Raw genomic sequence first — 72,089 nt, 5'->3', positions numbered from 1 at the left:
GGGAAAAGCCTTGTACTTGTTGCAGGATAATCCGGATGCGTTGTCCAAGTGCAGTTAACATCCCAGCCTCAGGTCTCTCAGCCTACAAGGTTTGGTAATGCAGACAATGATGGCTTCGAATGGTGAAACTTACCAGGGGCCTCGGTTGGAGCACTGCAATTTCTAGCTAGAACGTTGTCTATGGGGAAAACAATTTTTGCTATAATATTAGCTACATGGAGGATGCCCAGCACGGGCTTTCATACGCTTGATGGACCTGCTTCGAAATTGTTTTGAAGTTGATTGGGCGGAACCTCAGCATATGATCCCGATTAACTGGCGACCGGCGGGTGATTGTTTTTTCGATCGAGAGAAAATGCTTGGCTGCAAAGTGTTCCATTGGCGTTGGCTTCAGTTAACATTTTAAGGTAATGTAACATTTTCAACGATCATATTTGTTGTTTAAAAGTAAAATTAAAAACTAACTTAGTAAATCTTATAAATTTTTACTCCGTTGATTAGCAGTCAACTGTTCGGGAAAGTAAGGCATCTTAAGTAGCTGCTCGTTTGAATCAGCTCTTTTAGTTTTGGCTGCTACAATAAAAATGTGCCTGGACTCGTGAGATGCTGCTACCCACTAATCTGACCTAATCGAATCGTTTTCGAGAATACAGAATTAAACTTGAATATCATTTTTCGACAACTTTCTATAGCTTCAACTTTTCTCTTCCGATCGCAAGCGAAAATCAGTCTTTGCCCTTTTTCAGCCACTGTCACTTACGTCCGTCCAGGGAGGTCAGCTGAAGGGATTTTCGAATCTGTGCTCACTGGTTTTAACATTTCCCCGACCCTGTTTCCTAGACAGATTTACCAATTGCCTCAATCTCTATGTCTGCGAGTATAGCCACAGGTCGCCGAAACAGTCCACAGGAAGTGCGAACCACCGCCTGTGGAACACGGCCGTCTTTTCCAACGATGACTTCAGCTACTTGTCCACGGACCCATCCGTTGCTGTTTTGATCATCCGTGATATACACTAAACCGCCTGGCTTCAGCGTTCACGTTCAACGACGGCATATATTCCTTTAGCCACCGCTTCCATAGTTCATCGGCGATGCACTGGAACCTCTGGTAAGTGCTTCGAAGTGCCTCTGCTAGACTTGTTAGCGCTATGCAAAGATCCTTCAGTTCGGTTACCATGCCACGCAAAAAATGGTTCGGCGTAAGCGCCTCAGCAATAACGGTCTTAGTGTGTTTCATCGCTCATTCGGTGTTCCGCATTCAGGTTTCCATAGTCGTCTTGACCGTTCGTACCATCCGCTCCCATATACCCCCCATATGGGGTGCAAAAGGTGGATTGAAGCGTTAGTGAACACGATAGCGCAGTCTGTTCCGATTCGACGAATCTGCTCTTGAAGTTCCTTTCAGGTTGGCCGTTGTCAAAGAAGATAACAATATGAGGGCCTCTGCGCAGCACGAATCTCCGAATTGCCGTGATACACGAATCACAACTTGTGTGTGTGTGCCACTTCCAGGTGCACTGCACGGACCGCCAGGCGCGTGAAAAGTTCAATCCACCGTTTCTCGACACGACATCCCACGATTACTTCAAACGGTCCAAAATAGTCGACTCCCACATGACTGAAGCGGCTCAGGAAAGGCGTGCGATACGTGCGGTCGGCTCCTTTTTACTTTGCACCATTGGCAATTATCCATCGACCGCTACACACAGCTCCTCAGCTTAGGGATATAAAAGCGTTGCCGAACTTCGTTAAACGTGGTCTCCCGGTTAGCGTGTGCAAAACGCCGATGATAATCAGCTAGCAGTAGACTAGTGATTTCGTGGGCGCTTGGTAGGATGATGGAGAATTTCGTATCGTATGGAATGAATTCTGCAGATTTTGTCCTGCCGTTCATTCGCAACACGTCACAATCGTCCAGGAACGGCCTACGATGATAGATGACACTGTGTTTCTCGATCGGAAGACGTCACGGATCACCAATCTCTTCAATCGTTCGGTGGCGTCCGGAATAACCTCGACAGTTGGAGATAAATCTGTAAACGCAACAGATCCCAACAGACTGACATCGATGATAGGTTCGTTCGTCTTGAAAGTGTGGGACATGTGGCACGCTCGAAGCTCGATTGTGGTGTTTGGTATTGGTGTTTTCTGCGTCGGCCACCTCTCTTCTGGTTGCTGGAGAAACTCCCGTTGAACCAGGTGCAGTCGTGGCAATCAAGACATCGTTTGCTACTTCTGCGGGGAATCTGGTTATCGAAAACGAGATTGTGCGGCGTGGCTCAAAACTAAGAAGAACGGCACGCACAAAAATCGAGCGAAGTTGTTTTCCGAGGCAACTACCTAAGGGTCCGGCGCCGATTGACCGACGCATAGGGCTGAGATAAAAAATCTCCACTGCTGGCGATCCGGAGCCAGCGTCTTCACTTGCTGCCAGCTAAGGTTCTCGTCAACTGTGCGGATTTCAGTGGCTAGACTTCGCCGCCACGAGCTTCTAGGCCTGCCTCTTCTTCGATGCCCATCTGGATTCCAGTCAAGCGCCTCTCTGCAAATCTCGTTTTCACCTCTTCGCAGTGTGTGCCCAATCCATTTCACTTACGTTCCCGAATCTCGATTTCTAGCGCCTTTTGATGACACCGGCGATGAAGTTCAACGTTTGAGATCCAGTTGCCAGGCCACCAAGCGCGGATGATGTTCCGCATGATGTTTCGGAGACTCGCAAACAAAAATCGGGCTTTTCTGATCCGGGTTTCGATGTCCTTCTTGGTACCACCATCAGGCGTAATCTGGCTACCAAGATACTGGAAGCACTCCACTGTCTCAACCTGTTGTCCAGTTATCACGAAATTGGAACGATTTTCTGTATTGACTTCCATCGACTTGGTCTTTCCGACATTGATTTTGAGACTTCCATTTTTGCCGCCTGTGGACCTGACACGACAGCAGATAACGTCGTACGGAGGATGTAACAATTAAATATTATACTTGGTTTATTCTGTGCTTAAGCCAATTCGGAATAAATCTAGAGTTTGTTTTGATTAGGTCGTAAGAACCAATGTAAACAAAATTGCGTTATTGGCTGCAAACGATTGATAAACATGTATTCTATGTTCGGTGAAAACTTGATTTTAATTGATTAATTGATAAATTTAAGAAAATGCTTTAAATTTTGGACGTATAATAGCTTTCATTTTTCTGAGTGCATTTTGGTTTTTGCGACTTTTTGCGTCACCCTGCATTGCCGTGCATGCAAAACGACGCAAAATATCAATTCGATAAGTTGGTTTTTGCGTCGTTGTGCATTCGTCGTGAATAGTGCTGTAAAATATTACTAAAGTTTACGTAAAAAATGCAACATATTGAGAATAACTGTCTACGGGAGTGATTCGAGTTGTAGGGTGAGTACAATAAGATTTACTTTAGACCGTGCTGGAAAAAAGTTTTTGTTTTCATTACAGAGTCAGCCGGAATATCTGAAAATGATGAATACCATTCCGAAAACCTTGGACAGTCACGAGTGGGGACCAGAACAAACGTGTGATATCCTAGGTGACCACACACAAAACTTTCGAGGCTCCACTTAGCAAAAATACTGTGTTACTTTCGATTAGCAAAAAGAGTTGTTTTACTAACGCGATAGCAAAATAATTATTTTGCTTGGTTCTAGTAAAAAATCAGCCTACCTAGCCGCTTCGTTTAGACAGCAGCCGCCGGCTTCGAGAAAAAAATAGTTCGACGCGAATCAGTGCTTTTGAACAAATTAGATGCTGGCGGAACCTGCAAAGACTGGGCTGACAACGACGGAATGGAAGCCAGGTCGACATCGCTGCATGTGATGGACAATTGGATGAAGATTGACACCGGGAGCAGACAGGTAAGAACCGATTTCGCCAATGGAAAGTCCGGATTTGAATTTGAAAAATTCATTGGTTTTTTTTCTACAGGTTGCTGCTGCCATCAGGATGACCGACTTAAGAAGTAAGCCGATCTGGCCTCATCTGTTTTCTGCTCGGCGGATGGTCCAGTTACTGCGGTCAAGTGCTGTTTTGTTTCTCAAGTGCAGAAAGTGTAGTGAAATTTGAAAAATAATTTGTCAAATAAAAAAGTGAAAATAACATTTGGTTTTCTTTTAAACAGATATTTCTCCCGAATTTCCAACGAAAAAATAAAAAATATTGAATTTCAAATCCAATAAGATCTTTTCTACCGGTTTTTGCTAAAAAAAGTGAGCAAAAATTGCGGCGGCTAATTTTTTCTCCCGTTTGCTAAAATTTCAGCTCGAAAAATTTGCTAAAATGATTGCTAAGTTTCTAGCTGGTCAAATTTGAGCAAAATTTTGCTAATTTCCGGCCTCGAAAATTTTGTGTGCAAGGTGATTGAAAGTCCTATTAAGTAACAACTCAGGATGCTCTTGGGCGATAAGTTTCGCATGCAGTTCGATCAGACTGTGGTGTTTATACATTTCCTTAAGTAACTGAGAACAATTAAGCGGATTTTTAGGTTAGTGAAACAAGCTTTTGCAATAATACTTATCGTTTGGTAAAACGCGGTATGCGCCAAATCGAAAATGCTTTAGGTCGTAAGTACGTTTTCACTATCGAAGACTTAACTTACAGGAAATTTAAGTACATCGGAATGCTTTCCGCCCATTCTTATGTTGGATTTCAATTTCTCAGACGAATTCAGCCAACATTCACAAAGTGAGATTTTAAAACTTGTTTCGTAATTTCAATAGCGATTTTCTCAAAACACGTCAGGTGGTTCATACGACCTAATCAAAACAAACTCTAGAAATGTTCAAAACATTGCAAATCATAATCGACGCAAATTACTCTCAGTGCAGTAAATTGGGTAAACGAGAAAACCCAATAAAAGTGGGGTAAACAAATTCCGAAACACCGTGTACCCATATTGCCAACATCGAGAAAACAAAAAACAAAGCCAGACGCTAGCGATCGAAGAAAAAAAACCGCAAAGTTCCGGGAGCGTTGTTAACCGTGCGAGTCGGAAAAAGTGACGCCGCGAACGATTTTGTCCTGCGGTCGGAAACAAACGGCAAAAAAAACCGAGAAAGGAGCAGGATTTAACAAACGGCAGTTCTGGTGAGTGCTGAAAGAAATTTAACCCGCAAGTTTGCACGCAAAGTACGAAAACAACAAAAAATTGATTTCACGTTTCCTTCACGCTATTAGCGGTCAGGCAATTGTGGCCACGAGCCAGTGCGAAACAAAAAGAAAAGAGACCGGAATCAGGAAAACAGCAAAAAAGCCCCAAAGAAGGGTAAGAGCAAGATGCTCTGAATTATGTTGAGCTTTTCCTAACGGCAAACGGCCATAGGGCTCTTTTTTCTTTTTCCTTCTCGACTAGCGTTCTGGCAAAGGGCACGGTGAACGGACGAAACCTGGATCCAGACAGAAGAATTTTCCACATCCGGGGGAAATCTCTCCGGAAGCGGCTGGAACCGGAGGTCCGGTCACACAGGAGTCGTCGGAAAGAACGAGGGGAGTCAAGGTCAACCGGCTTCCACGTGGTTCCAGAAACTTCGCTTCTCTGGCCGAAAGTTTGTGTGCGTCGAGTAGATCCGTCGACAGAGCACTTGGCACCCGCCGGGTGGAGTGCTGAATCGATATCAGGCAGGCAGCGGGAGCAGTCCCGTTCCGGAAGAATCGGCATCGTGTGGGAAAGGCCAGTGGTGACCAGCACGACATCTGGTGGCCAGAATCCACAAAGTTCATCGGGCGAGGCAATCGCGACACCTGGTGGCGGGTTTCGAAGACTCGTGGCGATTCAAGCAGCAACAGCGATAGACGGTCGCTTGCTCCGTGAGCCACCGGGGTGTGTTAGCCGGTTCCTGGAAGCGCATTTCCTGGTGGCGAGCGTGATGTTTGGTCCAAGGATGACAGCAGGGCAGCAGGAGATCGACGCGCAGGAAAACTCTGGGTCAGCGAGCCATCCACCGAGCGCGACAAAATGCAGTTTTTGCACGTAAGTCGAAAATTATAACTTGATGCTTTGTTTACCCACCCACAATTATTTCGACCATGGGCCATTGGAGCCAAAATAAAATGATTTGCTAAAGGCAATGTTACAAAATGAACATTAAAATCTTATGTTTTCGTGATGTCATTCGGAAATAACCACAAGTTCCCCTGTTGGCTAAATTTATTGAGCTAGCCGGAGCCAAAGAGGAAGAAACAACCTTCTTCTTCTTTGTGATGCCAACCTCTTCTTACAACGGCAGTCCGCGAACGGTGTAGGATGACTACATCGACGGGGAGCATCTGAGTAGTGTGCGTCCGATCCCTTGATCGAAGCTACAAAGATAAGGCAACATCTTCTGCGTAGCGGAGGTCAGGGGTGCGCCGCGAACGTTTGTAGGATACCCCAATGTCGGGGGGTATCCGAGTAGTGCCGCTTCCTAAGAGGGAAACTGCGGGGATAAGACTTTACCTTCCTCGTAGCGGATCTCGAGGGAAGAGGGTTAACCACTGTCGGGGGATACCCACGGGTAGAGAGGCTCTCGATGCCGGGCGAGCCTCTCGAATCGGTGTAGGATGTCGTCACCGTCGGGAAACATCCGAGTCGTAGCGTTCCAAATCCCGTACGTGTGCCGTGACAGGCGCGAGTTCAGGACAAGCTGCTCTCGATCTGGCACACAACGGGCAGGAAAATCCGCGGGCCAAAAATCCTAGGGTTGCCAGCCAAGGGGTTAAAGAAGACCAGACATCGGTCGGAGTAGACTGACCCCATCGACGGAGGGCTGTCGAGTAGAGTGCGTCCGACCCCTCGGTTTGAAGCTACAAAGATAAGACAATACCTTCTGCGTAGCGGATGCCGTGGGTGCGCTGCGTTCGTGCGTAGGATGCTCCACCTTCGGGGAGTATCTGAGTAGGGCGGTTCTCAACGACAGAAGCTGCGGGGATAAGACTTGACCTTCTTCGCAGTGGAAATCGTTGGGAAAGGGTTATTCCACGTTCGGGGAATATCCACGGGTATAGTGGCTCTCGACGCCGGGTGAGCCATTCGAGTCGGAGTAGGATGACGTCTTCGTCGGGAATCATCCGAGTCTAGGATAAGCTGCTCTCGATCAGGCACACGACGGGCAAGGTAGCAAACCTCGAACCCTTAAGATAAGAGGTCGGGCCTCGAGTCGTTAGAGGAGAGGTCAGGCCTCAAACCTTAAGGTGGAGAGTTTTGTGTGGTTAACCCCGAGTCTTTATGATGAGGGTCGGGTCTCGAGTCGTAAGAGGAGGGATCAGGCCCCCTTATCTTTTTTTTTTACAAGATGGAAATTTGACTTCAAACCATAACAGCCGGGTGTTTGCTGCCGTGTGTGGGTTCGTCCCACTAAAACCACCTTGGGCTTCGTGTGCCAGATGTGCCCCTTGGTTTCACCCTATGATACTACATCAAGGGGTAGGCTGTGCTCATGCACTTATACATCTCACCCCTTTTCCTCTTTCTCAATTTTTCCTCAATTTCTCCTTGATTATCGTTCTGCTTTATCCTTTTTCTCCTTTTCTTCTTCTCCTTTTCCTCTATCGCCAACTTCAGACTGGTACGGAAGACCCCGAAACGTGTGCCGGTTAGGTAACGCTTTCATAATAACTCACGCCCGTCACAGCATCCACTATCCCGGGGACCTCGAAACGTGTGCCGGTTAGGTAACGCTTTCGAAGTAACTCGCGCCCGTCACAGCAACCACTTCCGCAGGATTTCTAACCACCAAGGCATGGCCAATTGAGAAACTACCAAGCTAGAATCCCGACACGACCACCCCGAATGGTATCTCCGCTTCCTTTTGCTGCAGGAAAGATCGTAGCTGAATACGTGAGACCTTTTAAGTCCCACCACACGTATGAGTCCAGATTAGGGTTATACCGCGCCCTAAGATCGCGTTGCTTTTGAATTGAAGTGTCATACGAGGCCCAAGACCTTTCATTAGCTCGTTCAATTTGGTTGACTATCTCGCTCTCTCCGTTCATCATCTTTCCTGATCCTTATCAGATCGCGCATGATTTCGTCGACTATAGCACGCCATGACTGTTCGTCGCGACACATTTCACACACTATGTTTTCAGCGTTCAAATTTTGAAGTTGTTGACGCCTTGAATTGAACCTGGGGCAGACAAAGATAGCATGTTCTGCCGATTCCTCCGTCTCTACGCATTCCGGGCAATAAGGCGAGCTGATAAGCTTAAACCGATAAAGGTATTGCTTAAAACACCCATGACCCGAAAGGAACTGCGTCAGGTAGAAGTTGACCTCTCCATACTTCCGATTTACCCAGTCTGAAAGTCTCGGGATTAGCCTATGCGTCCATCTTGCGTTGTTCGATGCGTCCCATTGCTCGTGCCACTTGAGCATTGACGCTGCTCGTTGAATATTACGCACTTCTCTAACAGCTCTTGCTTTGTAACATTCCATATCCTCCGCCAGAGTTATGTCGATGGGAACCATGCCCGCGATGACAAAAGCTGTACGCACAGGAAACTCGCATGGCTATCAACCGATGTGTGCTCCGTAATTTGGATCTGTTGCGCTCTACCTCTATCGCGGAGCTCCAGGCCGCTCCTCCGTATCGTAGTTTCGACAGTGCTACGCTCGCAAGGAGACGTCTCTTGCTATTCTTTGAACCATGGCAGTTCGGCATAATCCAGGCCAATGAATCTATGACTTTCGATGCACTTTCGCAACAGTATTTGACATGCGCACCAAAACTTAAGCGATGGTCGACCATTACTCCAAGGTATTTCAGCTGCTGTTTCGAAGATGTCGTCGAAGCTCAACTCCCTCCATCCAGATGCCAACCCTTTCTACGGACACCGTTGCAAGGTCTTCTACCTCCTCGATTGTTTCGCCGGTAATCATGAGCACGATATCGTCAGCAAATCCGACTATCTGCACACCTGCTGGTAGTTTCAGCGTTAACACCTCATTATACATGGCATTCCAAAGCACAGGTCCGAGTATGGAACCCTGTGGAACACCCGCTGTTAGGGCAGTAGATCGTATCCCAGTTTCGGTTTCGTACGTCAGGATTCGATTTTCGAAGAAGCTTCCTATTATCCTGCAGAGAGTATTGGGAACAAGCATCCTGTGAAGCGCTTTGGCAATCGCTTCCCAGCTGGCATTGTTGAAGGCATTCTTAACGTCGATCGTCACAATGGCGCAGTGACGAACACCTGTCCGCTTCTTTTTATACGCGCGCTTCGCGTACTCTGTCACCATACGGATGGCGTCCACCGTAGATCTCCCTTTCCGAAAACCGAACTGTCTGTCCGACAGTCCACTTCCGCCTTCGGTGTTGATAATAAGTCTGTTAAATATTATCCTCTCCAGTAGCTTACCAAGGGTGTCCAGCAGACAGATGGGTCTATATGATGATGGATGCCCTGGGGGTTTCCCAGGTTTCGGTAGTAGCCCCAACTTCGCCGTTTTCCACGAATTGGGAGAAGATCCCTCGTCGAGACACTTTTGTAGCACCACTCTGAAGGTATCCGGAATGGTCTGTACCGCCACCTTCAGCACTGCATTTGGGATTCCGTCCGGACCAGGGGCCTTATTCACCGCAAGTTTCTTAGCGACAGGCCCCCTTATCAACAAGAGGAGGGGTACAAGTGGTCACCTGGAGTCATTGCGAGGAGAGGTCAGACTTCCAGTCGTTAGAGGAGAAATCGGGCCTTGAATCGTGCAGAGGAGAGGTATCCTCAAGTCGATGCGAGGAGGGGTTGGATCTCGAGTCGTTAGAGGAGAGATCAGGCCTCAAGTCGCGAAGTGGAGAGGTTTGTGTGGGAATCTCGAGTCACTGCGAGGAGATGTCGGTTCTCAAGTCGTTAGAGGAGAGTTCAGGCGTAAGGAGGAGAGGTTTTGCTTAAAGTGGTCTCGTTAATGAGTATTGCCTTGGAGCGCATTAGCGCGAATAGACCTCCCACTATTGAAGCATAGTGTACTAAACAGTTCGAGGTGGGAACCAGGTCTGCGGCCCCAGGTGGACTTTATGGCGAATGTTTGGAGGTTGTTAGGGAGAAAAACACTGCGAAGGCCATGTGGGAAGCGCTCGAGAACACGTTTGCCAAGAAGTCCATCGGTACCCAGAATTTACTCCGAAAGCAGCTCAATGGGATGAAGCTGAAAGAAGGCGATTCGATGAAGGAGCACATTATCGCGTTTGAGGACCTCACTCGGTAGATGAAGACGGCGGGGGCCAAACTCGAAGAAGCGGGAACCGTTATTTCGTTATTCCAGACGCTTCCTGAATCATTCGATCCTCTGGTAACGGCTCTGGAGAACTTGGCAATAGATGATCTGACGCTGCAAGTTGTCAAAGAACGATTGCTAGCGGAAGATTTGAATCGGGCCGATCGACATGAAGATGAGGGCACAAGCAAGGTAGCAGCATTTTCGAGTGAAAAAAATACAAAAGGCAGAAAATTCAAACCGAAGTGCTACAAATGCGGCAAGCGAGGCCATCTTCAGAAGGACTGTCGTGAAAAGGTTGCGAACGAGGCCAATTCTACGAATCAGCGGAAGGCGGTGAGTTTTCTGGCAAACCATGGAGGCTCTACAAAACAGGAAGGCAGGCTTATCTTCAAGCTGGATTCCGGATCGAGCGACCACCTGATCAATTGCGATGACGTTTTTTCCTAATCTAACCGTTTGAAAAATGCCGTCGTCATCAACGTTGCCAAGGATGAGCAAACAATGGTTGCCAACGTGACTGGAAAAATTCGTGGTCATAGCAATAGAGGAACCTCTTTGGTAATCAACAACGTGCTTTCCATTCCTGAGTTGAGGGATAACTTGATGTCGGTGAAAAAGCTGACAAGTGCTGGTATCCATGTTAGTTTTGGAGCAAACCAAGCTGTGCTCAAGAAAGACGGAGAAATCGTAGCAACGGCCAAGCAACGGGGTGGTTTGTACGAACTGAAAGTTTTCGTTGAGCAGAAGTCGGTAAATGCATGTGAGGCGAATCTAAATGTTCTTTGGTACCGTCGCCTGTGCCATCTGAGCCAACAAGGTATGCGAACAATAGTGAAGAACAATCTGGCTACCGGAATGGACATCAAAGCAGATCGTCTGGAGTTTTGCGATGCCTGTGTGCGTGGGAAAATGTGTCGAGAGCCATTCCATGGTACCCGAATCAGAGCAACGAGGCCATTGGAGAGAATCCATTCGGATGTATGGGGCCCTATTGGATCAAGGTTTTTCGTCTCCTTAATCGATGACCACACACACTTTGCCGTGGTTTATTCGATGCGCCGGAAGTCTGAGGTTTTTAAGAGCTTTCGGGAATACGAGGCAATGGCAACCGCCATGTTCAACACGAAAATTTCCAAATTTACCATGGATCAAGGATGTGAGTATCTTTCGAATAGTCAAAAAGATTTTTACGCACAGAAAGGTATCCAGATCGAGCCAACGGTTGCATACACGCCCCAGCAGAACATATGTTTCCCTTGAAAATCAGTTCAAAAAATTGATCAAAGGGAAAAAGAAAGCGTATTGGAGGAATTTTGTGGGTGGTTTATCACGTGAAACATCATTGAGTACCTTATGGAAAGTGGCACGAAGCATGCGTAATCGATCATCTACGAATGAAAGTGAGGAATATTTGCATAGATGGATATTCAATTTCGCACGGAAAATCTGTCCAGATTCTGCACCAGTACAAAAAATAATCCGGAATGTGCCTCCAGATAGGTGTGGTCTGGATTCCTGCTTTTCGATGGTCGAATTTTCAATTGCCCTCCTCTCTTGCAACAATTCAGCTCCGGGAATTGATAAAATCAAGTTTAACTTGTTGAAAAACCTTCCGGATACCGCGAAATTTCGCTTGTTAAATTTATTTAATCAATTCTTGGAGCATAACATTGTTCCCCAAGAGTGGAGACAAGTGAGAGTCATTGTTATCCAAAAGCCCGGAAAACCAGCGTCTGATCCCTATTCGTACCGTCCAATAGCGATGTTGTCTTGTATACGCAAATTGATGGAGAAAATGATTTTGTTTCGTTTGTATAAATGGGTAGAAACAAATGGCCTCCTTTCAGATACTCAATTTAGGTTTCGAAGGGGCAAAGGGACAAACGATTGTCTTGCTTTGCTGTCTTCAGAGATACAAATGGCGTACGCAAAACGTGAGCAAATGGCTTCAGTCTTTTTTTTTTTTGTTTCGATTATAGTCGTTTTACCATCATTATGGCATTCGCGACTTTATCAACGTTGCAGTTGGCAGATCGTTATTGAAAAACTATTCGGTACAACTGCGTTCGATGTTTACTCTTGGGCTTGAACTCGCGGACATCGGCTCAGGAGGCAACAGACTTGCCAACTGAGCTACAGTGAGGGGCAAAATAAAGTGTCCAAATTATTTTTTTCAATTTCTTTTATTTTTTTGGTTAAAATTCAACGAAAACGCATCGTAATCATTTTTAAAATATTGTTTATTATGTTCTTTTCAATTTTTGTTAATGTTGCGCTGTTAAAAAAAAAAGTTTTTCTGATAGAAAAAAAAAACAGTTAATATTCCAAAAAAACAGGGGCAAAATAAAGTGTCCAGACCGGTACAGCTTCAAATTGATTCAAACTGAAGGCAAACAAGAACGATTTAATAATGGGTATGGCCTCCTTCGGCCTTCAACACCTCCTACAAGTGCTTCGGTATACTTTCAACATGGTTGTGCAAGTGTTGTGGGTCGAGTTCCTCCCACGCATGTTCCATGGCATCAAAATAAGTATTTTTAATTTGTCACACCAGTCTTATCAATCAGAGCATCGAGGATGGCCCACCGATTTTCGATGGGGTTCAGATCAGGACTTTGTGGGGGCCATTCAAGGGGTTTGATGCGGCAGGAACGGGAAAATGACTTCTTCAGATTGACCGTATGCTTCGGATCGTTATTCTGTTTTAAAACGAAGCGCTCTTCGAGGCCCGTCTTGATAAGGGATACCTCGAGGTTTTTCCGCAGGATATTGCAATATGACTCAGCTGACATGATTCCGTCAATTTTTACCAAATTGCCCACCCCACCCCAAGAAAAGCACCCCCACACCGTCACGTTACCTCCTCCGTGCTTGACTGTTCCTTGGATATGGCGATCTTGGAGCTCCTCACCCGACTTGCAACACATATGATCCCGCTTCTTCCGGTTGAATAGCTCGAATTTGGATTCGTCGGCCCACAATAATGTTTTCGAGTACTCGAGCCGTTTATCGGCGTGTTCCTTGACGAACTTGAGCCGCTTAGCCTTGTTCACCTTGCTGATGAAAGGCCTTCTCGCTGCGATCTTGCTATGGTACTCCTTTGCTTGGATGTGGCGACTAACAGTAAGACGCAATACCGAAAATTGGAGCTCTTCCTGTATCTGCCGGATCGTTATTATTGCGTTTTTCTTCACTTCAAGAATGATTTTCTTGTCCGTTCTGGCATCTGTCTTGGGCTTCAGTCCTCTTCCCGGGCGATCCACCACCGATCCGAACGTTTTCATCTTCTTCATGATTTTTGATACCGCTGTCTTGCTGATTTCGTAGAGCTTTTCCATTTCCCGGTGCGTTTGACCGTTATTCACATCACGAACAACCAGTTTCCGGATGGACAACGGAATGGAACCAGAAATTTATGCGTTCTCCATATTTTACAACTTATTCGAAAGTAGACACCTGTTTGAATACTCCAGTGCCAAGCCAGTTGTTTATTGAACGTCATAATACACAGAACAAACAGATTCGAGGGGCCTCGCGATGGAAACTTATCGAAATCATATTGATTTTTGAGTTGGACACTTTATTTTGCCCCTTTTTTTTAGGAATATTAATTGTTTTTTTTTCTAACAGAAAAACTTTCTTTTTTTACCAGCGCAACATTAACAGAAATTAAAAAGAACATAATAAACAATATTTTAAAAATGATTACGATGTGTTTTCGGGGAATTTTAACCAGAAAAATAAAAGAAATGATAAAAAAATAACTTGGACACTTTATTTTGCCCCTCACTGTATATCACAAGCCCAAAAAAATGGCTTCAGTGTTTCTAGACATAAAGGGAGCTTTTGATGCTGTCTCAATAGAGGTTTTGTCAGACAAGTTGCACTCCTGGGGTCTGCCTCCTCTACTGAACAACATCTTATACAGCTTGCTTTGTGAGAAACATTTGAACTTTGCTCACGGAGATATTGCAGTTAGAAGAATCTCTTACATGGGCCTTCCGCAGGGTTCATGTTTGAGTCCACTTTTGTACAACTTTTACGTAAGTGACATCGACAGTTGTCTCTCTGAAGGCTGCACTCTAAGACAACTTGCAGATGACGGCGTGGTGTCTGTCACAGGATCTACTGAGTTTCATCTACACAGACTTTTACAAGATACTTTAAACAGATTATCAACCTGGGCTTTGGGGCTTGGGATTGAGTATTCTCCACAGAAAACGGAGATGGTTGTTTTCTCTAATAAACGTAGACCTGCTCAACCTAAACTTCAACTCCTGGGCAGAACGATCACTCAATCGAGGTGTTTTAAGTATCTTGGGGTTTGGTTTGATTCCAAATGTACATGGAGGGCCCACATTGAGTATCTGAAGGAAAATGCCAACAAAGAATCAATTTTCTCCGATCAATCACTGGCACCTGGTGGAGAGCCCATCCAGAAGATCTTTTAAAATTGTATCGAACAACCATTCTCTCAGTGATGGAATATGGAAGCTTCTGTTTCCAGTCAACTGCCAAAACTCACCTCATCAAACTCGAGCGTATCCAATACCGTTGTCTCCGCATCGCTTTGGGCTGTATGCCCTCAACGCATAACATGAGTCTCGAAGTTTTGGCAGGAATACTCCCACTTAAAGATCGATTCCAATTATTATCACTCCGGTTCCTCATCAGGTGTGAGGTCATGAACCCATTGGTGATTGTAAATTTTGAAAGGCTTCTTGAGCAAAATTTTCAAACCAGATTTATGTCTATACATATATGTTGCCGACAACGAGATTAAATCATAGGAGGCAGTGACAAATTCGAATAAAATTTTCACTTGTACGTCAGATAGAAGAAAATTCATACGTGTTTTTTGCTTGTTAAAATAAATCAAGGAATTCTTTTGTAAAGTACTGCTTTTCCAATCACGGTCCGAAATTCGAACTTACCCCAGCGGAAACCTCCGGAAGCGGCAGGTAAAACCCGTTAGATTACCCGGCCAGTAGAGTCCGAGGTTTTAATAATATACCATGTCCTCATGTCAATGCAGGTAAACCCTTCTCCGTATTCTCCAGCTTGTGTTTGTAGCCCAGACTACGATAATTCTTCTGTCCACTTTGATTTGTCTATGCAGCAGGAAATTCGTGAAATCCCGGATCCGCATCGTCCACTTTTGATTTCAAGAATTTTCGAAGCTAAATATAGACACGTCGATGGGTAGAGGGTAATGAGAAGGCAGACTCTCTGGCAAAGGTGGGGGCGATGGAAGGCGACACGTATCAGCGTGAAATCGCCTTCAACGAATTTTACTTTTTAGTATGAAGAAACTCTCTTGTCAACTGGCAGCGCAAATGGGACGAAGATGAGTTGGGTCGGTGGCTGCACTCGATTATCCCAAGGGTAAGCCTTAAAACCTGGTTTAATAGATTGGACCTGAGTCGAGATTTTATTCGTATATTTTCCCGTCTCATGTCCAATCATTATTCCTTAGACGCGGTACTCTATCGTTTGAATATTGCTAGCAGCAATTAGTGTAGTTGCGGCCAAGGTTACCACGACATCGAGCATATTGTTTGGTCGTGCGAGGTCCATCTTGTCGCTAGAACGAATTTCATAGACTCCCTTCGGGCCCGAGAAAAACCACCCTATGTTCCATTGAGAGATTTGCTGGCTGTCGTGGACTTGGACTACATGTTCGAAATATACCTTTTCCTAAAAGCTATTGATCTTCGTCTATAATTCTTTTTTATTTTCATATTTCCCTATCTATCTTCTTTTTTCTTTTAAAGTGAACTAGATATAAGCACACAATTGTAATAAAAAAAGGTGTCTGGCTCCTTAAAGCCTAAAGATATGAGCCGTTTCAAATAAAGAATTCACAAAAAAAAAACAAAATAAGCAAATCGCTAAAGCTCGTTACTCCTTCATCGATAAATACTTTTTGAGAGTACTTAAATTTCATAATTTAAATTTAAATTCATTGTATTCATAGATAAGGATTTTTGGATTATTTTCTTCTTTTTTTCAAAGCTGTATATGTTTTGAAGAAGAACAATATGTTTTTTAAATATATTTTTTGAGAAAATTGAATTTAAATTTGAGCACCGATTCGATTAGTATCGATCAAAACATTGGTTGAATGATCTCCCAAGTAACAATTTTAGCTTTATTATGGTCAGCAAAATGTCGTTTGGACCATAGCATTAATCTTCATAAAAAGCTAAAGCACATTCTATAACATCACCTGAACTCTAATAAAGCCAAAATCAGGCTATTTGGCCCTATCCTAGGAACGTCATCATGACCAATCATTGTTAGTCATCAATATTGGTCACTAAAGCTTTTAAAAAGCTATTATAAAACATGTTAGAAATTTTTGTTTTTTTTCGGTTCTGTGAGTTCTCGGATTTTTTTTTTCCAGCAACCGTAATGGTTGATGAATGATGATTGCATTATTCAGATATGATCTGGTAAAATTAATAGCTAAAAAACCAATGTTTTACCCATATAATGAGCGTCTTTTCTACTGCCAGTCAAGATTTTAGGTAAAATGTATATGAAATAGTATCTTAAAATAAATGCGCCTCGTCAAATCTGATGGTTAATCATGATGGGATTGATGGAAAAAAGGCCTGAAAAAATATTTTCCAATGCTTGTATTGTGAATCCATCAACATGGCGTCATTTTGTACCCTTCGATTTTGCAACCAACATGGCGTGAGTCAATTCATAGTTTTATTATGGATTAATGATGACCCCAAAAAAAGCTACGATTTGACGTTTCTCTCGCAAGCCAACCAATTACACGCTAAGGTTGAGTTCCTCATTTCTGAGTTGTTAATCATTAGTACAGTAAATGAGGACAGACTTTTTGAATGAAAAGGGATTGGTTTTCAATGACCCGTGGAATAAATCATGAGTTGAAGTCAAATTTCATTGTCTGACGCCATCTTGAAATCCAAGATGGCGGCTTCCGCTGAACTTTAAAATGGTGTAAATGACTTGAAATCGCATGAAACCCCAACAAAATGGGTATCGGTTGAAAGGAATAAACGAGTAGAAGTCGAATTTCGCTATCCGACGCCATCTTGAAATCCAAGATGGCGGCATCCGCTCAACTTTTAATGCTTAATGCTGACAAAAAGTCGCATTAAACCACCACTATACGAGTATTGAATGAAAAGGCTAAGCTAGAAGATGTCGATTTTTTTCTTTCCGACGCCATCTTGGAATCCAAGATGGCAGCTTCAACTGAATTTAAAATGCTGTTAATCAATGAAAATCGCTTGAGCACAACTTTTTTCACGTAATACTACATTAAAACTACTATTTTAAAACAATTTAGATCATTTTAAATCACTTTTATTATTTTTTCATTATGTTTCTAATGCATTTAGAACATTTCTTGTTTTGTTTATAGTTTTTGATTTTTTTTGCCATTTATGTAATTCTTTTATTCCTATCATGCTATTATGTCTAAATTGTATTGGTCTTATTCTAGCGAAAACTATAAGGTTATGTTGTTTCTGTTAACCGTCTGATTTTGGCACATGTGCCAAATTCGATGTTGCCAAAATCGAATGTTGCCAAAAACGAACGGGGTCTGTATTGTGGTGGTTTTTGTGGGATTTTCAGTCACTTACAGATTTTCAGAGAAACGCGAAAAGAGATATTTGACTTCTTTCATTTAGCCTTAGCACCCAATACAATATATTTGGGAGTTTCATGCTATTTTCATTCATTTACAGTATTTTTAAGTTCAGCTGAAGCCACCATCCTGGATTTCAAGATAGCGTCAGAATGCAAAAATAAACTTTTTATAGCTTATCCCAATTGACAAATACCCATATTTTGGAGGTTTCATGCGATATTCAATGATTTAGAGCATTTTTTTAAGTTTATAGAAAGCTGCCATCTTGGATTTCAAGATGGCGTACGATAGCAATATTCGACTTCTACTCGTTAAGCCCTTTCACCCACTACCAATTTGGGTTTCATGTCATTTTAAGTCATTCACTACATTTTAAAGTTTAGCGGAAGCCGCCATCTTGGATTTCAAGATGGCGTAAGATAGCGTAATTCAACTTCAACCGGTTGATTTCTTTTAACTTATACCCCTATAATATAGGTTTTATGCGATTTTCAGTCATTTACAGTATTTTTAAGTTGAGTGGTAGCCGCCATCTTGGATTTAAGATGGCGACGGGCAACGAAATTCAACTTCTACTCGTTTATTACTTGCTCCTTATAACCATATTGTGAAGGTTTCACGATATTTTCAGTAATTTACAGCTTTGAAAATAAAAGCGGAAGCCGCCATCTTGAAATAATGATGGCGTCAAGCATTTTTTTCCTACTATTTGGGCCCTTTCACTCAATACTCATATTGTAAAGATATTCATACCACTTTCGGTGATTTCAAGTTTTCAAAGATGTATTTTTTTAATTGTAACTCAAAACCAACACGCATAACTTACCAAAAATGGGAGTTCCATTTCAAATATGTGCTATCTAATCTGAGCGTGTCCTGTTTTGACATTTTGATCGAGAACTGTCACTAAGTTTTATGGCGGTTTAATAATCAGGCACTGAGTGCTATTATAGAACATGCAAATGAAAGCTTGGAGCAAACTTTTAAGTTTGTGTTTTATTATAGTTTTAAAATAGCATGCATAACTCTTTCAAAATAACTAAAACAGTATGTTTAATAAAAGTTTTATTAGCGTTTTCAAAACCATCTGAAAACATATGGTCGAAAAAAAATATAAGCATTCTGCATGACCATAATAAAACCGTCATAAAACGAGCTGCACAAAAAATGCCATAATTAAACCATAATAAAACTTCCTAATGCTAGTTGGCATAATCTGTGTTACTTGGGCTATCATTTACCGATCGAAACCAATTTCTACCTGTCATTGAACAAACCTCTTGCTAATTTTGAAGATTTGACATTTCACTGCGGAATATTTTTTCACTGTGGTGAGTTCCCGTTCGCGTCCGAGTTCACAAGAACTGTAAACCGGGCTTAACATTACAAACGTCTTAGAATACAGAAGCTTTTTATAAAACTTCAAGCGTTTAATTCTCTGACCTACAAGACCCCTCCTCTAACGACTCGAGATCATAACTCCGCTTGGTTTGGCTCGAGACCCTCTCTTCTTCGCCCGTCCGTGTGCCGAATCGAGAACAGCTTATCCTGGACACGCGCCTGTCACAGCACTCGTCCGGGACTTTACAAAACTACTCGGATAATTCCCGGCGAAGACGTCATCCTACACCGACTCGAGTGACTCACCCGCCGACGACGTGAAGTCACCCAACCCGAGAGTAGTTCGCGTCGTAAATACTCTTCCTCCTACGAGTTCTACTGCGAAGAAGGTCAAGTCTTATCATCGCAGCTTCCTTCGCAGGGAGAGCGTTCTACTTAGATACTCCGGGCGGTGGAGGTATCTTACATAACGTTCGCGACGTACCTAACAGCTCGGTATACGCGGAAGGTAGAGTCTTATCATTGTATACTTTACTGCTAGGATCGGACGCAGTGTGACACTACTCGAATGCCTAGGCTTTCTGCCCGCCGTGTGCCAGATCGAGAGCAGCTTATCTTAGACTTACGCCTGTCACAGCACACGTACGGGTCTTTAACGCTTGGGACTCAGATGAATCCCGACGGTGATTCGATTGCCACAATCGTATACCCCCATGGCAAAACTCAGATTTGCCAACCGCTTGGTGTCGTCAATGTTTCGATGACCCAACTTGCGATGCCATTCGTGCACGCAATTTTTCTTGCTGCACTGGTCCGAGGCTGCAATCACCCGCTCCACCATCTGGATGTGGTACAACCCGTTTCTGTGTTGAGCCGTGGTTGCGATACGACTGTTTTTCGAAATGGTGCAACAGTCTTGATTGAAGAATACCTCGGCTCCCTTCTGCACAAGCTTGCCAACCGAAACCAGGTTCATTTGGAGATCAGGAACGTAGAGAACCTCGCCCGTCATAGTATTCTCGGTACCTTGGCTACCATAGCAAAAGATTTTGCATGAGCCAACTCCTTCGACCACTGCTTGCTTGCCATCAGCAACCGTCACCGTCCTCGGAATACTTCGGTTTGACTCCATCTCATGGAACTGATTCTTATCAGCACACATGTGCGAGCTTGTGTGCTGACACTTGAAATATATTTTGCCTCCTCAGTTGCCTCGAATGTTTTGACCCTTGCCCAGCCAGGTAAGCTGGCTCAACTTACCAGAGAAGCTAGCTGCCTCAAGCAAGAGATATTGGGACTGAGCGAAGTCCGTTGGCCTAACACTGGAGAACACAAGACACAGTCTGGGCAAGTACTGCTTTACTCTGGCATACGAGGAGAACACGCTACTCGGGAACGAGGAGTTGGTTTCCTATTAAGCCCGCAGGCCCATGCGGCCCGTATAAGATGGGAACCGATCAACGAAAGAATAATCGTAGCCAGATTCAGAACACGGGTTAGAAACCTTACAATGGTCCAGTGTTGTGCGCCAACTGACGTTGCCGATTTGCAGAGAGAATTCCGAAGGGTGACATTCAAATCCACTTAGGCGACTTCAACGCAAAGATTGGCTCCGATAATCAGGACTTTGAGCGCATCATGGGGCGCCATGGTCTAGGACAGGTGAGCGAAAACGGAGAGCTGTTTGTAGAATTTTGTGGCAACAACAACATGGTGATCGGCGGATCGCTCTTCCCCCATCGACCAGCACATAAGGTCACTTGGGTATCCCGAGATGGCCGAACAGAAAATCAAATTGACCACATCTGCATCAGCCGAAAATGGAGAAGGAGCCTTCTTGATGTCCGCAACAAACGAAGCGCAGACATTGCATCTGACCATCACCTCGTCCTTGGCGAGATACGACTGAGAGTTGCGCGTGTCCAACGGCGCGAGGAGAAAGTCGGGTGTCGATACGACGTCCGCCGGTTGGAGAATCAAGAGGTGAAAAGGGCATATGTTGAACAGCTAGAATCCCGAGCCTCGGAGTTGCCGGCAGACGGAACAGTCGAAGAACAGTGGTGTGGAATCAAGAATGCCTTTATCACCACGAGCCAAGGTACTCTCGGTAAAGTTTGTGGAAGACGAAGTGAATGGATGTCGGATGAAACCTGGAGGATGATCGATGATCGGAGAAAGGCGAAAGTCGGAATTGAGCAGGCATGTACCGGGTCAGCCAAAGCAGCCGCCCGCTTACGATATGCGGAGCTGGAAAAGGCAGTTAAACGAGCTTGTAGACGAGACAAGAGAGCCTGGACAAACTCCCTAGCCGAAGAGGGAGAGAGAGCCGCTGCCATCAGCTCAAGCGTTGGACTGAGCATTTTGAACAACTCTTCCGAGTTACAAATAGCAATGGCCAACAGAACCCGCAGCTCGAGGCGCCCACAGTAAGTCGCATTAATGGCGTCAACTCGGAAGCGCCCTCGCTGGCTGAAATAGAAGCGGCAATCAAGGACATGAAATCCAACAAAGCGCCTGGAATCGATTGCATTCCTGCTGAAATGCTCAAAGCCGACTCTGCCTTGTCTTCACAAATGTTGCACCGTCTTTTCGCTGACATTTGGGATACTGCAACATTCCCGGCCGACTTGATGCAGGGTATCCTCGTAAAGGTCCCGAAGTAAGGAGACCTGACAGAGTGCGGTAACTGGCGTGGCATAACTTTGATCTGTACAACCCTCAAAGTACTCTGCAAAGTGATCCTGAACAGGATCCAGGAGAAAATCGACGCTACACTCCGACGGCAACAAGCTGGATTCCGATCCGGACGATCATGTGTGGACCACATCACAACGCTACGGATAATACTGGAACAAATCAACGAATTCCAGGACTCTTTTCTGCTGGTGTTCGTTGATTTCGAAAAAGCATTTGACCGACTGAACCACGAAAACATCTGGGCTGCTCTTAGACGACGAGGGGTCCCAGTGTTGTGATAGGGCGGCAAATGAAAAGCGATGCACTAGTACTGATAGCAGACTACATTTATAGTTTTGTAGTGCTTCAATTCTACGGAATAAATGATACATTATTACTCTTAATAAAAGGCGTGTTGGTTGTATAGTGGTTGATTTATTATTACTAAAGAGTTGTAGGTTGGCACGTGGTTTATAAAGGTAACAGCATAAAACAAGATTGCTATGATGAATCAAATATTATAAAACAACTGTTACTTCGATTTCTTCAACACCCCCTCTCAGTTGTTGGTGCCAACTAACCCGATCATCTTCCTCAGCTTCGCAAACGTAGGTAGGGGTAACGACTTCGTAAGAATATCAGCCACCTGGTTTTGAGTCTCGATGTACAACAGCTTCACCTTCTTCTCAGCAACAGCATCTCGGACGAAATGAAATTTAACATCGATATGTTTGGCTCGTTTCGTCTCCTCCTTTTCGGCCATCGCAATCGCACCCTGGTTGTCCTCGAAAACAGGAATCGGAAACAAATTTGCGGTTTCCTGCAAATCTGACATCAGGCCAGCTATCCAAATGGCCTCGCTTACCGATGAACTCATGGCTATATACTCAGCTTCGGTTGAGGACATGGCCACACACCGCTGCTTCTTCGACGACCAGGCCACCGTACACCCAAAGACTTGTACCAAGAATCCAGTCACACATTTCCGATCGCATTCGTCACTGGCATAATCTGCATCAACGTAGGTTCGTACCAAAACTTCTTGCGGGTTCCTCCTATAGGCCAGCTTGAGATCCTTGGTCGCCTTAAGGTACCGTAATACCCTTTTAGCATGCTTCCAATGTTGTTCTCCGGCAGCATCTTGGAATCGTGCCAAATAGCCAACCACGTAGCACAAGTCCGGTCTTGATCCCAGCATCAGGAACATCAGGCTGCCTACCAACTCTCGGAAGGGATGGTCGCAGGGTTCAGCACACTTCTTCAGTTGCAACTTCGCTTCAGCAGGTGTGCTAACAGGACGACACTCACTCAATCCAAATCGAGCAAGAATCTTCTGGATAAGAGCCTCTTGAGACAAATAAAGAACATCTGCTTCGCGTTCAATCTTGATGCCCAGGAAGTAGTGCAGCTCATTCAAGTCCGTCATTTCAAATTCTAGTTTCAGCATGGCCTTGATTTGCTGAATTTTTCCAACGTCCCTCGCAGCTACCAGCAGATCGTCGACATAGATCACAATGTAGACCACGTGCTTGCCTTCTCCCCGGATGTACACGCAGTAGTCATGCTGCGACCGCTTGAAACCGTTTCGAATCAGGACCATATTGAAACGCTCGTTCCAGCAACGTGGTGATTGTTTCAAACCGTAAATTGATTTCTTCAATCGACACACCACACCATCGGGCTGGCCTTCTACCCCCTCTGGAACACGCATGTAGACTTTTTCCTGCAGGATCCCATTCAGGAAAGCCGTCCGCACATCCATCTGGTGGATCTTCAGACCTCGGTTAACTGCAATTGCCAAAACTGTCCGGATAGTTGACAATTTCGCCACCAGAGCAAACGTCGCCTCGTAGTCCACATTCCGTCGTTGCATGTAGCCCTTTGCTACCAGCCTTGCCTTGTGACGAACGGGGTGCCCATCAGCATCACACTTCAGTGTGAACACCCACTTACACGGAACCGGTCTTGCTGATTCTGGACACTGGACCATCTCCCACGTTTGGTTTTTGGTTAGCGACTCCAACTCGTCCGCAATAGCTCGTTTCCATTGCTCTTCAAACGGATGACCATGGACCTCGGAATAGCACGATGGAATCTGTTGGGAATCGACAGCAGCAAGGACTCTATATGGTGAAATAAAATCATTGAACCAACCTGGCGTTCTGCGCTCCCGACCACTAGACCTCGGAACACTCTCCTTAACAGATTCGTTCCCATTTATGTGTGGTGGGAGCGCCGCAGTGTTGTCAGCAACGCCATTCGCCATCTCTACGGACTCGTTCCCGGATTCGTATTCAGATCCATCACTATGATCAGACTCATTATTTGGAACTTGGGTCTGTTCGCCATCGTCGTCAGTTGGACTTGGTTTCACCAATTGTGGAACCTCTTCCGGAATCACAATTCTCCTGTCAGCTTCGTTCTCGGGGACCCGAAATGGAAAGCAAGTTTCGTTAAACTTTACATCTCGAGCCACAAACATCTTCCTGGTTCCTTGATTCCACAGCCTGTAACCGTTCGGGGAATAACCAAGCATCACACACCTTTGGCCACTCGGATCTAGCTTGGTTCTCTTCTGCTTCGGAATCCAGGCAAACCCTTGGCAACCAAACACTTTGAGCTTTCCGACATCCGCTTTCTCGCCATGCCAACACTCCGCCGGTGTTCGGTTCCCTGGTACAGCATCAGTTGGACTGCGGTTTGTTGTATACACCGCATTCAGAACCGCTTCTCCCCACAGGTACTTCGGAGCACCCGATTCAACCAACATCGCTCGTATTTTCTCCACAATCGTCCGGTTGAACCTTTCCGCTACTCCATTCTGCTGCGGTGTGTACCCAACAGTCGACTCGATTGTTATTCCACGCTTGCTGTAATACGCCAGTTGCTCGGTGGAAAAATATTCTCGTCCCAAATCACATCGCATGTTTTCGATTTTCTGCCCAAACTTTGCGGTCGCCATAGCTTCGTACGCCTTAAAGTACTCGAACACTTGACTTTTCTGCTTCATGAGGTACACAACAGCAAAATGGGTAAAATCGTCCAGAAACGATACGAAGTACTGACATCCATCAACGGTTTTCGGTGTTATCGGACCACACACGTCTGTGTGAACACGTTCCAATGGCCGCCGGGTTCTGGGACGCTGCTTGTTGAACGGTTGCCGAATCATTTTACTTTCAGCACACGTTTCGCAGAAGCCACCTTCTTTCTCAATATCGCCGATTCCATGCACCATCTCGTTCATTTTCAACCGCCTCAAGTTCGGAAAACTCAAGTGATTGAAACGCTTGTGCCACAACTGGAACGCTTCGCTATTTGTCGACACCACCATGGCAGCAACGTTTCTCTTGGGATGCATCTTGAGATAGAACAGATTGTTTTTCAAGTTCGCTACAGCCAATTCCGAACCATCCTTCTCCAGCACTGCTCGACCATCTTGAAAGTTCACCTTGACACCGGCTTGGATCAATTTCGATACCGAAAGCAAATTATATTTCAGCTTCGGAACCAACAGCACACTTTGCAACGAAAACACCAAGTTGTTTTTCACCGTTGCCTTGACGACACCTTCCATCGTAGCAGTCAATTTTTCGCCATCCTTCGCAGTTTCTATGGTAACGGGTTCAAACAACTTTTTCAGCTGCCAGAAACTTTTTTCACTGCTCGCCATGTGCCAGCTGGCACCTGAATCCAGGATCCATTCATGCTCAGCACCCGAATCGACGTCGTTGAAAACCATTAGTGCCACCTCCTTGTCAACCGGAACGCTTGCTGCCTGGGCACGTGCTCGACGATTCCTTGAACTCGAACAGTCCTGCTTTTTGTGGCCGACGTCTCCACACGAGTAGCACCTTCCTCGAAATCCGTTAACCTTCACGAATTTCTTGTTCCGTGACGATTTGGTTGCTAATGCCGACTCTTCTGGAACGCTTACGTGGTTTTCCCGACCAGTCCTCTTCTGCTCTTCAGCCAACAGTCGAGCTTTCACCAGATCAATTTTCAGCTGGTCCTCGGGCAAATTTTCCATTGCAGTTGTCACCACATCATATGACGGTGGCAACGAAATAAACAGCTGGCTCACTGTATCCAACTCCGAACAGGTCGCCCCAGCGTCCTTCAGCTTACGGACCAACTCGTCAAACCGCCGGAAGTGGTCCATTAGCGCCATTCCTTCCTCCATCTTGAGTAGAGACAACGACCGACGAATATAGTTCTGCGCCGAAAATCCCTTCTTGGAAAACGTGTTCGCCAAGGACTCCCACATCGCCTTTGCCGTGTCCTTGTCCCGGACATACTCCAGATGACTGTCCGCGATGTACGCCACCAACAAAGCCTTCGCCTTTTCGTCCATTTCCCGGAATAGAGCTAACTCCGCCGCAGCTTCTGGTGCGTCCTCCGTTAGAGCTCTCTTCACGCCACTTGCCGACATCTGCGTCTCGACTCGGAATCTCCAGACGTCGTAGCCTTCACCAGCGAATTGGACAATACCGGCTTTCTTCGCGCTAGCCATCTTCAACTGCTTCGAGAATTTTCCAAAATTTGCGAAAACTGGGCCCATAACCTCTTAATAAAAGGCGTGTTGGTTGTATAGTGGTTGATTTATTATTACTAAAGAGTTGTAGGTTGGCACGTGGTTTATAAAGGTAACAGCATAAAACAAGATTGCTATGATGAATCAAATATTATAAAACAACTGTTACTTCGATTTCTTCAACAATTACAAACATGGTTCAAAATGAATTTATAGGTTAGAACTTACAAATCAGTGACCCTAGCTATTCCAGCCCTAAAACAACTCAGTTCAACCTCGTATCGAGAGCAAAGAGTCCTGTGGACAATATTCTGGGTAATTTGCGGCGTTATACAATAAAATTAATAAAAATTACCGATTTGCTACTTTTAGCGCTCTGTTCAACAGAGATGGTCAACCCAATATCAGCGCTTTTGCCTGACACTAAAATACAAAAGTTAATAACGAGCCACTTTAAACTACATGTATACCTACATGATCCTAGGCTCCTGATTCCAAAAATCAACGATAATTAACAAAACGGAACACTTCGAAATTTAGTTTTCAGTACAAATACAAACTTTCTGCTTCTACGCAGTACGCAACTCGATACGAAATGGCTAACAGAAGTGAAAATTTCCTCGTGCGGTCACTTTTGGCGGCAACGATGACGTTTAGTTTTCGCTGTTATTTCTCAGCGACTTTTGAACAACCGCGGACTGGCACGGTGGCCAGTTTTCCAACACCCAGAGAAACTAGTCCATCTCATCGAGGCCTTTTCGGCACGACGGTGTCTTGTCCGAACCAATCCCGGTAACTGCTGAAGTGAGACAGGGATGTATTTTGTCACCGCTGCTTTTTCTCATCGTAATGGATGAGATCTTGACTGGATCGATGGCTGTAGACCAAACCGAGAATTGCCGTGGAATCCTTCAGCAATTGAGCAACTGAACGACCTTGACCTGGCAGACGATATTGTTTTGTTCGCCCAAACACAACAAGACATGCAGAGCAAACTCGACGACCTCACCGAAAGCTCTGGTAGCAGGTCTCAAAATCAATGTCGGAAAGACCAAGTCGATGGAAGTCAATACAGAAAATCGTTCCAATTTCGTGATAACTGGACAACAGGTTGAGACAGTGGAGTGCTTCCAGTATCTTGGTAGCCAGATTACGCCTGATGGTGGTACCAAGAAGGACATCGAAACCCGGATCAGAAAAGCCCGATTTTTGTTTGCGAGTCTCCGAAACATCATGCGGAACATCATCCGCGCTTGGTGGCCTGGCAACTGGATCTCAAACGTTGAACTTCATCGCCGGTGTCATCAAAAGGCGCTAGAAATCGAGATTCGGGAACGTAAGTGAAATGGATTGGGCACACACTGCGAAGAGGTGAAAACGAGATTTGCAGAGAGGCGCTTGACTGGAATCCAGATGGGCATCGAAGAAGAGGCAGGCCTAGAAGCTCGTGGCGGCGAAGTCTAGCCACTGAAATCCGCACAGTTGACGAGAACCTTAGCTGGCAGCAAGTGAAGACGCTGGCTCCGGATCGCCAGCAGTGGAGATCTTTTATCTCAGCCCTATGCGTCGGTCAATCGGCGCCGGACCCTTAGGTAGTTGCCTCGGAAAACAACTTCGCTCGATTTTTGTGCGTGCCGTTCTTCTTAGTTTTGAGCCACGCCGCACAATCTCGTTTTCGATAACCAGATTCCCCGCAGAAGTAGCAAACGATGTCTTGATTGCCACGACTGCACCTGGTTCAACGGGAGTTTCTCCAGCAACCAGAAGAGAGGTGGCCGACGCAGAAAACACCAATACCAAACACCACAATCGAGCTTCGAGTGTGCCACATGTCCCACACTTTCAAGACGAACGAACCTATCATCGATGTGAGTCTGTTGGGATCTGTTGCGTTTACAGATTTATCTCCAACTGTCGAGGTTATTCCGGACGCCACCGAACGATTGAAGAGATTGGTGATCCGTGACGTCTTCCGATCGAGAAACACAGTGTCATCTATCATCGTAATTGGATAATTGCCAATGGTGCAAAGTAAAAAGGAGCCGACCGCACGTATCGCACGCCTTTCCTGAGCCGCTTCAGTCATGTGGGAGTCGACTATTTTGGACCGTTTGAAGTAATCGTGGGATGTCGTGTCGAGAAACGGTGGATTGAACTTTTCACGCGCCTGGCGGTCCGTGCAGTGCACCTGGAAGTGGCACACACACACAAGTTGTGATTCGTGTATCACGGCAATTCGGAGATTCGTGCTGCGCAGAGGCCCTCATATTGTTATCTTCTTTGACAACGGCCAACCTGAAAGGAACTTCAAGAGCAGATTCGTCGAATCGGAACAGACTGCGCTATCGTGTTCACTAACGCTTCAATCCACCTTTTGCACCCCATATGGGGGGTATATGGGAGCGGATGGTACGAACGGTCAAGACGACTATGGAAACCTGAATGCGGAACACCGAATGAGCGATGAAACACACTAAGACCGTTATTGCTGAGGCGCTTACGCCGAACCATTTTTTGCGTGGCATGGTAACCGAACTGAAGGATCTTTGCATAGCGCTAACAAGTCTGGCAGAGGCACTTCGAAGCACTTACCAGAGGTTCCAGTGCATCGCCGATGAACTATGGAAGCGGTGGCTAAAGGAATATATGCCGTCGTTGAACGTGAACGCTGAAGCCAGGCGGTTTAGTGTATATCACGGATGATCAAAACAGCAACGGATGGGTCCGTGGACAAGTAGCTGAAGTCATCGTTGGAAAAGACGGCCGTGTTCCACAGGCGGTGGTTCGCACTTCCTGTGGACTGTTTCGGCGACCTGTGGCTATACTCGCAGACATAGAGATTGAGGCAATTGGTAAATCTGTCTAGGAAACAGGGTCGGGGAAATGTTAAAACCAGTGAGCACAGATTCGAAAATCCCTTCAGCTGACCTCCCTGGACGGACGTAAGTGACAGTGGCTGAAAAAGGGCAAAGACTGATTTTCGCTTGCGATCGGAAGAGAAAAGTTGAAGCTATAGAAAGTTGTCGAAAAATGATATTCAAGTTTAATTCTGTATTCTCGAAAACGATTCGATTAGGTCAGATTAGTGGGTAGCAGCATCTCACGAGTCCAGGCACATTTTTATTGTAGCAGCCAAAACTAAAAGAGCTGATTCAAACGAGCAGCTACTTAAGATGCCTTACTTTCCCGAACAGTTGACTGCTAATCAACGGAGTAAAAATTTATAAGATTTACTAAGTTAGTTTTTAATTTTACTTTTAAACAACAAATATGATCGTTGAAAATGTTACATTACCTTAAAATGTTAACTGAAGCCAACGCCAATGGAACACTTTGCAGCCAAGCATTTTCTCTCGATCGAAAAAACAATCACCCGCCGGTCGCCAGTTAATCGGGATCATATGCTGAGGTTCCGCCCAATCAACTTCAAAACAATTTCGAAGCAGGTCCATCAAGCGTATGAAAGCCCGTGCTGGGCATCCTCCATGTAGCTAATATTATAGCAAAAATTGTTTTCCCCATAGACAACGTTCTAGCTAGAAATTGCAGTGCTCCAACCGAGGCCCCTGGTAAGTTTCACCATTCGAAGCCATCATTGTCTGCATTACCAAACCTTGTAGGCTGAGAGACCTGAGGCTGGGATGTTAACTGCACTTGGACAACGCATCCGGATTATCCTGCAACAAGTACAAGGCTTTTCCCACTTCCGCTCTCGCTTGCCCCTCTTGCGACTTGTAGAATTGCTTCTTCAGCAAACCATCTATTGATCACTCTTCCAGGGGGGTAATATTCACCGGTCATCATGAGCCGAACCGAAGCAATTCGCGACAATTATCTTATATCACTAGCAAAATCCCGGAAAAAACGATCAATGGACGTTCGAGTAAACTTACAACATCACTTCCGACGGATTCATGTTTAACTAAAACGATACCCCAACGAATTTCGAACCGGCAAACAATCACACAATACAAAACATTCGGGTATCTAAATCTTTCCGTAATTCTTCCTGTGACCGAGACCTAAATGCACTCCACACTTCTGTCCCGACGAAAATTAGCGTTGAGCAAATGATTTTCTAAAATTTTAACCGAATTCGCCGCACAGGCATTACCGAAAGCAAGATGAATATCAAAATCAAAACAAACGACGGAAAACGAAAAATTATTTAGTACAGATCCATGCCATCCTGCAGAGAACTCAGCCTATGTATAGACATCCCTTGAGAATGGCACCGTTCGGTTGCAGGATGGCATGGATCTGTACTAAATTATTTTGGAACATTTGCAGGATGGCATGAATTTAGCTATCCGGCGCCATAATATAATGCAAAAATATAAGTTTAAAATGTTCAATCATACGTCAAGCCAGTGTTAGCGTGAGAGCTTTGTTATGATCTTTTTAGTACAGATCTGTGTCATCCTGCATCGCCTGGCAGAAAACTTTCCTCAATTACATCAAAAATCGAGAAATCTGATTCAACTCAAATCAATCGATTGGATTCGTCCCGGTCGAACCTTTTTCAGAAGCAGCGGCTGTAGCTAAGGCGAAAAATGGCCCTTAGGCAGCGGGAAGAACAGATCAACTTCAGATCAGGTTAGTAGCTGATTTGTTATGCTTTAAAATTTAAGAAATTCAAGTTAAAGGGATGTTACTACCTTTTTTTTTTCTAACTTTTCCAGCGGCGGAATCGGCTTCTGTTGTCCTGTTAGCAGGACAGGATTAACGATTCATCAACAGTCGACGGAAATTTCTAGATTTTATGAACTCCTTCAATTAAACGTCGACGTTGTTGGATCTAACATTGTTCGCCGCCCCGTTTACTCACTTCCGTCATGCGCTGGACGATAATGTGTGACCACAATAAATTCGTAGGATGCGGATGCCAGACCTTTTTGTTCACCACAAAAAATCTCCCAGGATTCCTCAACAGTCGGCTTTGCCTTCCCAATTCGATCGCACTGACGCGTCCAAAAGACTTTGGTCAAGGTATTTCAATCAGGAGGAACTTTGATAGGGCAGAAGTTCGAGGTAAGTTCTAACGGAAACATAAATTTTAGTCTAAAGTCAAAAACCTCCAACATTCACTGCAGGTTCGCGAGAAAATGGAATCGGCGGCACAGCAAGGATGACGGAGGCAAACGTCGAGTCATCCGCATGATTGTACGCGAGCTACCAAGCCGCCTTTTTAAAGCACCAGTCTAAATCTAGAAAGTTAGGGTGAGCAGTCCGAAGTTTCTTAGAGTCATTTTTTTTTCACCAGTGCTGAGCATCCGCATTCCGAACTACAGTACCGTTAATAATTGTATAGAAATTGGAAGCACGCGCACTGTCATTTCGACTTTGAACATCCATAACTTTTTACTCTGTAAGATTGATCAACTATCACACTATTATATCACAAAATTTGAGCTTTCTAAAGTTTGTTTGGCCTGAGATATAGTAGTTCTACAAAAATCGGACTTTTTGGACTTTTGCCATTCAAATTGCAATATCTCAGAAACTCAATGCTTACTCAATATTCCAACAACCACTCTGCAAAATTTCAGTAAAAAATGTTGCGTATTTCCTGAGATATTGCAATTTGAATGGCGAAAGTCCAAAACGTCCGATTTTTGTAGAACTACTGTATCTCAGGCCGCACAAATTTTAAAATAGCGTGATAGTTGATCTATCTTACGCAGAAAATTTGATCAAGAAATATCATCAGAGTGAAAATTTATGGATGTTCAAAGCCGGAGTGACAGTGCGCGTGCTTCCAATTTCTATACAATTATGAACGATACTGTAAATTTTTTCGATCGGCTGCAAACAAGGAAGAAGGAAATGTCTCGTATAAAATTACCCTTTAAAATAGTAACGCTCATTGTTAACAAAAATGATTGAAAATCATCAAGAGCGCTTCTGACTACATTCCCATTCCACAGAAGATTTTCTGCAAAACGGTTGCTGTCTTGACAGTTGAAACACGATTTAGTCAGTTTTTTAGTTAAATCTGAATTTTCGTTTCTGGTAAATAGGAATGTTGATTTTAATTTTTGTACCAAATAATTCAATTTAACTTCCGGAATCTGATTTTGTACGATCTCCGGAAAGAGAAAATTTATTTGCATCGAATTTTAATGAAAATATCCTGAAATTTATATAAGGATTGAAATTTATATAAGGATTTTTTTCATATGTTTGATTAATTTGTATAGAAGTCCCTTTTAAATACAGGGAAACGCCTTATGATGTTTAAACTATAAAGTTTGATGTGTGCCAAATTTGGTGGAAATAGTTTGAAAATTAATGGGATTCTATCACCTATTATATTGAATGTATATGGGAGCTCCCTCATTTTAACAGTGGCAAAGGGGTTTCAATACAATGAATCATCAGAATATGTCAAAATTTGTCCAAAAAGACAACAAATAGATTCATGCTGCAAAAATTTGATTTGCCACGAAATTTTATGGAATATGCTTAAAAATGGTATGGGTGTTCCATATTTTATGTTAATTTTGTATGGAAGCCCTTCCTGATTTGAAAGTATTGTTGAAACCATCTCCTACCCCGAATACTCTCATACACCCAATTTCACGTTGATCGGAACAGTAGTTTTCTAGTCTATAGAGAACAATCAGACAGACAGACAAACATTCATTTTTATATATCTATATAGATTTTTTTTTTCGGAAAATAAAAATAAGACTTAATTTTTTTCAGCTTTCCCGGACACTTCAAGCTTCAAGCCAAGTGTCACCCAACACCTACTGCTGACCAATTGTACTTATCTATTGTCGTATAATTGAGGTTGTTGAACCCTACCATAAATAAAGTTGTACCAGTGGTTGTACTTACTCGAAAATGAAAATTTCGCCGGATGGAAAATTACGTGAAGCGAATCCCTATATTGATAAAAAAAAAATAGTGTTGTAGACCTAAGCAAACAATTGTGAACATACAAAACGAGTTTGGCTCCTTGAAGCCTCAAGGTATAAGCCGTTTCGAATAAAGAAATTAAAAAAATAAATAAATAAATAAATATATTGCAAAAAAAATACTTGTGACTTATGTGTGTGACTTAAAAAAGCTGGACAAATGTATTACCTATTTATGCGTTTTATGAAATAACTTGTTTATCTCTATAAAAAAGGCATTGAATATGTTAAAAAAACAACGAACAAAACAAGCCGAATCCTAGAATATTTCTTTTTTTTATTAATATACTTATTATATATAACTTTTTTCCCAAATAGGTTTATTAAAGTCGTGCACTTCTAAAGGATGTGTGTGCCAATTTTATCAATTTCTTTATACTTTGTTAGCAGGAGACTTGCGGCGTCTCAACTATTAGCATCAAAACTACTTTTGGGAAAGGAAAAGGGTGCGAGTTTAATTTACATGATTTTCTTGATTTGAAAAATCAAAATGATGATGATGCCACCGACCATTCAAACGAAGGTCATTATAAATTTTAGAAGCAACGTAACTGTAACCGGTGGCACCTCTCTACTAGTCCTTATCCAAACTATAGCCTTACGAAACAGGGAATTCTTTTAATTTTTCTCTGGATTTTCATCCCGAAGGATGATTCATCCTTCAACGATACAGGGAAGTAAGTACAGTTACCATTCCATTTTTATTGCCTTTTTAACTCTTTCCGTAACGAGTTGGTCATACGTGTTATCTTTATCCAATGATCAAATAATCAAATAATGGCAATACAGCATATCGTCAAACAAGAATAAAAATATTGAAAACCATAGCGAGCTCACTTTTTGGTATTTTAAGCTTATTAAACTTTGTTTTCCGAAAAAAAAAAACAGACAAACACACTTATTTAACACATTTATTTTATTTGTAAATTTTTGTATCGAAGAAATTCAATTTCATATTATATTCCGCACTTCCAGTCGTATTTTATCTTTTTTATCTTTTTTATTTTACCTGGACATTTTCAATGGGACCTGTAATATGAGTTGCTTCGTCTTTACAAGCTTTCGTCCGCAGCATTCCATCTCGAGATTTAACTAACTTTTGAAAAACTTTTGTCATTCGATTTCGGCATAAGCTAGAAAAAGATCTTTCCATGACTCAACTTTCGGCAGACCACCTTAAAATGCTGTATCGAACGCTTACTATCAAAACTGGAACCCATAAGATCGACTGAGAGATGGCCAAACATCCCCAGTGACAGACATGTGTCCATTGGGATACTCTCTTCTTCTTCTTGTTCTGCTGTTGATTGTACGGGATACTCTCCGCCGTCGATTATCTGATGAATTTCTTCTAGTAAATATTTGGCATACAATGGCTTCTACTTGATTTTGACACCAAGCATGGCTACATCTTTAGTTCAACAGCGAGCGGATTTGACGATTTCATCCGGATTCAATATCGTCTCTTCTATTCGTTTGCATCCTTCTACCACAAACAGCTAAGTGAGAGCATCGTCTTCAAGGTGTAGGTGATAAGGTAACCCAAGGCAAACTAGTGCGATAGACCTTAGAAGTCGAGATCCATTGGATAAGCTTTCTACAATAGGGAAACATACAACAATTTTATTTTTGCTGAACCTCAAATCGGAATATTTTACTTACCGGATCATTTCTATAATCGCATCTCATTTCTATCCATTCATGCGCTTCTATCATCGAACCGCTCAATTTCCTGCTGCAATCGATTGCTGCGTCGGAACTCCGATTCATTCCTACCAGTACAAAAATCATGTTTGTTCTGATTATAAAGATCAAAAAAATTTTCCTTAACAAAATGATTGCAAATTGCGACAATTGGTACGTTATGACAAAAAAAATAAACTACAACGTTGTTTTATGTGGATGTTTCTAATAGGAAGTTTCCGATGTTTTCAACTCATTTTGACTAAATCGTTCATAAATGTCCTTCACAAAAACGAGTGCAGTCACGCACCGGACTCATCTCTCATGTTTGCCAATGGAAATAATCTGGCTCGTCCCGTTTTGACTTTAGGGTTATTTCACGTAACGGTTATCTAGCATAATGTGACCTTTCACATAATACAAATTTTTTTCATTATAATTTGTTATGCCAACTAACTATTCGGTCAAACGACTTTCCGGAAAATAATGCCAGAATTATCGTTCCACGCCGATTGTGCTTTTTGTGTTGATGATGGTGATGGGCATTCTACATATTTGTGTCTCTGTTTTATGCTTTGTTAACGATAGCTACTCTTCTCAAAGCAATGAGTTCTCCAAGTCGTTGATTCAATCATCGGCACTGTCAGCTCGCTTTGCCTTCCGCTGTCGTGGGCTTTGCTTCGGGGACACTTTGTCGCCCTTGGGAGAATTTTCTGGAAGAAACAAACCACTTTCGTTAGTGGGCTAGTACAATTAAGTATTAGGACTTCCAATTTTCGTTCATTGAAGATTTTGAAGTTGGTTATCGAAATATGTTCCAGAAAGAAAGTCTAGTTTCTATAAGAAAAAAAAAACAAGAAAAACTTACGAATCCTCTTGAGTGTTTCTTGTGGAATCCATTCATAGTCCACATCCTTGGTACTTGTGGTTCCGGTTTCCACGGGCAGCTGGGGAGCGTTTACGCTTGCCATACGATCCAGGAATTGTTGGCCGAGCACCAGCAACAAAACTACAACAGCCGCCAGGAACACGTACAGGAAGAACGTTTCCCCATCCAGACCCTCATCGATTTCGATAATCGAAACGGTTTCATTGAAGACGTCTTCGGAAAACTGATTTCCGCTGGCGTCACGGTAGTTGAGCGCAATGTTCAATCCGAATGGCCGACCGGCAAACGACAAACGACCCGGTTTAATGTCTCAGTTGTAGGCAATAGCCGAAAAGTTTTGAATGAAGTAGCTGAAATCCATGGGATACCGGAAGAAAGCTTCGATGCTTTCTACTATGATATCTTCACTTCCCTTATTGGCGAATCCAACGAGGAATTCGACAGGATTTCCGGCAGGCAATTCCAGTTGAGTTCCAGTAACATAACATAGAGAGGCCTTGTAAATAGAAGCATCTGGCGATTTCGTCGTTTCTGGTTCCTCATCTGTTTTCGGTTCCTCGTTTTGGGTTACCGATGCCTCATCGGATTCAACTTCCACATCCAATTCCTCGTCTAATTCATCCTCGGTAGCATTGGCCCTGAACCGGAAGCCTGCCAGAAATAGAAAAACCCAAAGTTATGGTTACGAAATGCCACGTCGAAGTGAAAGTGATAGAACTTCTAATGAATTGAAACTTACCGTTGTCCGCCGTAAGGAGAACCGCCGAAAAAACCAGCAAAGCAAAGAACAATAGTTTCTTCATCGGAAGTAACTGTTCTGCTACTTGAATCACTGAGTTTATTCACAAAATTTACACTTTATTTATCTATTCACTGGAAAAGACACTTACATCCGCTAGCGCAAACCGTGATAATATGAGGTAGCCAAATCCGCTTAGCCGATCGAGCTGCACGGCTGGACGTTTTGCGATGAAAACGTCAGTAAACGTGCCAACCCAGGCTCTACCTAAAAGGATCTGTTTGATGTGAACTTTCCGGATTGAATCCGAAACGTTTCCACTGAAATCTGTATACTACGCGAGAGTAATCTGTACCGAAAAACAACTTTGACGGATTTAATGGACACCCCAAAATTTCACTATTACGAATAAGAGAGCAAAGCAATACGCAACCAAAACATTCGATTGGCTTGTACTAAATTGGCTGCACACTGTTCTAAACACTTTTAGTACATTTGCAGGATGGCTGATTTGCCGGATAACTATTATCCTCTAATATAAGTACCGGAAAATCGCCTTTATCATGCGCCCTTCTCAAAAACCCATTCTGTTCTCCCATGGTTTGAGGTTAGGGCTGAGGCCTTCTGCTAAGGTGGTGTTCGTGTAGAACTGTCAATATATCCTAATATACGGACGATAGTATTGACGCAAAATTGGCCTCAGCCATAACCTCAAATTTTGATTTGCTGGCGGCCTCACCAGTGATGCTAGGTACATTATTAAAATCATTTGCTTGTTTTAAACTAATCATAATATTTCTGAATTGATTAAATTTTTGAACTATCAACAGCTAAACGTTTGAATTCATTACGGGATGAAGATAAGTCAATTTTTGATAATCAATTTTCAAGGGGAATTTAAAACATTTTCATGTACTGCTTGGTAGATTAAAAGAGAGTCGATTTTAACTTCTAAGAGCAAACGCACCAATGAGTGAGTATACGCGGCCCGGTTTTGCTCATTTCAGCGGCCCGGTTTTAGGATACACACTCTTTCGCGCACCAGTTGGGTGAGCATCGCGGGCCAGTCTTAACTGTTACACTGAAAAAGGGAATTAAAAAATCATTCATATTAATAAATTCAAAGCGGCAGTTATTTATTCATTCGAAAATAAATTATTTTTTTCAATTGTATTCAAATATTGCACTGTGTTATGGTTAAAAGATACATTGAATGCTATGCATTGAATTTTTTTCATAATTTAAAAAAAATTTTAAACAGTTGCCAGTTTATACCCCCGGTGCGGTATAAAAGTGATTAAACTCGTGAGCATTTTCACTTTGCTCGCGATTGCTGCGGATGCTCTAAACGAGTGTAAAATCATTCCCTTAAAAAAAACGTAAATTAATGGGGCTTGCATTAATTTACTTATTTGTAGCAGTGAATGATGTTGACTTTGAAAATAATCACCTACATGCTTTGATTAATTTAAACATAACCATAATTCGCTACATCGTTTAAGTGTGCAAAACAGACAGTTGTTATTTCGTTCAGATAAATGATGCTTTTAATTTCACATTCGAATAGAAATCTACGGGAAAGCTGCAAATTCTCAGTACTCATGAAAAGGTTTTTCAATAAAAACAATGCAACTAAAAAAATCAAAAAAATCTAATCATCTTCCAAATATCAATGCACTTCCCGAATAGACCAAGACCATGGTTCTACATTGTAATAACAATGGTTTTCGTCTTAACATTGAAAAACAATGTAAAATCTCAATCCCTTTAAAAAGTAAAATTAGGGTTTTATTTTGAAATTACCGTAAATATGGCGATAACCATGAAAAATATGGTTAATACATAATATTTCACTTTATGTATTACCTAGACAGCTGGGACTTCAAGATGAGCGTGTACGGTTTGTTGCATTGAGGAAAATTTTCATTCCAATGGGCGCAATATTTAACATTTGTTATGGTCGGAACCGGGTTATTCCGGACAATTTCAGCTGGAAATAGCTGAAAGATTGGAATCGGAAGGCGACGGCACGGATTCTGGTGGTAGCGCGGTGAGTACTTGTATTTTACATAAGACTTAAAAGTTATTTGTGAATTATTTTCTTCCAGAGGCAGATGGAGAGAGCAGAGTATCACAGAGCTAAGTGCTTGAGACGTGGGCGCATCATGGCACAACCCGTGCTTATTATTCGCACATCCGGAGCCTGGGGTTAGAATGGGAGCCAGAGCCGTTTCCCGAGAATAATTCCGCGAGTGGTAGTGAGCCGGTGTGCAGTGCAGATCATGAAAATCAATCAAATTAGCGCCAATTTAGTGTATCCCAGTGAATTATTTTTTTTTCTCAAAACTCGGATTATCATGTGTATGTGAATCAAGTGTTAAAAATGTTGAAAAACGCAGGTTTCAGTGGTGGAATAGAGTTAATCTTTATTCATTTTGTTCGTCAAGTCCTTAAAGAACTACTTATAACATAAGCGATAGCTATTTACAATATTCACTGAAGTGATATCCTCACTTATTAGTTTTCTCATTTTCGTGTGATATTCTGAGCTAACCACTCAGAATATCTGGCAACACTGGTGAGTTACCACGAACCTAAATTGAGTTGTTTGGCTTCACAGTGTGATGATGTAAACATTTGTACCGTGTTTACCATCATCAGCTGTCATCATCAATCATCACCGCTATTGTTCTCAATAGCGAATTGGATAAAAACAATCGAACCAAACAATGTTGGTTCTTAAGGAACAGCAGATGTCCTCTGCTGATATAACGGAATGTTCCGGACCTATCCGAAACCGTAAGTATCAACACCTCCCCTCAATTCGCACATTGAGAACGCTGAACAGCTTCGCGTGCCTCGCCCTTGGTAACGCCTTCGTGAACGCGTCAGCTGGCTGATCCTCAGTAGAGATGTGTCGCAAAGATAGCTGACCGCTTCTTATGATGTCTCTGATGAAAGCATACTTCACATCCAGATGCTTCATCCGCTGATGAGTCCGCGCCTCTTCCAGATACTGAAGGCAAGGGATGTTGTCCTCCATTAACTTGAAAGGAGTGTTAACCACACCCAATTCACCTAGAAAGTTTGTTAACCACCCGCATAATCAATTACAACCCGCATAATTAAAAACAGTTGGGGATATAGTACTAACTATTAACTTAATATATTGGTAGCAGTACCAGTATGAAATATCTTCCAAGTATCATTTCATTATACATGTTCAAAATTTTATTACCTCAATAAATTATGACAGGATCGTATCAGTGACAGTGACAATATGATATATGATTTAGTAAGTATAGTATAATAAGAGAATAAAAATTTGCAACCTTTGAATATTGTCTCTGGACCTTACCCAAGCAACCAAAAGTCGCGTTTTTACTTAAAGATGGAACTCCGAAGTTCACATTTGGCTGAAAAAATGTTTTACGGGAACTTCAGGTGACTCTTGCCGCGTAAAAGTTACTCAGGAACTTCCATCGCCCTTTGAAAGGTTAAACTATCGATAACGGAACTTCTAGGCGCTTTCAATGGAACTACTTTCAAGAAGGTCGATAACGTTCGCGTAACATTCCAAAACGCACCATTAAGAAACTTGAAGGTGTTTTAAAGAACCTATATGGGAAATCTAAGCGACATGTCAAAAATGTTTTTCAAGAAGGTCGATAACGTTCGCGTAACATTCTAAGGCGCACCATTAAGATACTTGAAGGTGTTTTAAAGAACCTATATGGGAATTCTAAGCGACATGTCAAAAATGTCTGTCAATTTTTTGTCATGGTATTTGTTTTGTTTATATCTGTACTGATATTTACAAATGGAATTCAAGATTTTTTCGAATTTTTCTTATAAATGTTAAATAAGATATTCGAATAAATTTTGATGATGCGAATTTTTGTTATGATTCATATTGTGTACTGAAAGTCCTTTGAACGAAATAAGGTACCTTCTATTGACCAACCCACTCAATCATCTCAAATGACATTAAGTTTAAATACTAATCATTACAGTGGCAATAAGCTATTGCTGGATTGGTCGAGAGGCTGGTGAGTTTCATTGCAACCTAGAGAGCAGCGGTTCAATTCTCTAGGCGTGTAAGCAGCTTTTGTAATCAAAACAATATAATTAAAATCAATGAGGTAGACCATGATAGACCGGCAACCTAGCAACCTGACATGTGGTTGTCAGAGCAATCTGTCAATCGGATTTTTTTTTCGGCGCGTAGTTCTTGACATTCTCTTAGAAGCTGAATAGCGTTCTCTACAGCCACCTAAACGAACTTGAAAGTAGCTTTAAGAACTTAAATTTTGGGCTGATTTGCATTCTCTTCAGACACAAACGAGAGCTGATTAAGCTTCTATGAACCTTTTTAAGGGAATTCTGGTTGCTTGGGTATCCAGGACTCTAAGGCCGATGACATAGTGAGTGCGATGCGATGCGAATTGGCGGAAAATTTACGGACGCAGCCTACGCGAACTCGAGCGGCGGAACAAATTGACATCTGCTTCGCCGCGTTGAGTATGTCAGGTTTAAGCGATTCACATACATTTTCATCAAATGTGGTTCACCGCATTGAACCGCATTCACCGCATCGCATCGCATCGTATTCACTATGTCATCGGCCTAACAGTGTACGACAAAGTTTCCTTATATTTTCTTAGCATTAGACATTAAATTAAAAAAAAAAAAAACAACATTGACAACATTGTATGAGTTAGACAAATCGTTATCATTTCACCTCTTGCGGATAATAACTAATATTGTTATTTTAAGATGTAGTTGTGAGCTTATGCATTTTTTCGCTCTTGGGTTCAGCATCTGCTAATTTTCACTTCACTTCGTTAAAATTTGTGTCGGCAACCCCACGCCAGGTTCGGAACTGAAAACTGTGTTCAAAATGGCTCCGAAAAAAAAGAATCACGCTGAGAAAAACACACAGAACGCGAAAAGTAAGTAAAACTATATTATATTATCGATAAAAACTAGTGAGATTAAATAAAACTAATGAAATTACAGAAACAAAGATCTCTGCTGAGCGGAGAGCGGAAAAAAAAATCTACTGAAAGGCTGAACAATGCAGATCTGCACAAATAGGTAAGATTGTATAATCCATGTATAATATCAGAAATAAAAAATAAAAATCTCAACATTTAAATTTTTTAATTTTATTTTATTTTTTGTGGGAAAGAATTGGAACTATATTGGTTATGGTACAGGGAAGCTCTTTTTAAAAATATTTTACAATATGCGGAACGTATGATTGAGCGTTATTTTTACTACAAACTACTATAAGCAAACTATATCCATTGAAGTTGATGAAATCTATGATTTTGTATTCCAACGTAGCTAGAACATTCAGGTAGATTGTTTTGCTCGCCAAAAGTGGATGATATTTTAACCGTATCCAATAATGTAGCATGAAATATTTGTTCGAAAAAATCGCTCTTTTTGAATGGTAAACATGCTTAACAGCCCTTTCCCCATATGGTACTTTAACAGATAATCATAATACAGATTGTTAATATGGTCTGTGTTATTGTACATATACTGTTCACTTTACAATAAACGATAACGTTTAGAGACAATATAGAATATTCTCTATATATTGTAATTGATTATGCGGGAATATATAGAGAATATTCTATATTGTCTCTAAACGTTATCGTTTATTGTAAAGTGAACAGTATATGTACAATAACACAGACCATATTAACAATCTGTATTATGATTATCTGTTAAAGTACCATATGGGGAAAGGGCTGTTAAGCATGTTTACCATTCAAAAAGAGCGATTTTTTCGAACAAATATTTCATGCTACATTATTGGATACGGTTAAAATATCATCCACTTTTGGCGAGCAAAACAATCTACCTGAATGTTCTAGCTACGTTGGAATACAAAATCATAGATTTCATCAACTTCAATGGGTGGTATGAAAAAAACTTAGTAATTGCTTTTGCTAAACTGAATCGAGCAGTCGAGCAGTCGCTTAAAGCAATTGCTTCGGTTGTTATGAATAAAGTTTTTTTTGACAGCTGTTTTCTCAGTCAGGAGCTTTTACTTTTAGAACAAGCTAGTTTGGTATGAATAAAGCTCAAATCTGAAGCAATTGCTCGACAAATCTCATAGTAATTGCTTTATTTTCTAAGCATGCTCGGTAGCAGACTTTTCCAATAAAAAATTCTTTAATAACGTCATGAACTTATCAAATTAGCAATATTTCACTTCAAAACAATTCAATAAGGTATTTTCAACATGGATAAAGAAAAGTCGAAGTGATAACCCAACTTTTTTCATATTCCTGTCGTTGTATGAAATCATTCGTCTAAAATGACAATCAACAAATCAATTAGTAAATATTTCAAATTAAAAAAAAAATCCGGCTATAGTGGAAGAAGTCCCAATTGGCTCAAAGTAAGAAATAAATTGTAATAATTTAAAACATTATACAGATCTCTCATTTTTAATAATTTTTTATAATCCTAAGATTTAAAAAAAATCTAAATTAAAATGCGCGCCTATTGCCTATTTTTTTTATACATCGGATTATCCCGATCCGAATACATGTGGGAGAGCTTATGATAAATATTAAAGTTAGGCCATTTTTTGTTTGACAATATTCGAATATGTATTCATTTTTCTTTAAACATCAACATACGAGCACGCATTAACAAAAAATTCCGGTCGTTCTTACACGCACCACCCGCTTCGTCGACTTCAAGGCTACTTTAGCCGTACTTTTCAATTTTCTGATCGTCTTCTTTCATTTTACTTTAGAAAACTTCAGATTCTGCTGGTTGGATAGCTCTATTTTTCGAAGCAAAAGCTATGTTCTAAGACTTTAGTACACATCCGCTAAGCAAATGTTTATTCATACCAAACTAAGCAAATGCTTTGAACTTTTGCTTTGATTGATTTCGAGCTAAGTAAAAGCTACCGAAGCAATTGCTAAACCTTATTCATATCACTAAATGGATATAGTTTGCTTATAGTAGTTTGTAGTAAAAATAACGCTCAATCATACGTTCCGCATATTGTAAAATATTTTTAAAAAGAGCTTCCCTGTACCATAACCAATATAGTTCCAATTCTTTCCCACAAAAAATAAAATAAAATTAAAAAATTTAAATGTTGAGATTTTTATTTTTTATTTCTGATATTATACATGGATTATACAATCTTACCTATTTGTGCAGATCTGCATTGTTCAGCCTTTCAGTAGATTTTTTTTCCGCTCTCCGCTCAGCAGAGATCTTTGTTTCTGTAATTTCATTAGTTTTATTTAATCTCACTAGTTTTTATCGATAATATAATATAGTTTTACTTACTTTTCGCGTTCTGTGTGTTTTTCTCAGCGTGATTCTTTTTTTTCGGAGCCATTTTGAACACAGTTTTCAGTTCCGAACCTGGCGTGGGGTTGCCGACACAAATTTTAACGAAGTGAAGTGAAAATTAGCAGATGCTGAACCCAAGAGCGAAAAAATGCATAAGCTCACAACTACATCTTAAAATAACAATATTAGTTATTATCCGCAAGAGGTGAAATGATAACGACTTGTCTAACTCATACAATGTTGTCAATGTTGTTTTTTTTTTAATTTAATGTCTAATGCTAAGAAAATATAAGGAAACTTTGTCGTACACTGTTAGAGTCCTGGATAAGGTCCAGAGACAATATTCAAAGGTTGCAAATTTTTATTCTCTTATTATACTATACTTACTAAATCATATATCATATTGTCACTGTCACTGATACGATCCTGTCATAATTTATTGAGGTAATAAAATTTTGAACATGTATAATGAAATGATACTTGGAAGATATTTCATACTGGTACTGCTACCAATATATTAAGTTAATAGTTAGTACTATATCCCCAACTGTTTTTAATTATGCGGGCACAAACCTTCCTTGACTGCATGGCATGCTCATATCTCAGCTTCGATCGATGATAGACTGACCATCTGCTGACTTTTCGTTGACCACGAAATAAGATTCACGAAGATCATGTAAGCGTGACCCGATACAGATCTTCGGTCATCGGAATCATCGGCATAATCTGCACCTGCATATCCGATAAGTGTTTCCGGTGTCACGTTTCTGCGGTATACCAACGCCATAACGGTCATACGTCGAAGGTATCGCAGAATACGCTGCAGGCTTCGCCAGTGGCTCTCCGCCGGGCTGGCCTGGTATTTACTTAGTGCGCAAACTGCTGCACAAATATCTGGTCTCGATGATATCGCCAGATACTGCAAACAACAGATAAGTTCTCTGAACTGTTGTTCGGTGATAACCTCACCATCGTTTAGCTGCGTCTATCGGCGATTCGTACCAGAAACAGAATGGGTTTCCTGTAACCTGGGTTATGCTAACCACTTCCCAAATCTCGCTCTCATCCAGGACTGCTTGATAGTTGCTTAGTACGCCAACCGCAGCACCGATGTTCGGCCTCGAAAACTGCAAACAACCGATCAAATCGTTGAACGGCTGCTCAGTGATAACCTCACTTCGTTCAGCCCGAATCTCGTTCCTTTCATGGCTGCGGTGGTCTTCCGGAAAAAAGCAGTCCCTTTGGCCCTTGAGCTTGCTGACGATTTGAAGTTGCTCTTCCTCATCATCAGCGGCTATGTTATCCACGTAGCGTTGATAAGTTTCTTCTGCTCGATGACTGCGTCTCTGGGCTGGCTCGGGATTGACGGAATCTGGATCATCATCGTCATCTTCGCCATCGCTACTCTCGTAGTCGCTCTCGTCTACCAACGTATGCTGACTGGCACCAGAATCGATGACGAATCTTCGTTGATTCTGGTGGCTGATAACCTCTGCATGCAAACGCACAGCATATATTGCATGTTGTTTTCTGGTAACCCCAGATAAACAATCTCTTGTTGCTAACAGGGCCCTTTCTCGGTGGCTTCGTGAATTAGCTACACTTCGATCGACAGAAATCAAGAGGTGGATGAATTCGCTAGCGACTAACCATCGCCCGAACCACCTCCTCCGAAGCTCCCGAAGCAGCTTCCATCCATCGAAGACATGCTCGCGCATACTATACGCAGCACAGCTACAAAGCACGAGAAAGATCTTCTCGACTCCAACTCTTTGATCGCTACAAAAAGCGGGAAGGCACAGTTGAGCAACAAACGTCCAGTCTGACTCTGTGTTGCTAAAGTTTCTGGCAACTAACCGTCGCCGAAAATACCTCCTCCTAAGCCACAGAAAAAAGCCACTGTAGGCTTGGATAAGCTCATTAATGCTGACTACAGCGTAGCTCCACATCACGAGAGTAACCCTCTCGAACAGCTTCTTCCAATCTCCAATTTTTGCTAATACTCCATCTGGAGCATTAGGATCGGACCAATCCTTGTTACAGATCCCGAGAGTCCTCCTCCCGGCCATCGGAAATAAAACCATGCTGCTAACCGCAGCGCGGCTCGTGTCGGCATCGAGAGTAACCCTCTCGGAACCCGACTTCTCAGCCTCGAACTCCAGTGGCACGTTCTGGCCGACCCGGAAAATCTCATTGCCTCTGCACTGCCGATCCTCTAGGCTGGTGGTCGTCTGTGATTGGATCAGCTCCTGCATGCTGACCACAACGCACAGCCAAAGCACGAGAGTAACCCTCTCGACTATCAGGTCCACCCAAGTTTTCCGGGGTGGACCTACCGACCTTCGCGCTGAACCATCTCTGTTGCGGATCCTGGGACTCCTCCCGGCCGTCGGTCGTGAGCTCACGCTTGCTAACCGCAGCGTGGCTCGTGACGGCATCGAGAGTAACCCTCTCGGTCCACGAACCTCCCCGGACTCGACCTCTGGCGGAACCTTCTGGCTGCCCTGGGACATCTCGCTGGCTGGTATCTGCACTGGCGATCCTCTGGCTGCTGGCTGGCTCTCTCCGGTGATCCTCTGGCTCGTGGCTGGCCCCTCGACCTGGCTGATCCTTCTGCACTGGTCGCTGATGAACTTGCTAACCGCAAGTATTGAGAGTACCCCTCTCACTAACTCTTTATTTCCGTATCCAGATGTATCTGGGCCCATAACCTGTTGAAAAACGCAGGTTTCAGTGGTGGAATAGAGTTAATCTTTATTCATTTTGTTCGTCAAGTCCTTAAAGAACTACTTATAACATAAGCGATAGCTATTTACAATATTCACTGAAGTGATATCCTCACTTATTAGTTTTCTCATTTTCGTGTGATATTCTGAGCTAACCACTCAGAATATCTGGCAACACTGGTGAGTTACCACGAACCTAAATTGAGTTGTTTGGCTTCACAGTGTGATGATGTAAACATTTGTACCGTGTTTACCATCATCAGCTGTCATCATCAATCATCACCGCTATTGTTCTCAATAGCGAATTGGATAAAAACAATCGAACCAAACAATGTTGGTTCTTAAGGAACAGCAGATGTCCTCTGCTGATATAACGGAATGTTCCGGACCTATCCGAAACCGTAAGTATCAACAAAAAATAAATAATAAATGTATATAAATTAACCTATTTTCAATTAAACCATTCTATGAAATGATGACAACCAAAATAATAAAATGAAATTCCACCACGAGCATTTTTTTTTATTTCAGTGGGTTAACAATAAAAATAAAAGGATTTTCATGGTTCTACTATGAAAAAATGGAAGCTGTAATTACCATGAACTTAATATTTTTGGGCATCTGAATGTATGGAAAATCGCCTTTTTTTTCATGGTCACGCTGCATAACAATACCCCTTTTTCATGGTTATTTTCGTCAAAACGATGAAAAGTATGGTCGTAAACTATGAATTACAATGTGCATTCACGGTATCGTGGACCATAGAAATAATTGTGCCAACCATACAATTGATGGTAATGTGAACATGAACTTCATGGTTTTTTCACGGTTCAAGTCTATTCGGGTTGGCACCCCTGAACACCCAAAAACATCAAAACATGAACATCTGTGCATCGCTTTCCACAGGGCGAATTTGTCAATATAAGTACCGGAAAATCGCGTTTATCATGCGCCCTTCTCAAAAACCCATTCTGTTCTCCCATGGTTTGAGGTTAGGGCTGAGGCCTTCTGCTAAGGTGGTGTTCGTGTAGAACTGTCAATATATCCTAATTCCAGTAGTCGGTTTAGGTGAGGAATGTCACTTCGGATGAACTTTGTGAGTTCTTACCATATCCTCGTATAGTCACCGTGGGTGAGAATAGTCGCGTTTGGGTGACGATTTTAGGTGACAATTGTCGGTATCGATTCAGGTACCGACTTGGAAAAAATTAAACCAAAAATTTTCATCCAGTGGGACAAGCAAGAACAATTTCATGAAGTTGAAACGATTTTAAAATTTTCATCGTTTTTTTGAATCTTTTAAAAAGATTTGTAACAATCAAATTATACTTGGTTTATTTGCTAATTATATGAACCAATTCGGATAATTCATGTTCAACAAAATAACAATAAACAGTCAAATCACTAAAAAGGTAACTGTGCATTTTGCTCTGTGCATCAATCGAGATAAACCAAACACAACCCTGATGTCGACAAACGACAAGAAAGTTGCCAAATCAAAGAAGAGAGTCGAACCAAAACCAAAAAGAGACAAATTGCGCATTTCCGCTTAGTGTGCTCGTGTCGTAAAGAAGTGTGTCGGTAGTGCAGCAGTGAAAATTTAACTTGCCAGGCTGTTAGGACAAACGGCCGGGAAAATCGTGGCAAATCTATCCCTTGCTGGGAAGACAAATCAGCACTGGTGAGTTTTTTCTAAAAGGCAAAGCCATCACAACAAACTAATCGCGAAATTTCCAGCGAACACGATAGTGGCACGACACGCGGAAGCAAAACTACCGCTGGAACACGACAGAAGCACAAATCACGGAAAACGCACGAAGAGATCCGTTAATTGCTCGGAATACTGGTGAGTTTCAGTGCGAAAAAAGCATCAAGCGAACAACGCATTAACTATTCGCGTTTTATTTTTGCGTTCATCAGCTCACACAGTAAAACGGAAGAATCCGCCCGTTTGGGAAGAAGAAAAAAGGAAGCGCCAAAGAAGCCCCTCGAAAAAGGGTTAGTACTCGAGCACGATCCAACCAAAGCGCACAATCTAACGGCAAATTGCCGTAGGGCTTTTCTTTTTCCCCTTATTTTCTTCTCTTTTTTGGTTTCTGTATCTTCATCTCGGGCACTGCTCGAGCGGGTGGCTGCCAGGCGGAAGCACGCCAATCGCTGGAATCGTCGATTTCGGAACATCCGGGAACGCGAAGGAGCCGACATTCGGATAAGCTACGGCAGAGGAGCCTTGTTGGCGATTGGGAGTAGATTTCGGCCACAGCAATTCATCCGGAGAGTTGCGCCGACGAAGACAGCAGCTTGTTTGCTGTTCGGGGAGCGCCGACAAAAATCACCGAACAATGGGAGCAATCATCCGGATTGTCAACATCCGTGAGTTGTGTTCATTCCGCCATCTGGTGGCGGGAATTGGTGGCGCGAAATCGAGCAAGGTGGCCAGGAAGCAGACAACGCGATCGAGCCAGTCCCTATCGACAGCAGCGGTGTTGGCTGGGGAGTTCAACGAAGTTCGGAGAAAGTTAGTGTCCGTGATCGAGCCAAGATTATTCCACCCGGGCAGTCAAAAGAGCCGGATCATCGAATTTACATCGACAGCAACGGAATTGTTGTCCGGAGGTGGGTGGCCATCGCCGCGCCACGGCCGCTTAACACGATTTTATGAAACTCATCGATGGTGTCAGCCACGACATCTGGTGGCTGGTGTCGGTACTACTCGGCACCTAAGGTAGCAACAGCGACGGTCGGTCGTTTGCTCCGTGAGCCACCGGGGTGTGTTGGCCGGTCCCCGGAGGCGCATTGCCTGGTGGCAAGCGTGAACTGTGGTCAGCAGATGACGATCGAACTCAGCGACACTTTGGAAGGGCCCGCAACGGTGAGCAACTCATCAGGTGGAGCAATGCACAACGAGAAAAATATGTAAGTCAAAATATGAAGATCTCTCTTGTTATTATCCACCCACACAATTTCTCGATAATGGGCCACTTGGTCGAAATAAAATGACTGTCTGACACAAAGTCAGAATATGAACATGAAAACTTAGTACTCTTGATTCTGTTGGAAACAACTATTGAGTTTCCTTTTGGGCTCCATTTAACGAGCTAGCCGGAGCCTGGCAAAGAGGAAGAAACAACTTCAATCTTCTTTCCTTAGCCAACCTTTTTTTTTTTTCTTACATTGGCACCCAACGTTAAAAACCCACACAGCACAACAGAAAATTTTGGTTTTTTGATGGTTTTTCCTCCTTATCGTTAATTTTCGAAATCTTGTTAAGATTTCATTGTTTGGTTCGTCATTGGATTTATGTTTTGATTTTGCTGCTTCAAAGTAAATAGCATTTAGAGCTATCATCATAATAAGTACAATACAAAGTAAGTAAATTATATTTAAGATGGATTTTTCGTTGCTATCAGAAGAGGAGATCGCTTACGAATTAGCATTGCGACACATTTTGAATGTGAATTCACTTACACATCGCAGCAAAGTGTTGCGTTTAAAAGCACTTGTTCAAGAAGAACAAATTAAGGACTTTTTTCACAATAGTTCGATTCATGTTATGAGTCCAACAATAAATATTGAGAATTGCACAGTTGGCATTAAAGATCTACAAACTTTTGCCGATTTAGCTTGCAAAACAAATAACAACCAGGATCTTAAAATAGCTAGAGCTAGATTGCTTCATTACGACCAAAGATTGAAAATTATAGATCCACCAAATTATCTTATTGATGTCCTCACTTCCCTTCAGTCAATCGTAAGCGAATTGCTTAAAAAAGTGCGTGCGCATATTGAAAACGGTGCTAGTGCAAACTCTAGTTTAGTGGCAGTGGAAGAGGAAGGAGTCGGAGGAGAAAGCAGTCTTGCTGAGATCTTCAACGCTTCAGCAAGTATTCAAAACACCACGATTCAGGCAGGTTCACCAATCAACACAGGCCGAGGACGAGGGCGAGGAGTTTCGCCACATCAACAAACAGGAGCCGTTCCAAAGCAACGAGTGTTGAACAACGACTTCGAAACCAGCAACCCTCCACACCTTCTCCCCAATCCTCATGCGCAACCACAACGGGTTTTGAACAACATTGGATCTGCAACCAACCGTGACCAACAACTACATCAATCAACTGAAGACAACGACGAAAGCAACCGACGTAGCTTCAGATCAACACAGGCAGGAAACAGCAGCACAGAAAGAGAGCGTTTCGACGATCTTAGGAACGAGCTCTTGAACAACCTGTTGCAGCTACAACTTCAGCCACGCAGAAATGACGAGAATAGCAGGATGCAGAAGGCGATACACCACTGGCGCTTCTTCTTCAAGGGGCGCGAAGACATTGAGAACCTCAACACGTTCCTGGATCGAGTTGAAAGCTTTGCGGTTTCGGACGATATTTCCGATGAGGTGTTGCTGTCAGGCGTCAAGCGTTTACTTATGAACGATGCGCTAGAGTGGTATGCAGATAACCAACGTCAACTGGTGTCGTGGGACGCGTTCAAGCGTATTATTCGACGTGACTATCTAGGTGAAGAGCATGGTCAGTTGCTGAGGGCTGAGGCGTTTTTCCGTTACCAAGGTGAAGCAGAATCGTTCGATCAATACTTCAAGGACATTTCTACGTTGTTCCGGTTTGCCGATCCACCGATGTCCAACGCAGAAAAGCTGTTCCTGGTAAAAAAGAATATGCGGATGGATTACTTATCAGCAGTCACAGCAGCAAACCCTACAACGCTCGAGCAGCTAGTTCGAACGTGCAAGACCCAAGACAACATGAAGCTGTTACTGGACAGACAACAGCGCATGTGTATTCCGCGCGAATCATTATTAGCACCGAGGTTGGCTACTCCGAAGAACCAGCAGAAATCGTCGTACAACCAGCGTTTTTCGAAAGTGAATCTGGTAGAGAAGAACAACGCGGGAGAATCTGCAGCAACAACTCGACTACAAAAAGAAGCGGCAGATGCAGACAACGATGAGTATTGGCACCTGAAAATGGAAGAGCTGACGGAGCAGATCAACGCCATCAAGACTTTTGTGGATCGTAGACATCCCAGAACCACAAGCAGGCAGAATCAACCGTCGATACCCAACCAACAACAACAGCTACCGTATTCGCAGTACACGCAACAGCAACAGCTGCAGGCTACACAAAATCAGTGGCAGAGCTCTCGGTATCCGGTAGAACAGCAACAGTTTGAAGGAACGCAGCAGTATTCGGGGAATCAAAATCAACAATTTCAGCATTCGCAGCAACCGTGGCAAGGTCATCAGCAACGATCTGCGAATTACAATCAACAGTATCAGCCCAACCAACCAAATCAACAGTACCTGACCACTCAACAACAATTTCAGCAGAACAGACAACCCTGGCAAACACAAGAGGCACGGCAACTCAAACAGCACTCACAGGACCAGCGGAGAACTCTGACAATTTGTTGGAATTGTGAAGAAGCAGGACACCGATTCGTCGATTGTGAGAAGGAGCAGACTTTCTATTTCTGTCATGGCTGCGGCAAAAAGGGTTTCACTCTGCGTAACTGCACATCATGTCGTTCTAGCACGGGAAACTACGAAGCGGGGAATCGTCAGTAGAGAGGGATGATTCAACTAACCCAAGTGACACTCTCAAAGAAAACCTGATTTTGACACACTTAAATTATATTATCATAAACCCCGGACATGACAACAGACCGCATGCAATCATCGGAGTATTAGGTAAAAGGATGAAGGCACTATTAGACAGCGGAGCCAATTGCTCATTGCTAGGCGGCAAGTACACACGAATAGTTGAAGATCTAGGATTACGGAAAGGAACGGTGCAAGGTGGAATAAAGACAGCAGATGGTACGAGCCACATGATATCAAACTTCGTTCGCCTGCCTATTGCCTACAACAATCGTAACGAAATACTTCCTGTTTTATTAGTTCCGTCAATTCCAGACTGTATTATTTTGGGGATGGACTTCTGGAACACCTTTGGTGTTAAGGCCGTGTGTTGTACACTGGAAACCATACCTACAGTAGCAGAAGTAGAAGATCCACCAGCAGAACACGTAACGAAGACACTATCGGATGAAGAACAGAGACGGCTAGATTTGGTTGTGCAGCGATTTCCTAAAGCAGAAGATGGCGAGTTAGGCAGAACACAGCTATATGAGCATCGTATCGACGTTGGAGACGCACCACCGAAGAAACAAAGGCACTACCCGATGTCAAAATACGTGCTGGAGGAGGTGAACAAGGAGATCGATAGGATGTTGGCCATGAACGTAATCGAGGAGGCCATGTTCTCCCCTTGGAACAACCCACTCGTCGCTGTGAAAAAGAAAAACGGGAATTGTCGTGTCTGTCTGGACGCCCGCCACCTGAATAGCGTGATGGTCAACGAAGGTTACCCGATTCCACAAATTTCGTCAATCATCAACAACTTAAGCGGTTGCACATACATCTCGACCATCGATTTAAAGGACGCATTTTGGCAGCTTCCATTACATCCAGATTCTCGTCCGCTAACTGCATTCACAGTACCCTCTCGGGGTCATTATCAGTTTCGTGTTGTTCCTTTCGGTTTATGCACGGCTAGTCAAGCGCTGGCGAGGGTAATGACGCACATCTTCGCCGACATGGAACCGCACGTGTTTCACTACCTCGACGACATCGTGATTTGTTCAAAAGACTTTGAGGAGCATCTGAAGACACTGGAAGAAGTCGCTCGAAGACTGAGAATAGCAAACCTAACAATATCCAAGGAAAAGTCGATGTTTTGCCGGAAGGAGATTAAATACTTAGGGTATGTCTTGAACGAGCAGGGATGGAAAGTCGACGATGAAAAAGTTGAATGCATAGTGAAGTTTCCGGTTCCCACTCAGCGAAAGGAGTTGCAGCGCTTTTTGGGCCTCTGCAATTGGTACCGTCGCTTCATCCATAACTTTGCCAAAGTTGCAGCACCACTTACGGAACTCACCCGGACCAAGGTTAAATACTATGTCCACGATCTTGTGTTTCCTACCACGATTTAGTATTTTCTACCAGAAATCTGGTTTAAAGTACTACAACATAGTATTTTTACTATGCGAACTTTGACAGCTCATAGTAATTTTCCCGTGTCTAAATTACCATGCGCATGATATTTAGATATTGCTCGATTTGTGTTCTTGCAATTACTACGCGCATGGTAATCGTCTTTTGTGAAGTCGGAAATACTATATCCATGGTAAATTCTTCATTGTGCGCTTCGTTTGAATCTGTTTTGTTTTCTTTTCGGTCGTTCGTCGCGATTTACACACAAAACTTTCGAGGCCGGAATTTAGCAAAATTTTGCTCAAATTTGACCAGCTAGAAACTTAGCAATCAATTTAGCAATATTTTTTAACTATATTTTTAGCAAACGAGAAAAAAAAGTTAGCCTCCGCAATTTTTACTAAAATTTTTAGCAAAAACCGGAGGAAAAGATTGCCCGGATCTGAAATTTTAAAATTTATAGTTTTTTTTCTCTGGAGAATCAGTGAGAATGATTGTTTTTGAAATAGAATACACAAACTTTCCTTTACTTTCAATTTATTTCACACATTTTTTTGAATTTCATTTCACACTTTTCGTACAACGGAAGTTTTGATCCTGAGAACGCATCTTCCGGCGAGCGAAATGCCAAGCCATCTTCATCAACGAATGCGCCGGACCGGCTAGCAGCTCGTTCAAATTTCAGTTGTGGTTCCCTTCATTTCCGGTCTGTTGCGGGTTTCTTGTTTCAGTTGTAACCTGGTAGAAAGAAAAACAAACAAACAATTTTGAATTAAAAATTGATGAATCTGTACAATTCATAATCGGCCCTTACCTATACGCATCCGGTGTAGATTTGGCTAGTATTTTGTTTTTAACTTAGTCACCACTCTAGAACGACTAGCATCGAACTTTCGGAAGCGCGCGCAATCGTGTCAGTTAGTTATTTTTCTTCCAACCGGCGCGACGGCTGCTGACTGTGCACCAAGCGGCTGTAAAACCTTCATTTTTCTAAAATCAAGCAAAATGCACTATTTTATTGCTAAAATCAAGTAAATTTAGCTTTCTGCTAACTCAACAGTAAAAAAATATTTTTGCTAACGGAAAGTAACAGCTAAATTTTGCTAAGTGGAGCCCCGAAAGTTTTGTGTGTAGGAACGCGAACAAGCTGTTCGGCGCGGGTAAAATTGTGTTTATTTTAACAATCAATTTGTGATCATAAAGCTGGCCTCCCACCCAGCCTACTCTCGGTCCCGGCTCAAATCGCAAAAAAAATCTACTGGAAGTGCTGGAGCCGGAAGCCGATTTTATTCATTGGCACTTCGATTTCAAGAGGCACTTGCTCAAGTCCCAGACCCCCACCCCGGAAGTTTATCATCGATGGCCAAAAGGATTTCCGAAACATCCCAAATCGGTATGGAAAAAAATCGAGATTCAGCGGTTTAAGCGTAAGTTGAAATAGTTAATATTGTCATTTGCATGAATTTTTAGACTATTGAGAGAATCTGATTTGACAGATAACAATTCCGCACTCACTAACACCATCACATTCTATATATAAACTATCATGTGCTAAAAGTTGAAAAGGGACTATATGAAAAAAGGACCAACATCAGAGTTCAGTTACTTCAAATTATTTCTACCAAAAAATCAACTTTCATACGCACCGTTGCCGTCTTTAACAAACTGCGCAGATTGCACCTATTTAGACCCCCGTGCAAATAATTTGCGCGCAGTAAAATCTGCTCACAGACCTAAACATAGACAATGACACATATCGATATTCTTTACATCTTTGGATAAAATTGAATTAAAAACAATTGCGACTGGTGTGTTAGTAAAAATTGTCAGTGAATCCAAAATTTTTGGCTAATTTTTCTGTAATTCGAAAAACGCCCGAAATGCTTGATTTATTTGTTTCACTTACATTCTTGTACCCGAATGTACAGAATGCATTCTGTTTTCTGTTCGTTTATTTTCATTTGTTGATCAGTCAATTTTCGTTATTAAACTCCTTGGTTCGCATTTCATAATAATTTTCGCCAAAACAATAACGATTATGCCGTTTGGAAATGTGATTCGAAAATCAGAAGCGAGCAACGGCTGATTTGAAAAACTGACACAGGTTGTCTATGTGTGCGTCAGTGCGAAAATATTTCTGCGTGGAAATTATTTGCACAGGAGTTTCCGCAATATCAATTTGCCCACTAATTGATTTTTATAAATTTGTTTTCAGAACATTCCAATTAATCATCAGCAGGGGTGTTATACCACTGACCATAGTTATACTCCTCAAAACAGCACAATGTGTTCTAAAAGCACAATGTGAACGCAAGCTTTCTAGAACTGCGCGCACGGCGATAGAATATCTACTGCTCGCTCTCTTACTGCGCGCCGATAACCGGATTTTCTGAGAGGTTTCTCACAATGCTGAAAAACACAATGAGCTGATCCACTCTGCTCAATGTGCTTCTCAATGTGAACTCTGGCTTTAGAAATTTGCCAAGCACGCTTCTTCGTTTTATTTTTTCTTCTCATCAGTAGAAAACAAAAACGATCATCGTTCGTCCAGTCCGGCACGAAGACACACCGCCTGCTTGCAAGGAAGAAAATAACTCATAAACTATAAGCAACAGCAACAACACAAAAGAAATTCGGTTGGGCTCGGCCTGCCGGCTGCCGAGCAGCGATGTCACGAAAATCTGTTTATAATTCTGTTAAATTGTACACGTATGGACGAAGATCAGACTCATTTATGATACAGATTTTTTTTGTGGCAACGGTGTTCGGCAGCCGGCAGGCCGAGCCCGCCCAAATTTCGGCTTTGTTGTTGCTGTTGCTTGTTTATTGGGAAAGAATTCGCTTTCGTTTGTTGAATTCAGCGTTGTGGTGGTATACTGGTACACATTGTGCAGCTCAATGTGCTGAGGGCTATCGTTGCGTAGCACAGTGATTTGCTTCGATGTGGCACATTGATGGACAGCTAGCTCAGTCAGTGCTCGGTTTTGCTCTCTCAATGTGCTATGGAAAAAATGCACACTGAGCTCATTGTGTGAGCAAATGACACCCCTGATCATCAGATGTGATTCGGTCCGGCGTACTGTGCTTCACACGAAGAAAAGTTATGTAAGTGAAACACTACTTATGAAATAAAAAAGTAATATGAAAAAATTGCATTTTCAATAAAAGGGCTCAAAAAATCACAATAATTAGTAAAATCGATTATGCTACGAGATATTCATACCATGCTTCATGGTAATTTTAATATTTGGATCATGTTAATATGCTTGTTTCTATCATAACACATACTATTTTCAACATTGAACATATTAATTTTACCATGCATGATGTAAAAAATACTCATGATTTCATTGACAATTTTACTATGAACGTAGTCGAAATTACTATGCGCAGCCAAAATTAACACAAAGTAAAATTACTATGTGCATGGTAATATCACCCGCAGACCCTTTTAAAGTCTTGAACGAACGATTTCGCGCGTAGGGTTGCGTTCTATGCTATAAATTTGGGTTTTTAACTCCAAGCGTGCATCCGTCCAGTCAGCTGATTGCACCGATTGCACATATACATGATCATAAATTACAAAACAGATAAATCCATTTTCTGTACGATAGATGGTTGATCATTTTAACGACTTTCTACATGTGAGTGTTAGTGATCCAAACAGGCCTGGGAAAATCTTTGGGTTTCCAACGGCCATTTTGCTACCAACGTTTCCAACAGCAGCATCGGAGTTTTTTGTTGTCGAACAGGTAAGCTTACAGTAATAATTCTAGAAATCGTCGATTTAATTCACTTTCATTTCAGTTGAAGGTGGTCTAATGCTGCTGCAAAAACATTTTCTCCTCATCACCCCAGCAGGAGCTTGCAAAAAGTGCGGTGCAATGCAGTTCAATTTGGTTGACTCTCTTCCGAAAAGCCCTGTTTGCCGGAGTTTTTCAACATTCTACGAGCTCGGGGTGGCCTGATCCAGAAAAAAAATGATTGGCCAAAAGACAACAACTGCGGTAGCGGTCCGGGAAACAAAACTGCGTATGGTATCAAGTGAAAATAGAAACGGAAGTTAAACAAGTGGATAGTGTTGAATAGGAGAAGAAAATGCGTATAATTAGACGTTAATTGTGAAATAAAGTTTATGTGAATATTTTTTTTGAATGATTCGAATTTTTTTATTATGCTTCCGAAATAACAAAACATTTCAGAATTCCCATTTATGAGCTGCACTCACAAATACACACGCACATTTTTTTTTGTTCACTAACACATATGCACATAATCAAAACAAACCAAGCATAGCATATGTGTGTGTAAGCTGTCATTTTGAACCGGGAAAACCATTTCAAGTAGAATCGGTTGGGCCATTTAATGCTTGAATTCAATGGAAGGAATGCTTGAAGAATGCTTGAAATCCAAGCATTCTTTCAAGCATTCCAAGCATTTATTTTGTTAAGCGGGCAAGAACAAAACATTATTGACTCAAAAATATGGTTGCGTGTTGTTCGTTTAAACCACGGATCTAGTAATTTTACTATGCTTTTTTTTTGTGTGTGACATTCCGCTCGAAGTATGCGGTAACGACGCGAAAACTGCAAGTATTTGTAAACCGCTGCCTGCGGAGTATCACCCGCGCTTGGTGGCCTGGCAACTGGATCTCGAATGAGGAACTACATCGCCGGTGTCATCAAAAGGCGCTAGAAATCGAGATTCGGGAACGTAAGTGGAGATGGATTGGGCACACGCTGCGAAGAGATGAAAACGAGATTTGCAGAGAGGCGCTAGATTGGAATCCAGAAGGTCATCGAAGAAGAGGCAGACCCAGAAATTCGTGGCGGCGAAGCCTAGCCGCTGAAATCCGAACTGTCGACGAGAATCTTGACTGGGACCAGGTGAAGACGCTGGCTCCGGATCGTCAACAGTGGAGGTCTTTTACCACGGCCCTATGCACCGGAGGATCGGCGCGGGATCATTAAGTAAGTAAGTAAGGGACAATTTTAAATAAACAAATATATCACGAATCGTTTCACTCTAGGTTTTTTTTTATATCATGGTATCATTTCTCAGCGTTCCCCCCAGGTAGGAGTATAAAATGAATCCATTAAGAGAAAAAAACTAAACATGTAATCATGATATTTAGATAAAATACGGTAAATGGATTTTGTACTTTATTTGATATCTTATCGTATTTTACAATTTTTACTTAAGTGTAAGAACAAATTCTTTAATTTAATGTGGTGAGTCTTGAATACTTGTCACTTCCAATTTGATTATTGACCCGCGCATATTTTTTCTGCTGTTTCTGGGTGTTTTTTTTTCTTAAGCGGTTCAATTCCCAACACACAACCTTCAATTTTTCGGTGGCATCGATGTGAAGGGTTTAAACGGCGTAGAATCCGGTTTAACCTGGATGGGGCCGACGGACAGATGTATGGTTACTAATTATTGGTTAGCATCCAGTCCAAATTTGCATCGCAATGCTTGCACAACTGCAGCAATTGCATCGACAGGTACCACCAACGCAGTGAAACCAACACAGCATCGACCGATACCACCAGCACCGCACCACCGACTCACTACGAACTCTCCTGATACCACTTTGATTTTCACGACATTTGTCCTTGTGAACTGCATTTAATTCCGCTGACACCACACCACCCGAATAGCCAAGACCATGGTGATACAATAATTAAACGATGATATTTATTCTAACAATGAATTTCAATGTAAAGTTAAGATCTTTTTTTGAAGTATAATTTGTATATGATGGTGAAATCACCATGATCATGACCAAGGGGCTGATAGAGAAGCAAATTTCCGAACTGACATTTCAGTACCGCACTGACGTTTTGGTACCAAAATGCCATTGAAATCAAAGGGGAACTGACGTTGTGGTTCCAAAAAGTCGGTACGGTCCGTTTGTATGTGATTTGACAGTTGCTTCAGTCCTTTGATCATGACAATAACTGTGAATAATACGGTAGAAACATAATAATTCATTGTTTATATAATCCAGTAAGTGGGATTTTAAGAAGAGCGTGTAGGGTAAGTGAGCCTTAATTTGGCATGCTCCTTATCTTGGCCTGCCAAAATGCATTTTGGTGTTTTTGATGTCAAACATACGCCAAAAAATGAAAAAAAAATCAAACATAACAGAAAATCGCATATTGCAACATTCTGCAAAGCTTTGTTCACAATTGAATTCAAATGATTACGAAATAAATTTTTTTCACTTGACAAACTGCAAATAAAATTATGATCTTCGGAAAAAATCTTAAATGAACCTACCTTGCTAGTGCATCAGCCAACTTCGGATTGATTTTGAAAACACACCTCTTCACGGAAAAATCACTAAAAATCACCGTTGGCTACAGCGAAACATGGCAAAAAATATAAAATTATTATTTACTCCAAACTGCGTACATTTTTATCTAGAGTTTAAAAAAATATAAACATTTTTTTTGCCTAATCTTGGCATGCAATTTCACAAATAGAAGTATGTATGTATGTGTGAAAACGACATCAGCAGGCAGTCGGCAGCCGGCAGCCGGCAGCCGGCGGCCGACGGTGCACAGTGGTCTGGAAATTGAAAAGCCGGTCAAAAGTAAAATGAATGATTGAAATAAATTTAAAATATCATGAATGTATTTTGGACTAAAATTAATTCATTTATCTCTCAAGTCGACTCAAGCTTATTTGGCATCTTAGTTGGAATTATAATGCTTCAATTTGAGCTGCTCTTTTATGGTAATTTCGAGAACTTTTCTTCTCAATAAAATTTACCTCTTAATAAATTAATTTACCGGATCCGAATCCGCATTGATATCTTGGATCTCAATGTTGAAGTTACTATATCCATACCTAAAAAATTCCACATTTGGAAATGAGGTTTAACGTATTTTGATTTAATTTGATTTGCTGCATATGTATCGCTTTGAAAGGAATTGTTATAAAGCTAAAATTATGACACTCTAAATATTATGTTTATTCAAAAAAATTATTGCACTGCAATGTTGGAATACTATGTTGTAACGAACTTGAATTTTTATTGTTTGCAGTTTCATGTGAAAACAAAAATAATATTTTGACCAAGTTTGTTTTTTATTATAGATCACTGTGCATCAGCAGGAGGTGATGACGTTTGTTCTCTGTTGGAAAGGAATATGCGAAAGAAGCGCTGCCGAGTTTGGGTGATGATTTTGCATGAGTGCGAGTGGGATGCAGCACGAATTTCAGCCAGCTTTTGAATTTGCTGTTCGCTTCCATTGCCTATAGTTTCCAAACGAATGAGTGAGATGCAATCTATTTCTATCAGACTGGCTGGAGTGAGCGAAAGTTTGTTTTGTTTTGCTTTCCCGGTGTACGCAAACGATTGCTAGAAAATTCCTCAGGGCGACATTTTAAATATGTATGTTTAAAAAAATCTTTCGCTGACTTAAGTTTTAGCTTTAGCTTGCTTCTTGCCTCGATCATAATAGTTTTTAAAATGTCGGTCCTCCTTTTATGGGAGCGGAATAAAAAAATATGAACATTTACTATCTTATGTTACCCTGTTAATTTCACTGGAAACATATCTATCATGATTGCATGTTACAGATTTAGCAAACGATTTGTTTGCTTGGTTAAGGAACATATTTATGTTATGTTTATGCCATAGTTTGGAACTTATAAAAGAAATTATGAATACACAAAAACTGAAATAAACTAGTAATGCTTTTTGACGTAAGATTATAATTTTACACGCAAGTATCAATTATAAAAATTGATTGACATTTCGTACTTCCGACTTTTTGAAAACAATACAGAACATTGATGTGCTTCCTTCCGGGATATTTTCAATGAATTCGTGGGGGTTTTTGTTGTATTAGTGAGGCAAGTTTTGCCTAGAGACGGCCAACTTAAGGAACTAATAAAGGGCCAAAATTCGGCGCGGGGGCTACAATAAGGAGCCTTTCGATCAAAAGTTTGATCAGGATTATCTCAAATTATCAACCGTTTTCAAGCAAGGACATATTTTTACTGCATTTCAGGCTAGTAAGCAATCATATTTGTCGAAGGACTATTGAAGGTACACATTACAGGTAGACTGCAATCATGGGAAATCTAGTCAACCATGCCTTAGGGGCCAAGATTGGGTACATTCACCCTATTACTTGCTGTCAAATCTAATATTTTCATTTTTGATGACGCGTGTTCGCTGTTGAAAAAAAAATCGTCTGAAGAACTATACATATATAGCAATTGCTATACGGTACACCTTAAAATGGTAAGTTTTATCAGTTAATCAATTCAACTTCCCTGGATTTCATAATAATTTTTTTCAGGAAAAACTTACGAGGTTGTGGCCAATAGGTAGGTACAAAATCCTGCTGGAGCCGATCCGGATGTCAACCGGAAAGTACGTGACTCGATCGTTCTCGGACTTGTGAATTTTAAACTTGTGGTGGAATTTCCACAGAAACATTCATTTAGGCACAGAGAACAGACGTACAAGCTAGCCCTCGAAACTTGTGTAAGGTTTCCAACAATCGTTTTGATCCAATTTTTGTTTTTTGGCTGGGCCACCAGATGTCTCCAAACACACCAAAGAGAACTGACAAAACCAAACTGAGAAAAAAAAACAAAATTTTGGTCAGTTTTGACCAGGTCGTATGAACAAGGCGGGTAAAGCTTCAGGTGTGTTCTTATACCAATGCACGGAATCGTCCATCTTGTGACAGGCAATCGTAATCGTAGGCATGGTAGGCGAACAATTCGCTGTCAAAAAGCGCACCGTCTCCACCCCCACCAATGAGAAACTTTTGGTATCCCTTGCCTACTTTTCCTCAATATGCACCCACCCTACTGGAGGCACTCTGCGTATGAATTGTTTGGCATGTTTCAAGAACATTGCTGTTAAAGTTTCTTAACACTTTCAACCGGTTGCTAAATTGAGAATAATCTTTAAAATTAATCGCTATTTCCTTCGAGCTAGAAGAACTAAAATTTACACAATTGAATGCAAAAGTGATACTTAAAAGTACCTGCTTTAAGATGTCTCGAATCAGTTCTGTTGGGTAAGACTGATCGCCAAGAATATTCCTAATTGACTGGATATAATCGATTCGTCCTCTGACGATAAGCGTTCAAGAAGTGCAAACATTTACTATAAAACTGTTAGGTATTTCACATGCCTCAAAAGTGCAAAAATAAAGGAATGGATAAAAGATCACATGCCTTAAAAGTGCAAAAATAAAAGAATGAATATCACCGGTACTTTTCATACGGTTTTTACTTGTTGACTTTTTTCGGTAAGTGTAACAATTTTTTCTATTTTCAAATTTACGTAACGTCTCGAGTTACTCCGGGGGACATCTGATGATGGGAAATAACCCGGAACGTTACGTAACTTTAAAAAAAAAGTTGTTTCACTCACCGTATAAAGTCAATAAGTATATCCCGTACAACATAAAGGAAGTGAAATTCTGTGCAGTCAAAAATAACTCTTATTGCATTTATCTAGCAGTAAATTGAACCCGTCTTAGTTCATATACGATTACGCCTTTTCGAAAATTGAGCACTTGTAAACTTGATTTGTAACTTTTGAACGGCGCAATAGATGGCACTGTTTCAAGTCAATTTGCACCGAATGTTGTGGATGCCAGCATTTGAAATTTTACACACTTTTTTGAAGATTTCTTGTTCGAGCTTGTACGTCTGTTCTCTGTGATTTAGGTGTGAAAATGTGTTGTAGTGCATGAAAAATAATCCAAAAGTTTGAATAAAAGAAGCAAACGAATAAAACATGTATTTTTTATTTTGAGAGGAAATATAAAAAAAAAAAACAAATGAAAACATCAAATAAAACCATGTAATTTCACGGTCCCGACATTCTTGATAAACTATGAATCAACATTGATGTTCATAATCTTTGAACGATTAAAATTCATGGGATAACAGTGAATTTCACAGTGTGGTTGAGAAAATTGGAAGCTGTAAAAATCATAATTTTCATCGTTTTGTGTTTCCTAATGTATGGGAAAAAGTTGATTTTTTCATTGTTAAGTTGCTTAACAACCCCCTTTTTTCATGGTAATTTTTTCCAAAACCATGAATACCATGGTTGAAAACAATGAGTTTGACAGTGAAATCATGGTTCATGTATCGTGATATTCATGGTGTCAACCATAAAATCCACGGTACACAGAAAGAAAATCTGAATCTTTAACAACACTGAAATAGTAAACCTTTATCATTACATGACGTGGAACGCGATTTATTAATGTAAATTTACAAAATAAAAAAAGTTGAATCCTTAACAGCACTGAATTCTAATGACACAAACATTACTTGACATGGAACGCGATTATTTGATGTAAATTTACATCACATATGATGTAAATAAAAAGAAGCATCATGTGTGACGGAATTTTCAGTGCGAAATAAATATTACACGCCTTACATATTTTACATGTCTTTCATATTTACACGTCTGTTGAAGTTTACAGACGTGTAATATTCAACTCGCACTGAAAATTCCATCATATGTGATGCTTCTTTTTCGTTACATCATATGTGATGTAATTTTCCAACATTTTTCTGGACACATAGAATTCTTAACAGCACTGAAATAGAAATTTCTTAAAATTACATTACATGGAATGTTATAGGACATTGAATTCGAATTTAATTAATATTACAATACACTGAACGCGATGATGTCATGTAAAAATACAGACTGTCGAAAACAGGCACACACAAATGTCAACAAAGTGTTGCGTCAAGTCGTGCACAAGAGTATTTTATTAAAACAGTTTTTCCGCGATTAAGTTAATCGATCTTGCTGGTTCCTGGAGATCTTCGAGAAGCAGGAATGGAGTTTTAGAAGCGACGTTACTAAATTTTGGATCCGGTACTTCAGGGAAGAAAATAAAAGTAAGAATGTTACTTCTAACAAAAAAATATTTATGAGATAAAAAAAATTGCCACTTAGTAAAATGAATAATCATAGAAAGATTCCATTTTTTATTAAGAAGTGAGAAAATTCCACTATTAAATCAAAATAACAATAAATGAAACAAAAAAAAATCTTATTGGAAATTTTTTCTTCCAATATTCAGTGATTTTATAATTTACATCATTTTTATTTTACACGTTTCTAAATTTTACATAATTTTTTATTTTACACGTAGCAAAATTTTAATGCATTTAATTTCCAACAAGGACTGAAAATTCCGTCATATATGATGCTTCTTTTTATTTACATCACATGTGATGTGATTTTACAGATTTTTTTCGTAGTGTGTAGAGTGAAAATGAAATTCATGGTGTTTTCATAATGTTTTTCTATTCAGATTTCAGATTCAGATTTAAGTTTAGATTTCAGATAAAGGCTTCAGGAAGTCGAGTTCCTTATGAAGAATTCAGATTTTCAAAATACTGGATCAATTTAAAAAAAATATATAACTTTTAGGTTCAAGTTTGGTAATTTATTTTTTTTCTGAAATTGTAGAATTTTAATTTAAAAATGAAAAAGAAGAGATTTGGAAATTTAAGAGCAGTAACTGGCGTTATTTTTTAAATTGCTTTGATTAGAATTGGTAATGATCGTAGAAGGCTTAACAGAAAAAAAATATCGACAGTTATAAAAAATAGATACAGTTCGAAAAGGTAAAACTAACCCACTATTGCAAACATATCTTAAAAATTTCAGAATGTAAAATTGAAAAATAAAAATGGAAAATTTTAATTTTCAACTGTAATTTGTAACTGAAATTTGAGTCTTACTGAATTCAGCTCTTTATAAAAAGCGATCAAATTCTTAATACAGAAATAAGTATTCAGAAACCCGAAATTTTTAATTCTTTGTATTTATATTGCTTTTCAACATTTAAAGTTGCTGGTGTAATGCAACACTGTCCTGTTAGAAAGCAGTTCAGAAATAAAAATTTGAAAAAAAAAATTCTGAATTCAGGTTGCAATTCGATTCCATTTTTCAACAGTGAATTCAGAATTTAGAAATAACGAAATAGAAATAATATTGAATATTCCGAAGTTACTTACATTTGAAATCCATTGGTGAACATGATTTCTTTAAAAATTCTGTTGACCACTTATCACACTCACACGTCCACAACCGAACAAAAAACTTAAAACTTAAACTACACACTTAGATTGCAAAATCCCGCTCGGGATAATGATTGTTCGAACCACAGGGAAATTGTACAATTCACACGAAATTCGAACGAAACACCATCCGAATCTCGTGAAACATCATTTCTTCTGAAATTTAGGGTGACTTTTCTACGAGTGCACAGGACCATCAACTATACCCGTAAATTTCAGGACAATGTTCCTCTGTATCACAATAGACATTCCTTGTCAAATTTTCTTTCTCTTTCTAGCCTGTATAAAAAAATCATAAGGATTGTTTTCTCTTTTTCTCCAGAGCATACAATTTCAACCGCCAAACATTTCAGCCAGTAATTTTTTGCTGTTCCCGTTCGTTGTGATTTTCGGTTGTTGATGCACGCGCAGATTATTTTGTTTAGCTATTGAAATGTAAGTTGAACGCCAACGAAAAACGATTTACAACATATGTGCGAACGGGACCAGGTTCCGGTAAACTTGGAACCAAGACAAGCAGTAATGTGAAGAGAACCTCAAAGATTGGGAGTTTCGTGTGAATGACTATTTCGCCCTGGTTTTTAAGCTTTAATTTTGTTGGGAGGAAAAAATCAACTAAGGATGCTGACATGGATCCGGAGCGGAAGGATTTCAATGCCATGATTGGCACGGCGGATCGGTAAGTTTCACTTCCACCTAACAAATTGTTATGACACTAATGGATTATTTTTTATTTACAGAGCAACTGTATTCGTCTTTGAGATCCCGCATAATCAATTACAATATATAGAGAATATTCTATATTGTCTCTAAACGTTATCGTTTATTGTAAAGTGAACAGTATATGTACAATAACACAGACCATATTAACAATCTGTATTATGATTATCTGTTAAAGTACCATATGGGGAAAGGGCTGTTAAGCATGTTTACCATTCAAAAAGAGCGATTTTTTCGAACAAATATTTCATGCTACATTATTGGATACGGTTAAAATATCATCCACTTTTGGCGAGCAAAACAATCTACCTGAATGTTCTAGCTACGTTGGAATACAAAATCATAGATTTCATCAACTTCAATGGATATAGTTTGCTTATAGTAGTTTGTAGTAAAAATAACGCTCAATCATACGTTCCGCATATTGTAAAATATTTTTAAAAAGAGCTTCCCTGTACCATAACCAATATAGTTCCAATTCTTTCCCACAAAAAATAAAATAAAATTAAAAAATTTAAATGTTGAGATTTTTATTTTTTATTTCTGATATTATACATGGATTATACAATCTTACCTATTTGTGCAGATCTGCATTGTTCAGCCTTTCAGTAGATTTTTTTTCCGCTCTCCGCTCAGCAGAGATCTTTGTTTCTGTAATTTCATTAGTTTTATTTAATCTCACTAGTTTTTATCGATAATATAATATAGTTTTACTTACTTTTCGCGTTCTGTGTGTTTTTCTCAGCGTGATTCTTTTTTTTCGGAGCCATTTTGAACACAGTTTTCAGTTCCGAACCTGGCGTGGGGTTGCCGACACAAATTTTAACGAAGTGAAGTGAAAATTAGCAGATGCTGAACCCAAGAGCGAAAAAATGCATAAGCTCACAACTACATCTTAAAATAACAATATTAGTTATTATCCGCAAGAGGTGAAATGATAACGACTTGTCTAACTCATACAATGTTGTCAATGTTGTTTTTTTTTTAATTTAATGTCTAATGCTAAGAAAATATAAGGAAACTTTGTCGTACACTGTTAGAGTCCTGGATAAGGTCCAGAGACAATATTCAAAGGTTGCAAATTTTTATTCTCTTATTATACTATACTTACTAAATCATATATCATATTGTCACTGTCACTGATACGATCCTGTCATAATTTATTGAGGTAATAAAATTTTGAACATGTATAATGAAATGATACTTGGAAGATATTTCATACTGGTACTGCTACCAATATATTAAGTTAATAGTTAGTACTATATCCCCAACTGTTTTTAATTATGCGGGATTTGCATGAAAACTTTTAAAATTAAAAGTGGTGAAATATGCAAAAAGTGAAAAAAAAACTTGAAATATATTGGAACTTTTAAGAAAACAATTGTGTTTATTTGTGCATTGGGATTGAATAAAAAATAAAAATTAGAACCAGGGGGAAGGATAGCATAATTCACTAAAACCACAGGAGAAACCCGTTTCGAGCTCACAGAAAAGTGATAAAAGGCCCTGAAAATTACAGGCAAACATTGTTTTGAGCTTACAGGTGAATTTGACAGTTGTTTTCCTGAGCTATTTTTCTGTCCTGAAATCGTCCTGTAATTTCAGCTGTTGAAAATACAGGACGATATCGTTCCGACCACAGGAGAAAAGATTAAGTGTGTACGTACGAAAAATAACGTACACCCGCGATGTCTGCACAGATTCAAAGCACGAATGAAACTGAACTCCTTTCAAATGAAACCAACAATTCCAGCCAGCATTGAACAAGCGGGTCACCCAATGCCAACACATTTAAAAGCTATTGCATCCATCCGTAGAAAACATGAACTTTAAAACTGTGTTGGTGCGTGAAGAGGGACCTCGACACAAAAAAGACCGAAAATATTCTAAGTTCGGAATCTCAATGCCGCTGCGCCTTCGGAAAATCACCCATTTATTCATTTGGAGGCGGAATTCATTATTTTTTTCTTGCTGGGACCCGGTAAATTTGAATCGGCAGAGAGGTAACTCAAATCGCCAGAGGGATCGTAACGATCATTCTGGCGATTTTGCATCATCACATCGTTAGAGAGGAACACACCATACACGCGTGCCTTGGGTGAGTACCACGAATTAAGCTAAGACACGCCCTCCAGAGCAGTGTTCTGAATATCAATCAAAACAAACACTCAGGATGCGTTTCCTGTTGGAAACATTCTGATTGTATAATGGGAAAGCGCCTCTCGCAACTGCTTCGCCTGGCTGGTATGCAATCTCGATCAGCGCTCCTATCAGCTATGCAAACCGAGTCGCATCATTCAGAATAATCGGTTTAGCAAACATCGCATATCGGAGATGATTGAGATACAAACTGATCCATTCTGAATGTAGCTCACTCAGTATCTGCCTGAATTATATGAAAATCAAAATTATTTTTTGCAGGACGAGAAAAATCAAACAATTGTGAGGAACACCATAAATTCTCAGTAATTTTAACGTGACGGACGACAGTTTAATAAAAGAACTTGTAAAAATTGAAAAACACGGCGAAATTGAACATCTTTCCCTCACAAACACAACTACAATTTGATTTTAATCATACTGATGTTAAAAAACGTTATAACAACAGATAAATTTATTAATTTGCTGTATATCAAATCAAACAAAATACGCTAATGATCGGCTTCATGTATCACTCACTCACTGCCTGATCCATTCACTCCTGATCGAAGACCAACAAGATTCGCCATATGCATTGCGCATTGGTGAGATTCCAATTTGATGATGGTGCTGCACTGTTTTGACAGCAAGCATCTAGCGAGGTGATCTGTATTTTAGCGATGAATTGAACGATCGATGATCGGGTAGGTCGAGTAGCAATCAATAACGAAACCCGACCGCTGTACGTTCAGGTGCGAAGGGCAATCAGAAACAGTGATGCCACATTTTTATCGGTATTTTGGAACCCAAAAAAATCTTTTATCGGTATGGAAATCCTAAAAATCGGTATGAAAATCGGTATTTGAGGTGGATATTCAAAAATGCTTACATTTTCAACTTCCTAACGTATTTTTAATATAAATGGAAGCTTGCAATAAAAAGCAAGTCTACACAGATAAAAAAATGTAACCTTACACTACAAGTGATTTTACATTTTAACACCGCCGCTGGAAAATTTTGAAAAAGAGTATAGCATGTTTGCCTCTTCGAATGAAAATGACATGTCAATGCATGCTTATTTCAGCACCAGCGTCAGTTTGTCAGATTTGTTTTGTTTTCATTCCTGTTCGTTTAAGGTTCCTTTCTGCGTCGGTAAAAGTTTTTAGTTTTTCTTTCAATCTAACCGTGATTGCTGATAAAAGGTAAATCAATATTAAAAATAACTGTGATTGACTTAACATTTTCACCCTGATTGTTGTTATTTACAGGAAATTGATGATAAATCCCCAAAACATCATAGCCCCAACGGTGCGATAGCCAATTTTCTGCTGTCTCTTCGCCCCAGCCGTCGTTTCCGTCTTCGAGGGAATCGTCGAAAATTAACCAATATTTGGAAGTTGAAGATCAGTTTATGTGTTATTCAATCAAAAAGTGTGATCGAAGTTAAATAAAAGTTTGTTTCTGCCTCGAACTGGTGACTTTTTTATTTATTAAAACCACTCCTTGTCCAATAAGATTCATGAGATGTGCTAAATAATGTAAATGTACAGTAAACAACACGCGTGTGCGCTACCGGGAATTTACATGAGTTGTACAGTTTTATTACACGCAAATGCCCGATTCCTTTCTACCCATGTTGTTGCATGTAAATCTACGTGGATTTTTCTAAGTGTGTAAGAACTCTTATGAATGTTAATTTGAGTATTAAACTAGCTGACTAAGTGTGTTTTAGCATATATTATTCCTTTTTTTATCTTGGTTCTTGGTAACGCAAGTTTACATAAAAAGACGGTTTTGAAATTTTAACAGAACTTTATGTTTGTTACAACTTATACATTTTTTTTTATTTTAAAACTATCTGCTTTTGCTGACGAAAAGTAAAAATCACAAATGAAAATTCAGCAGAGAATCCAAAATAAGTATTCCTTTCCAGTACTATAATTGAATGGAAATCTAATTTGAAAGTTACCGTTTGATAAGAAAAATAAGAACATGGCGATCATTTTCAGGTTACACGTGGTTTAGGCTTATTAATGAAATAAAATCTTGATTCTTTAACTGATGTTTACACAGTTAGAAAAATCCTTGTAACATTACATGCAACTGCATGGGTAGAAGGGAATCGGGTATTTACATGTATCAATACGGCTTAATTCATGTAAACTTCCAATTCCAATCATTCTTTTTGGTACGGTTGTTTATCCAATAAGAAGAGCATCGATATTTGTCGATAAGAGATTTTAATATCTTACACATACATTTTATTTGATCCACACAAGAAAAAATGGTATTCAATAAATTTTCACGAATACCAGTTTTTTGGTGCTGTTCCCCCGACGACGGCAACGACGATTGTCATGCTGGTATGAAAATAAGTTGTCTTGCACTTGGGGTAACCCGAGCTTTCGTTGAATTCAAGTGGAATTTTTTCTGGAACAAATAAAATGGACAATTTGATATAATAATTACAATAATTAGAAGGGTATTAAGTTTTATCTCTCACTTACTTGCTTTAAAACTCAGCATGCACCACCTCGATTCGAACAGAAGCGAACAGCACACGAGCAGGTACAACAAAATACGGTCGAACGTTGCGAACGCTAAGATTTACATGAAATTGCAAGCTAATTGATGAAGTTCGCCTTCGTTGGGAATCCAATAGGAACGAAAACAAAACAGAATTGACACACTGAGATTGACGCTGGATTTCGCATGCGGTGACATGTAAAGTTCATCTTAGCCCTTAGATGTTATACTCTTTTTCATATTTTTCGTGACGACGATGTGAAAACGTGCAATGTAAGATTACATTTTTCTTTCTGTGTATAGTTAAAGTGAGATGTAAATTAGATCAATTCGATAAGGCAATAGAACCAGGTCAACCTAAAGGAAATTTTAATTTCGTAAGCACTTACAAATCCAACAAATGGCTTTTTGATGTTCGAGCTTAATATGGGCCCAAGTTGATGTTCTTCGTTTGGTTGATGGTTTTCTGTTTGCCAAGCTGGCTATTTCAGCTTTCAAAGCCTTTAGTATTAGATATGAGTTCTAGCGATTAAAAAAAGAAATGATTGGAGAAAGTTGGGAGAGTTGTTGCTTCAATTTATTTTTTCAGGTATTGGAAAATTAATTTTATTTTTTGAAAAAAAAGAAGGTGTTCCTAAGAAAAATGTTTAAAAAACACATAGTTTTTCCAAAACTGAAAATACTCATTTTGCCTGGCGTGGCCTGGCGATCTCTGCAGTATGGTACCTACATGTGATATCATTTATTTTTCTAACAAGATGGAGAAGGATTGAAGATTATACCGATGATATGACAAACCGTGGATCTGATTGCACTTCAAATCTTGACATACCACATCTGGCGACAAATTGAACAAGAATTATATTCCAACGGTGTATTTTTTCCCTTGAAAAGGTAGCATCTCAG

At 41.1% G+C, this 72,089-nt stretch overlaps 2 long non-coding RNA genes and 1 pseudogene across 2 annotated transcripts; 2 read left to right on the top strand and 1 right to left on the bottom strand.

Annotated features, from left to right (window-relative positions):
- Nucleotides 1-30,680: 30,680 nt before the first annotated feature.
- LOC129738562 (uncharacterized) lies at nt 30,681-33,420 on the top strand. Its single transcript, XR_008735551.1, has 4 exons — nt 30,681-30,985; nt 31,072-31,420; nt 31,483-31,609; nt 33,098-33,420. It is a non-coding gene; the product is annotated as an uncharacterized LOC129738562 (long non-coding RNA).
- Nucleotides 33,421-35,141: 1,721 nt separating this feature from the next.
- On the bottom strand, nt 35,142-37,118 carry LOC129738651 (translocon-associated protein subunit alpha-like; annotated as a pseudogene).
- An 11,121-nt stretch (nt 37,119-48,239) lies between these two features.
- On the top strand, nt 48,240-49,641 carry LOC129740371 (uncharacterized). The gene is made up of 4 exons (XR_008736216.1): nt 48,240-48,368; nt 48,425-48,533; nt 48,608-48,685; nt 48,743-49,641. It is a non-coding gene; the product is annotated as an uncharacterized LOC129740371 (long non-coding RNA).
- Nucleotides 49,642-72,089: the final 22,448 nt, after the last annotated feature.

The sequence above is a fragment of the Uranotaenia lowii genome, chromosome 1 (genome assembly GCF_029784155.1).
Source record: "Uranotaenia lowii strain MFRU-FL chromosome 1, ASM2978415v1, whole genome shotgun sequence".
Lineage (NCBI taxonomy): Eukaryota > Metazoa > Arthropoda > Insecta > Diptera > Culicidae > Uranotaenia > Uranotaenia lowii.
This window is presented reverse-complemented; position numbering and strand designations above follow the sequence as displayed.